At 39.6% G+C, this 72,089-nt stretch overlaps 1 pseudogene; it reads left to right on the plus strand.

Annotated features, from left to right (window-relative positions):
- The first annotated feature begins 20,673 nt into the window (after positions 1 to 20,673).
- LOC113837522 lies at positions 20,674 to 40,812 on the plus strand (annotated as a pseudogene).
- The last annotated feature ends 31,277 nt before the right edge of the window (positions 40,813 to 72,089 follow it).

Below are 72,089 nucleotides of genomic sequence, written 5' to 3' on the forward strand. Positions count from 1 at the left end.
TTACCTGTAATTCTACTGCCCTAGTTAACCTTTGTAAGAAATCCTGGAACTGTTCTGTAGGTCCCTGTTCTATTCTGGTATAAGCTTCTAGGTGTTCTCCTGGCTCATGAACCTTATCCCAGGTATTTAATGTTGCTTTCCTGTATAGAGACAGTATATCATCATCATATTCAGCCTGAACCTGTGGGTCAGCATAAATACCCTGGCCAAGAAGCTTATCTAGAGAGGCTTTAAAACCTTCCTTTATGCCCTGATGTTCAAGGAGCTTTGCCTCTTCCCTTACTAAAGCCTTCCACTGGATTTGGCATATATTCTCAAGTACAGCTGCTACCTATCGTTCTCAATCTGTGGGTGTCACCCTGTTAAAGGTTGCCCATGAATGTAATAGCTGTTTTACATATGGGCTATGGAGACCATATGAGACAACTGTTTCTTTAATATTCTTAAGATACTTTAGCTGTATAGGTTGCCATTCATAAGCCATCCGTCCATGAGGGTGTTTCTTAGAAGCTGGCTTTTCTACCATGGTAGCTGGGTACACAAATGGTGTACGAGTAACAACCTTAGAAGAATAGTCATGATACCTGGGTGGAGTAGGTGCCTGGGATTGGAGTGATTCTGCTTCTGAGGCATCCAAATGTTCTTTAAGTCTAGTAATGATATCCTTTTGAAAAGTTTTAATCTCCTTAATCATAAAAGATTCCAAGCATGTTAGTGAATCTATAATTTGCTCTAACTGCTCATCTACATGTTTTTCTAGGTCTTTTTTTTTTTTAATGGAATGACCAATCGCTTCAGTCAAGTTTCTGAAGGAGATCAGGATTTATTTTGTAAATAGTGAGAGTGGTACCAAAATCCCTTCCTTCCTATCATGCCTGCTAGCCCTGTCTCATAAGGTGCAAATATTGTTTTCTATTATTATTATTATTATCATTATTATTATTATTATTAATTCATGTTAGGGAACAGGCTTGTTTCACATGTAATTCCCCTCTCCCTCTCACTCCCCTCACCCAACCATTCCTTCTCCCCCACCTCCAACCTACCCCCCACCCCATCCACCCACCACTCCTCAGGCAGGGTAGGACCCCCTATCGGGGCTCCACCAAGTCCACCAAATCTTCCTGTGCTGGGCTTAGGCCCCTCCCCATGTGTTCAGAGACAGAGCGCATCCCTTCAAGTGGGATGGGCTCTCGAAGTTCCCACCCAAACTCCAGGGCAAAACGCCAGTCCACCTCCGGAGGCTCCCAGGAGTGCATCCATGGAGTGCTCCCAGGAGCGCTCCCAGAAGTGCTCCCCATTGCCATCCATGATCAGGGGGCTGGATTAGTCCCTTACTGGCCTCCCAAAGAGCGTCTGGGGTCGATATGCTTTCCCTTTTTCAGGCCAACTGTTTCTGTGGGTTTCTCCAACCTGGTACAGACCCCTTCGTTCTTCATTCCTCCCTCTCTTCAACTAGGTTCCAGATTTCAGCTCAGTGTATTTCTGTGGATGTCTGTCTCTGCTTCCATCAGCCACTGGATGAGGACTCTAGGATAGCATAGAGAGTAGTCATCACTCTCATTCTAGGGGAAGGGCTTCTAGGCCATCCTCTCCTCCACTGCCCAGACTGTCAGATCGTGTCATCCTTGTAGGTCTCTGGAGATCTTCCTAGTTCCAGATCTCTTCTCGGACCTATAGTGGCTCCCTCTGATATGGTATCTCTCATCCTGCTCTCTCTCCTCTATTCTTCCCCCAACTCAATATTTCTGCTCCTCCATTTCCTCTCCTCTACTACTCTTCTCTTGCTCATATTGTAGCAGCTCCCTCTCCCCTAACCTCATGCTCCCAATTAGCTCAGGAGTTCATGCCACTTCCCATTCCTGGGGTCCATTTATCCCTTAGAGTCATTCATGATTTCTAGTTTCTTTGGGGAAGAGGATTATAGGCTGGTAAACCTTTGCTCTATGTCTAAAAATCATATATGAGTGAGTACATACCATGTTTGTCTTTTTGTGATTGGGTTACCTCACTCAGGATGGTTTCTTCTAGTTCCATCCATTTGCCTGCGAATTTCAAGATTCCATTGCATTTTTCTGCTGAGTAGTACTCCATTGTATAAATGTACCACATTTTCTCTTTCCATTCTTCAGTTGAGGGGCATCTAGGTTGCTTCCAGGTTCTGGCTATTACAAACAATGCTGCTATGAACATGGTTGAACATATGTCCTTGTTGTATGGACATGCAGTATTTGGGTATATACCCAAGAGAGGAATGGCTGGATCTTGAGGTAGATTGATTCCCATTTTTCTGAGCAACTGCCATACTGATTTCCAAAGTGGTCTTACAAGTTCACACTCCCACCAGCAATGGAGGAGTGTTCCTTCTTCTCCGCAACCTCTCCAGCATAGGTTGTCATTGGTATTTTTGATTTTAGCCATTCTGACAGGTGTGAGGTGGTATCTCAGAGTTGTTTTGAGTTGCATTTCTCTGATGGCCAAGGATTTTGAGCACTTTCTTAAGTGTCTTTCAGCCATTTCAGATTCCTCTGTTGAAAAATCTCTGTTTAGTTCTGCACCCCACTTTTTAATTTCATTGTATGGTGTTTTGGTGGCTAGCTTCTTGAGCTCCTTGTATATTTTGGAAATCAGTCCTCTGTCAGATGTGGGGCTGGTGAAGATCTTTTCCCATTCTGTGGGTGGTCGTTTTGTCTTACTGACTGTGTCCTTTGCCTTACAGAAGCTTCTCCGTTTCAGGAGGTCCCATTTATTGATTGCAGACCTCAGTGTCTGTGCTTCTGGCTTGATGTTCAGGAATCGTTCTCTTGTGCCAATTTGTTCAAGGGTTAGTCCCACTTTCTCTTCTAGAAGCTTCAGTGTGGCTGGATTCATGGAGAGATCTTTGATCCATTTGCACTTAAGTTTCGTGCATGGTGATAGGTATGGATCGATCTGCAATTTTTCTGCATGTCCGAATCCAATTGTGCCAGCACCATTTGTTGAAGATGCTATCTTTTTTCCATTGTATGGATTTAGCACCTTTGTCAAAAATAAGGTGTTCGTAGGTGCATGGGTTAATATCTGGGTCTTCAATTTGATTCCATTGGTCTATCTGTCTATTTTTGTGCCAATACCAAGCTGTTTTCAGAACTATGGCTCTATAGGAGAGCTTGAAGTCAGGCATGGTGATGCCTCCAGAAGATCTCTTATTGTAAAGAGTTGTTTTGGCTATCCTGGGTTTTTTATTTTTCCATATAAAGTTGAGTATTGTTCTTTCATTGTCTGTGAAAAACTGTGTTGGGATCTTGATGGGGATTGCGTTAAATCTGTAGATTGCTTTGGTAGGATTGCCATTTTTACTATGTTAATTCTACCTATCCAAGAGCACGGGAGATCTTTCCACTTTCTGGTGTCTTCTTTAATTTCTTTCTTTAAAGTCTCAAAGTTCTTATTGTACAGTTCTTTCACTTTTTTGGTTAGTGTTACCCCCAGATATTTTATGTTGCTTGTGGATATTGTGAAAGGGGATGTTTCCATGATTTCTTTCTCATTGAGTTTATCATCTGTATACAGTAGGACTACAGATTTTTTTGAGTTAATTTTGTATCCTGCTACCTTGTTGAAGGTGTTATCGGCTGTAGGAGTTTCCTGGTAGAGTTTTTCGGGTCACTTTTGTAGACTATCATGTCGTCTGCAAATAGTGAAAGTTTGACTTCGTCCTTTCCATTTTGTATCCCTTTGATCCCCTGTTCTTGTCCTATTGCTCTAGCTAGAACTTCAAGTACAATATTGAAGAGGTATGGAGAGAGTGGACATCCTTGTCTTGTTCCTGATTTTAGAGGAAAAGCTTCGAGTTTCTCTCCATTTAGTTTGATGTTGGCTATTGGTTTGGTGTATATGGCGTTTATCATGTTTAGATATGTTCCTGTTATTCCTGTTCTCTCCAAGATCTTTATCATGAAGGGATGTTGGATTTTGTCAAAGCTTTTTCAGAATCTAGTGAGATGATCATGTGGTTTTTCTTTTTCAGTTTGTTTATATGATTGATAACATTAATGGTTTTTCGTATGTTGAACCATCCTTGCATCCCTGGGATGAAGCCTACTTGATCGTGGTGGATGATTTTTCTGATATGTTCTTGGATTCGAGTAGCCAATATTTTAATGAGTATTTTAGCATCAATTTTCAAGAGGGATATCGGTCTGTAGTACTCTTTCTTAGTCTTATCTTTGTGTGGCTTGGGTATCAAAGTGATTGTAGCCTCGTAGAAAGTTTGCCAATATCCCATCTGCTTCTATTGTGTGGAACAGTTTCAGGAGTATTGGTATCAGCTCTTCTTTGAATTTCTGGTAGAATTCTGCAGTGAAGCCATCTGGTCCTGGGCTTTTTTTGGTTGGGAGGCTTTTGATAACTGCTTCTATTTCATTAGGGGTTATGGGTCGATTTAAACTGTTTATCTGATCTTGATTTAATTTTGGTAAGTGATATTTATCCAGGAAACTGTCCATTTCCATTAGGTTTTCGAATTTTGTGGAGTACAGATTTTCAAAGTATGACCTGAAGATTCTCTGGATTTCCACAGTGTCCGTTCTTATATCCCCCTTTTCGTTTCTGATTTTGTTAATTAGTGTGCTCTCTCTCTGCCTTTTTGTTAGTTTGGATAGAGGTTTGTCTGTCTTGTTGATCTTCTCAAAGAACCAACTCTTTGTTTCATTGATTCTTTGTAATGTTTTCCTAGTTTCTACTTTATGGATTTCAGCTCTCAGGTTGATTATTTCCTGGCGTCTACTCCTCCTTGGTGAGTTTGCTTCTTTTTGCTCTAGTGCTTTCAGTTGTTCTGTCAGTTCTCTAATGTGACTTTTCTCTAGTTTCTTCATGTGGGCACTTAGTGCTATGAACTTCCCTCTTAGCACTGCTTTCAGAGTGTCCCATAAGTTTGGGTATGTTGTGTCTGCATTCTCATTAGATTCTAGGAAGTCTTTAATTTGTTTTTTTATTTCTTCCTCAACCCAGGAATGGTGCAATTGGGTGTTATTCATTTTCCAAAAGTTTGCAGGTTTTCTGCCATTTGTATTGTTGCTGAATTCTAGCTTTAATGCATGGTGGTCTGATAAGATACAGGGGGTTATTTCAATTCTTTTGTAACTATGGAGGTTTGCTTTGTTGCCTACTATGTGGTCAATTTTAGAGAAGGTGCCATGTGGTGTTGAGAAGAAGGTATATTCTTTTGAGTTTGGATGGAATGCTCTATAGATATCCATTAACCCCAGTTGGGTCATAACTTCTTTCAGGTCCTTTGTTTCTTTGTCAAGTTTCTGTATGGTGGTCCTGTCTAGTGGCGTAAGGGGGGTGTTGAAGTCTCCTACTATAAGTGTGTGTGGTTTTATGTGTGGTTTGAGCTTTAGTAATGTTTCTTTCACAAATGTGGGTGCCTTCGTATTTGGAGCATAGATGTTCAGGATTGAGATTTCATCTTGATGGACTTTTCCTGTGATGAGTATGAAATGCCCTTCTTCATCTCTTTTGATTGATTTTAGTTTAAAGTCCAATTTGTTAGATATTAGGATTGCTACACAGGCTTGTTTCTTGAGGTCATTTGATTGGAAAATCTTTTCCCATCCTTTTACTCTGAGGTATCGTCTGTCTTTGAAGTTGAGGTGTGTTTCTTGTAAACAGCAGAAGGATGGATTCTGTCTTCGTATCCATTCTGTTAGCCTATATCTTTTTATGGGTAAGTTAAGACCATTGACATTTAGGGATATTAATGTCCATTGTTCGTTGGTTCTTGTTTGGTTTGGATTTATTGTTGGTGGTGTCATTGTGTGTGGATTTTGCCCTCCTGCTTCTTTTTGTGTTTGGCAAAATTAGATTATCTATTGCCTGTGTTTTTGTGCATGTAGTTATGTTCCTTGGGTTGGAGTTTTCCTTCCAGAACCTTCTGTAGTGCTGGATTTGTGGATATGTATTGTTTAAATCTGTTTTTGTCATGGAATATCTTATTTTCTCCATCTATAATGATCGAAAGTTTTGCTGGGTACAGTAGTCTGGGTTGACATCCATGCTCACTTAGTGCTTGTAGGGTATCTATCCAAGACCTCTGGCTTTCAGATTTTCCATTAAGAAGTCAGGTGTGATTCTAATTGGTTTGCCTTTATATGTTACTTGGCCTTTTTCCTTTGCAGCTCTTAATATTTTCTCTTTATTCTGTAGATTGGGAATTTTGATTATTATGTGTTGGGGGGACTTCTTTTTGTGGTCCAGTCTGTTTGGTGTCCTATAAGCTTCTTATACTTTCATAGGCATATCTTTCTGTAGGTTGGGGAAGTTTTCTTCTATGATTTTGTTGAATATGTTTTCTGTACCTTTGAGCAGTGTTTCTTCACCTTCTTCTACACCTATTATTCATAGGTTTGGTCTTTTCATGGTGTCCCATATTTCCTGGATATTTTGTGTTTAGGGATTTGTTGGACTTGAATTTTCCTTTGTTTGATGAATGTATATCCTCTAGTGAGTCTTCAATAGCTGAGATTCTCTCTTCTATCTCTTGAATTCTATTAGTTATACTCACATCTTTAGTTCCTGATCATTTATCCTGCCTATCCATTTCCAGCATCGCCTCATTCTGTGTTTTCTTTATTGTGTTTATTTCATCTTTCATGCTTTGAACTGTTTCAAGAGCTTCCTTCACTTGTTTGGTTGTATTATCTTGGGTTTCTCTAGCTTCTTTAAGAGATTTGTTTATTTCTTGAATTTTTTGGTTTGTCTTTTCCTCCATTTTGTGTAATTTTTTGCTTGCTTTTTCTTCTTTCTTTAAGGGATTTTCTTGTTTCCTCTTTGAAGGTCTCTATCATCTTGCTGAGATAATTTTTGAGGTCCATCTCTTCTTCATGCACTATGTTGGGCTTTTCAGGTCTTCCTGGAGTGGAGTCCCTAGATTCTGGTGGTGTCATATTGGTCTTTCTGTTGTTGAGCGAGTTCTTATTCTGTCTTCTTCCCATATATTTTTCCAGTGAGTGCAGGTAGGATCTCTCTATCTCCTCTTGTTACTCTGTAGTGTGTGTGGGCCAGGAATTCAATGTCCGAAGCTCTGGATGGTCTTGCCTTTCCTCGTAGTCTCCTCACTCTGAAGGAGTTAGGCCTCCATAGGGATCGGGTGTGTGGGGGCGGGACAGGAAGTAAGAGTGGGGTGTTTCCAGTCTCTGGGGGTTCCTCACTGCCTGGGCAGGTCTATCCCAAGCAGGAGCAGGCCCAGGGAGATCAAGATGGATGGGGCTTTGATAGGGAGTAGTGTAAGAGCAGTGGATCACTCACCCCCTGCGGATCGGTCGCTGGGAACCAAAGGAAGAGTGGCCTGTACCCAGATTCAGGGAGCTCCTCCCTGCCTGGGCGTGTCTGTTTCAAGCAGGGACAAGCCTGGAGGGATCTGGGTGAATGGCGCTTAGGACAAGAATTGGGTAAAAGCAGGGGGTCGCTCACCTGGTCTGCGATGAGTCGGCGGAAAGGGATGGAAGCCATGTTTTTCTAGGTCTTTAATACGATCATCCTTAGGCAGCATCTGGATGGCATGGAAAATGCCTTCTAGGTATTGCAGTCTAGATTTGAGGTCATGATTTGCTGATTTTGAGTCCTCAGCAATCGACTGTATGGACCTATGTAATCTGTCAGCCCTGTACTGTAAATTATTTTCCAAACATTTAAATCTATACTCAAATTTCTGATCTGCTACCTTGGATGCTTCTATAACTGATTAAATGGCATTGTCCAATTCGTTAACCCTATCCTGGGTATTTTGCACCGTTGCATCTAGTTGATGAGTAACATTGCCTATCTGAGTTTCTAGTTGGCTACAGATATTCTTTAGCTGTTCATGGTCTTCTGACAGCCTAGCCTCTAAGGCCTCAGACATGGAGGATCTCTCTGTGTTTATCTTATCATAAATGCACTGCATCTCATCAGACAGCTGTCTTTAGTGTATTGGACACAGAGCCAAGCTTATCATCCAATTTTTGTTCCACTTGCTGCACAATTGTTGTCTGACCTAATCTGTTCTCCAAACCTCACTTTGTAAAGCTGTTATTTCCTGTAAGTAGGTGGTGAGGTTATCTTTATCCCTATTACTGAGTCCTCTGGCTAGTAATACTATTTGTACCAGCAAGCTAACTGCCATTATGGCTTATAGGCCAGTAATTGGCAAATTAGCATCCTCCTCAAACAGTGAAATCACGTAATAAGCAAAAATATTACCAATTTTAGCAAATGATAAATATGCTGCCATAATTTTATCTGATTTCTACTCCAGATGCAGTAAATATATTTGACCAGCAGGTAGCACAGACGTTCCGTTAGTCCGAAGCGTTTGGCAGCAGTTGGTCAGTGGTGAAGAGAGGTCATAAAAGCGGCTGTGCTTATCTTAGAGAGTATACGGTGTTGGTGCTGCTACCACTGAAACAGATGCAGCTTTCCTGCAGCAGTGGCCAGGGGAAGCCTCTGCTGAAAGCCGAGGCCTACCTCAACTCTCAGCAGCTAGAAACTGTCTCTGAGCTGTTCTGAGCAGCTCAGCTGCAGTAGGTCAGCTGCTAGCCGGGAAGGCCTGTGGAGAGAGGGCGCTTTCCGGGCCTAGGCTGAGGGCCCGATGGAACCCACAGCCTGTTTCCCAAATGGGGTGTAGGTTTCCAATATCCCGCTTCTGACAACCAGATATAGTGGGAAATTACCAATACGGAGTCAGGTAGAAATATAAGGGTATTTAATAGGGAAAAGTGTTACTTACAGAGCCACCTAGCCAGCCAGTAGGGCAGCAGTCTGTACGCAAGCCCAAAAGAGAAACCGAAAATGAAAACGCAGTTACCCTATGTCCCCTAGCCACGCCCTTGCAAGCTTGTGAGGGCATGATCAGGCACACCTGTAGCCAGCCCCTAAGTAGGAGTGGCTACAGCTTCCCCTACAACCTCCTGCTTTTCTAAGCCTCACCCACTAACATCCTATTATGAAACTTTCTTGTTATTGAAACATGATGCCTAGCCCCCATCCCCTTCTTGCATCATTGTCCTGTGCAAGGGGTGTGGTTTCCTTGTTTATGATAGGGCATGGGAGAGTATTCTGTTGGCAGGTGATATTTTCCCAATCCCCCCTTGTATATAAGCTTCTGGTTGCAAGAAATCAATGGCATTTGCTTCTACTGAATGACCTGAGCTGTGTCCTTCTTAATCCACAGACTCTCACCTGGTTCAGTTCATCGGTCTCTGTCACTGTCTCCGGTGACAATAAACAAAGGTAAAAATTTAAAATAAGGTACATGGAGACTGTCAAATAGGATATTTCTGAATCACATGCATCTACTCCATGGGATTCAGACATGGGAAGACCTAGATCCTTCCACAGTGTTTGCCTGGAAGAGTAGCATTTTGCACTCTCTTCCATTTGTTCTTCAAAATTCACTGTTCCTGCCATCAACAGGCTCAGATCTGCATTGGCAAGGAAGAAGATGTAGACAGGTTGTTATGAAAGCCACCACCAATTGAAAATACCTCTTTCTGGTGGAAATTTCCATGTATTGCAGCAACTGCCTTATCAAGGATAGGAACTACATTCCACCGAGTTTGTGTAGCACAGGGTAGCTGGTTGAGAAATTGTCCTGACAAGGAAAACCAGCTTGTATTTCTCTCAAACCTATTGAAAGAGAAGTGGCAATGTCATCTACATATCTAAGCCTTCTATCTTTCTATTTAAAGACACAGGCTATAGATTTTCATGATCATTAACACCACAATCAATGATATGAACTGAGAATTGATCTAAATAAGTTGATGTACAATAAATTTGGAGTCTTATTTGGTGCTGAAAAAATAGGTGTATACACAAGATAGACATGAAGTATTATAGACTTCAATCAAATGAAGAAAATTTTCTGAAAATGACTAAGTTTTGTGAAATGCTGCAAATATCTATTAGTGCTTATGTTTTACAAATAGATTTCAGTTTTCTGGGACAGAAGAAAGAATTCAAGTTTTCCCACATGTTCTGTAATCACACATACACTAGAACACATATGTACATACATAGTGAAAGATATATAATTCAAGTATAGGGTGTTGATATTAGTGCATGTGTAACAGTTTTTTTTTTGTTCTTCCTGCAGACAGTATAGGTAAGCTATGGGTATTTGTAGTATGCTACTAACATATCAAGAAAGAAATTATTCTATAAAATATCTCTTCTAACTACAACCAGATAAGTTATTTATCATATTTATGCATCAAAAACATAAAGGAAATAAGCATAAGATTGCATATAATAATGCAATCTCTTTTTTTCACCATTAAATCCAAGCATTAATATTTTACTTAACATTCACATTTCTACATTTGATACATGCAATGAAATTGCTTACCAAGCCTTCTATAAAGGGAACTTCTGCTATATTCAAGGAATTTATGGCATCATACACACTGATGAATGAATGATGATTCCTAATCCTTAAACTACTTAAATACAACGATGCAATATCAGGGGTTAAGTATGAGAAGGTAGTGCTCTGTAAACCCTGTCTTGTTTTGATTGCCCATGTTTCCTTGTATTCCTGATTTGACAATAGATTAATTCAATCTCATCATCAGATTTCCCAACACAATGGAGAGCATCATCAAGCTGACCTTAGCCTATCAGCATTAGTGTTTTAAATAGTCAATGTAAGTAGCCAATCTTGGCGCCTGTGGCAATTCAACAACAAGGTCACAATTTGTGTCTTTTGGACTGTGGGAAGCTTGTTACTATCAAGAGTTTAAAGTCTCAGGGACTGTAGATAAGATGCTGGTACATAACCCTTTCGATTCCACCTGGACCATCTCACTGGCATTTAAGTATGCACAAACCCTGATAGTTCAACAAAATGGGCCATTTTGTTGAAGCCTGTAGGGCTGTGGGGGTGGAAAGGTGCCTTGGTCCTGCCTCAACTAGATGATGGGACAGACTTAGTAGACTTCCTAGGGGAAGCTTTACCCTCTCCATGGAGCACACTGGAGGAGGGGAGTGGAGTGACTGGGAAAATGAGGAAGGGTGAACTGGGATTGCAATGTAAATATTAAATTAATAAAAAAGTTTAAAAATAGTCATTTCAGGAGTCTATAGTCTCATTTCTCAGCTGTTATAATGAAACAATAAAACTAAAAGCCAAGTCAAATTAAATATACTCTTTGTTGAAGAGGAGACAATAAGCCCACCCTTATGATCTAACCAAAGCAGTTTTCAACATATTGGACTCATGCAGAAACTTCTGGACTTCAAAGAGCTTATTTAGCTCCGGCTCTTCCTCAGGAACAAAAACAGGTTTTCTCCAAGTTCAGTGCAGATTCATTCTAGAACTCCTGCTTCTATTCATGCTCATACCTCATCCTGGTTTCCCACTACACTGGAGACTGAATATTAAGTGACACTGTACCTTTTTTTAGTAGCCACTCCTGAGGTCACTTCAAGGTTTCTGATCTTATCTAATGGTGCCTTGCTCATCTCCTATCAATGTCACCTTTAATCCTTCCACTTTTAGTAGAAGTGAGCCTGCTTCTTCAAGAATTGCCTCTTATGGCCTTTCTCAGAGCCCAACATAAGATGCTGTGTATATGAAATCCAAAGAATCACACACACCAGACCCACTTCCACATTCCCATTCCTGACAATATCCATTCAATTCCTCGGCTAGCTTTTCCTCACAAGTTCCCCTTGATTCCTGACAGAAAATTCAGAACACCCCCATCTGTAAACATGCTCCAAAAAAAGATATATCTTCCCAAATAATTTCACCAATGTGGGATAAAGTATTTAGACATAATATTTATTGTGCTATTCTCATCAGTCAGACACATCTTTCTTTTCTATGGTACAATTTTAGACATAGACCTCAGTACACTCATTGAGGCATGATTTCTCTCCTTTTCTACTGAGCTCAGAAGCACCTTTCCCATAAGGGCCATTACCACACTGTCTTACATATCATCTGCACTGCTGTGCTCTGATCATTTGTATAAGAATAACTGACCTGTATCATCTTCACAATCAGAGGTTTGTCTCTGGATGCACTTAGGGAACTTTTGCTTTGTCTGTGAGCCCAAGATCATTGCCAGATGAGACATTTATATACTTTCAGGCCTTGCTCTTGTCACACAACTCTTTCCTCTGTTTTGCATGCAGATATAACCATGTCTTTTCCACCTCCACACTGCAAGGTCCAGCGCTCAAAGACGCAGTGGTGCTCTGGCTCTCCTGGTAATAATCACCAATACTCCTCAAGCCCTGCAAGCACTATCTCTACACTATAGCCTAGCTTTGCTTGAAATTTTTCAGAAATGTTTTTTCTTTAATATCATTTATTGAATTTTATATGCCAATCACTATTTTCCCTACCTCCCCTTCTCCTTCTCCACACCTGCCCCACTTCTCATACCATTAACTTCTCAGAGTCACTAGGACTTACCTTTTGGGTCAACAAAGTATCACATGCCATGTATAGGCAGGACAAAACCTCACAACCCTGTAAGCTAACCAGAACTTGTGGGAGTTCACATAGTCTGGAATGACAATGCAACCAGCAATGGGTTTCTAACGTGAGTTCCCATCATCAAGCCCTCAAATGCAGTCTCCACATTAATAGGTCTTGCACCAAATGTGCATGTCATGATTAGACTTTCCCTGATGAGTTCCAAGAACATCATCTGCCTGTGTCTTTCTTAATATCCATGCCTATTCCCATGGATTCAGTTCCTGAGAAGGCTTCTCATGGGATCCTCAAAAACAAAGTCTTCCTGTCTCATTGCAACAGTCCAAAGTCCTGTTATGGATGCACAGATGCCTTACTTGTTTTGCGATGGACTTCATGAGAATTTCAAAACTCATTACCAAAATTTGTACTCTCTGTTCATGCATTGTCACATAGCAGCTAGACAGTTTTTCCACATTGCATATGCACTGCTTTGTTAGCTGTAATGATCCTCAAACTCTAGTGCTGTGTTGTCTCCACTCCATATTCTGCTGTGTTCACCCAGCTCCGTATTGGTTTCCCTGAAAAATTCACTTAGAATAAAGGCCGACTATTCATTCCATCACCACATTCCAAAGTTTACATCTTAACACACAGATGCTCCACAGAACCACACCACTAGCATCCTGTCCAATGCCAACCATAGCATATCCTGAACTGATTTCGTCTGTTGTGTTTCCTCAATATCAAGTACATCTGGTCCATCTCCTGATCCCCAGGCTTAGCTCCAGGTGTGAAACACACACAAGTGCAAACAAATACCACCACTGTGGAAATCATTATTGTGGTTTTTCAGGAATATGGGAATAAGTCTACCACAATATTCAGCAATTCCTATCTTGGGCATAAAACCAAAGAATGCACATTCACACAACAAGGACATATATTCAAATGTTCATAGCAGCATTGTTTATGACATCCAGAACCTGGAAGCAAACTAGGTGCCCCTCATCTGAAGAATGGATAATGAAAATGTGGTACATTTACACAATGGAGTACTACTCAGCAGAAAAAAAAATGGAATCTTGAATTTCACAGGTAAGTTGATGCAACTTGAAGAAACCATTCTGAGCGAGGTAACCCAGACACAAAAAACAAACATGGTATGCACTCACTCATATACGGATTTTAGACATAGAATAAAGGATTACCTGCCTACATTACACACTGCCTGAAAAGCTAGTAAACAAGGAGGACCCTAGGAGAGACATACATGGACCCCTGGAGAAGGAGAAAGGGAAAAGATCTCCTAAGCAAACTGAGAGGATGAGGGAGGGGAGAGAGAACTAGAAGTTGAATAGGGGAGAAGAGGAGGGGTGATGAGTACATGATGGGGCAGGGATGTTGAGTAGGGGGAAGAAGAGAAGAGAGCAAGATAAGAGATACTATAATAGAGAGAGACAATAAAAGTTTAAAGAGAAATCAGACAATGGGGAATGTCTAGAGAGCTACAAAGATGACACCAACTAACAAGCTAAGAAACAGAAGAGTCTGCCTTGAATGCCCTCCCCTGATAATGAGATTGATGACTGAATTACATGCAATCCAATAGCCTTCATCCAGCAGCTGGTGTAAGGAGAACCAGACACCCAAAGCTAAACCTTGAAATGAACTGAAATCCAATTGCAGAAAAGGAGAAATTATGAGACAAGGGGTCAAGTCCAGGCTGCTGAAACCCACAAAAAGAACTGACCTGAAAAAAGAGAGCTCTTGGTCCCATGACTGATACCTGGGAAACCAGCATGAGATTGATCCAAATCCCATGAATGTGGGAGGAGACCATGGAAATCTATAGGGCCTGTTGTAGTGGACTATTATTATCCCTAGAATAGAAATGGAGTTTGGGAACCAATCCCAAATGGAGGGATATTCCCTGAGCCTAGACACAAGGGAGTGAGCCTATGCCCAATCCCAAAGATATGACCAACACTGAAGACCCCCTACAGAAGTCCTCACCCTCTCTGGGGAGCAGAAAGGGTATGGGATAGGCAGAGTGTTAGTTTGAGGGGCAAGGGAGAAGGTGAGTGAGAGGTAACTGGGATTGACATGTAAAATAATATTTCTAATTTAAATTTTAAAATTAATTTAAAAAATGTATGAAAGAAAACAGTATCTTCTCCTTTTTCATTTTTCTGCTCACGTTTTCCATAGGGTTTATTTTCCCTATGAGTTTAGGCCATGGGGGGCTGGTTCTCAAGTTTTTAGTAGTGTTAAATAAAATTTATCAAGCAAAATTACATTCATTTACAATTTTATGTGCAATTATGAAGCACTCATGATTAAATATGATGCAAAAGCAGAAAGGTGACTTTCTTTGTTACTGAAACAGTATTCCCAAGAGGTCCTGCAAAACATACTTTCAATATAGAATCTGCTTCAATGTCGCATATACTAATGGAATTCTAGGTGGGCTAAAATGGTACAATGAAAGAAAGACACTGTACCTCTGTCTTACAACATCTGCCTTGTACTGTGGAATTCCATGTTTAAAAGAAAGTCGTCTTTCTTATGACCTTTATAATGTATAGACGACTTGATGTATGGTTAACATCCTGAGTAATGTCACATTGGCCTCAAGAGACAAATATTGCTTGATTCTTCTTGCATCTAGATTTTAAGTTTTTTATGTGTGCTTCAATCCAATAACCACAGAGGTAAGTTATTAAGGGAACAAAGGGAATGAGAAGATCATCCCAAACAAGATAAATACAGCATCTTGTAGTAAAGTGATAAAGAGGAATCTGTGATAGGAGGGGAATGGGAGAACAGGGTAATGAATGAATGTTGTAAGGTGTAAACAGAAATATAGCCCTTTGGAATCACTTTATGGGAAACCAGTAATGTATAAGTTTCTGAATAATGAACACTTATAAAGGAAATGTAAATAGATTCACTATATAATGAGGAAGACAATAGTACAACTAGACATCTTATGCCACCACCTAAACCCCCAGTGACAGGATTAGGTTTCATTATTTTGAGTCATTGGCCAAATGTTTCCATAAAATGCTGCCCTCCACACAAATCCAAAATATCATAGCCTATTTCCATGCTATTCCTGACTATCCACAATATGATGTGATGGCCTAAGGGCACTATTACTCATGTAATTGAACACAGAGAAATCAAGCTGATGCCTAAATATGATATCTACCCTAGTGAGTAGTATTCATGATACTAATGGAAGTTACATTGCATGATACCAGAGGAGGGGTGCAACTGTCAATATCAAATACTGCAAATCCTGAGAACTTTAGCAGTGGCCTGCCAGAAAGTAACACTATTATAATACTGTAGAAAATCTATTAGAATAACCTACCATATATTGATCAGATTTAGTCTCCACTCCATGAGATGGAACCCACAGAAGACATTGCTGAAGTGGAAAGGAACCTGAGGTTAGATAGGTCATTGAAAACCTCCTACTATTATTCTCCAAAAGGAACATTGAAATAAAGTGACTCCTAAAGTAATACTGCTGTTCCCATAGATTATTGTCTCACTCTCCCCTAACATAAAAGAATCTTCCTTCAGTATGCAGTAATTAACACAGAGACCCACAACTGGAAAATGTGCAGAATGTGAGAGACATTGAAGTACACGTTCCAATGAATTCACATAGATTGTGGAGGTCAACAAGCAGATGTCCTTTTCTTCCACCATGTGAGTTCCAGGGATAATACTCAGGTTTTCAGACAGAAAGAAAGACTGGTAACTTCATCCACTGAGCCATTTATTTCCCTGCCACTTACATTTTCTGTAAATGAAGACCTCATATTTCAATACCCACTAAATCTAAATATTATCTAAATTCCTTAGAAAAAGTTCTTAAAGGAAACACATTTTTTAATTGACATGTCTATGTATTACTCAGAAAGAATATATTGGGTTAATGCTTATGAAAGTCAATTTTATTAGCATACTGTTTCAAATAATATGCATTGTCTTTCCACTAACATACTGCATTATAAGAAAACTGCCTATCAAAAAGGAAAAGAAAAAGAAACAAAATGACATATATCATTTAGTTTTAAATAGCAATATGGCATCAGACCTAATTATAAGGATATTTATTTAGGAGGATACTACTCACCAGAACAGCCTTACCTGCCAGCAGGGAGCAAGACAAATAGAAGAAGAAGAGGGCCACACATGGGTTTCTTTCATTCTTAAGCCTTCCTCAGGTCACCCTGACTATGCCCAAGTTTGCATGACCTGTCACAACTGTAATCAGCCCCAAGCAGGCATGGTTAGGGTGTCCCTTACAATTCCCCTTTTAGTTTAAGAGGATTAAAACTTAACAGCATAAAATATCCATAACTAACAATAAGAAGGGTGAAATACATGAACATATAATAATCTGTTTATGTCACATCCTAACTATGTCTATTTCAACTAAACCCTAAAGTCATCTGAAAGAGGTGGCCAAGACTGAGAGCCTCCTTCCAATCCTAACCATAAAAAATAGGAAACTATACCTACCTATGTGTACATTCTCCTTAGTGACAACAATGGGGATGATGGGCATAGTATCCTCCAGGTTACTTCCTGCTGAAATGGAATGATGATAGGCTCATGGGGTCCTGTAAGAAGAAAATGTTAGTGTAGTGAAAGTCTTGAGTGGATTGTATCCAGTCTGTGTTTGATGATATTTGGTTGATTGAAGATCTAGGTTGAAGTCCTTATCTTGATTGATGCTTGGGTTGATTAAAGCCAATACCCGAAGCTCTGGATGGAATATCAGTTCAAATGGCTAAAGTTGGATCCAGTGGATTCATGGAGGTGTGGCCCATTTTCTTTCTGAAGCATTCATGCATTGCTATCAGGGAGTTCTTCATTGGCTGTGTGGAATTTAAACATAACTATTAGCAGAGAAATTTTTACTTTTATAAGTATACATATTGGGAAAAGGCAACTATGGAAAATAACAATTATGAGAGAGTGTATGCCGTGAGAGAAATAGCCAAAAAAGACATTATAGTCTCCAATTTTCTCTTAATATATATTACATCAATTGGCTTCTTGGTATAATAGAGAAACTCTGAATGTTATATTAAGAACATGCTTGTATTAAGAGGAGGAAAGCCAAATCCAACTCCCAAGCCAGCATTGGTTTAATGGAATGGGGACTAGGAAACAAAGATAAATTGGTGTAGATACATCTATGGGATTTATCACATGACAATTTTCTTTTGTTCAATAGTTATAGTTACATTGTCTTCTACCCATGTGCTTGGAGACAAAGATCTCAGGGCTTGGAAGTAGATCCTAGGTCATGGTTGGCCAGCCACATAGCTATATATTAACCTGTGTGGAGCAGCTCCTTAGAACCCCAGCTCAATAAAAGAAACAACTTGAATCAGTCCTCCACCCTACGTTCCATCCGAAGGCTCAGTCACCTAGGCAACCTTTCCTGGACCTCTTACTCATGAACTCTTTTCCCTGCCAAACATCCTGTCTTGGATGTTTCCTAATATCCCACATACGCTAACACCTGGCACACAAACAACCTAATCCACCCCTCCCCATGTCCTCCTCTGCTGACTATATAAGCTAGCCTGAGAAAAATAAAGTTTGTCAATTGATTAGAATCCTGTCTTGTGGTCGTCCTTTCTGTGTATCTTGTCTGCATTCCTATCCCTGATGCTCTTGCCCCAGGTTGACATCCCTTGGTTCAGGACACCTATGTAGTGTCCTTTGTCTTCTGGAGATGAGTTTTCCAGTGAAGATAAAAACAAAACACTTCCCTTTTCTTTCTGAGGTATCTATCCAGTTTATGAGATATACCTTGGTAGATTGCATGCAATTTCTCCTCATCTAAAGCTTCTAGCTTCTCAGAGGTCATAGGCCATCATCTTACCCAGACAGGTTTATCTGTAAGCCACCATAAGGGTAGGGCCTTTAGCTCCTCTGAAGGTTTATCATTTGTACTTTATTTATGCACAGACTGGATGACTGGCACCTATTTTCCATTGTGCCTTACTATATTTTTTGTACCATGTAAAGATTGTATAAAATTCACATCTGATTCTGGAGGAATATTAATCTGGGTATTCCAGTGCTGTAAAAGATCAAGACCCCAGAGATTTATAGCTGTATCTGCCATGTATGATTTTAGCCTTCCTCTCTGTCCTTCTGGTCCACGGCAGATAACCCAGTTAACACTCTGGCGAACTCTAGATGGAGTTCCAATCCCTAAAAATTGTACATTCATCTCTCTAAGAGGCCATCAATGAGGCAAGGACTTTTGGGTAATAATAGCTACATCCACACCAAAATATGCATTTCTCATCTGCTCCAGTCATATTTGATTCCTCATAACTAGCCATACTACTTCTAGAGTAGTATCATTTTTTACAATAGGTAATGTACTATCTATTTTTGTCCTGTGGGATTTTTGTACTCCAAAATGACAGTCGATGACCAGACCTTTCTTGATGTAAGGGCCCTACGAGCGGCCTCTCATGGAGCTTCCTGACTATAACAATTTTCCTTGTATGTCTGTGGTTGGTCTACAATCATTGGTCCATTGTCTGCCCTTACCACATCTCTTACATAATCCAGAAGGAGGAGGCCTTCTTTATGAGGCATTGTTGAAATTCCCTTGCCTACAATTTCTCCTAATATGTCCTATTCTGCCACAGTTGAAACATATAAGTTCCTGGTGCCTTCTTGGCCCTCTGGGGAATGCTCTTCCTTCCCAAGTTCCTGTTCCATAGTAGTGACAGCATCTGTCCTCTTGGTGCCTATGTTGATCTCTGTAAGGTGGTTCTCCTTCCCAAGCTTCTGAGTCATTACCTTTAGAACATTTAACCACCTGTTGCTTTTTTAAACCTTTTGAGATTACCTCTCCTACTCAAGCTCCTGTATCTTGTAAACTATAGACGAGGTTAGTTGTATGCAAAACCCATTCTTCTAGTGGTGTTGATCTGATCTTTAAAGGCAAACATATTTTTTGCATATTCTGCTTGAATTTTCATAAGTTATAGAGTATATGATAAATTTTCTCATTTCTATATCTGCTACGTGTATTTCTACTGCCCTGGATAGTCTTTGCAAAAAGTCAGGGAACTTTGCAAAAAGTCTGTCCATGTTCTACCTTCATATATCTTGTCCCAGGCATTTAAGCCTTATCTTTTGCATGAGGACAATATATGGCCATCATATTCAGCCTGAATCTGTGGGTCAGCATAAATACTCTCACCAAGAATTTTATCTTGGGGAGCTTCATAAACTCTCTTTATGCCTTGAAGGTCGGGAGCTTTAAGCTGGGCATTGGTGGTGAATGCCTTTAATCCCAGAACTCGGGAGGCAGAGGCAGGCAGATCTCTGTGAGTTTGAGGCCAGCCTATAGTGAGTTCCAGAACAGTCTCCAAAGTCATAGAGAAACGCTGTCTCAAAAAAAGAGAAAAAAAAAAGAAGTTTGAGGGCTTTTACTTCCTCTCTTCATTGAGCTCTCCATTAAATCTGAGATGAATTTTCAAGCACAGCTGTTACTAGGCCTTCCCAATCTATGGTGGTCACCATATTGAAGGCTGTCCATGAATGTATTAATTACTTTATATAAGTGCTATGGAGACCATATGAGACAATCTACTCCTTAATTCCTATGAAGACTTTTAATTGTATGAGTTGCCATTCATATGCCATCTGACCATTAGGATGCTTTTTGCAGGGTAGGTTTTCTATAATAGTTGCTCAGAGCAGCAGTGGTGTATGCTTAACAACCTTAGGAGAGTTTTCTTAATGTTTGAGTGGAGTAGGTGCACCGGATTGAAGTGAATCCTTTTCTGAGTCATCCAAGGCTTTTAACCTGGCTACCATATGTAGGGGAAGCTGTAGCCACTCCTACTTAGGGACTGGCTGCAGGTGTGCCTGACCACGCTTGCGAGGGCATGCTCAGGGTGACATAGAGCGCTACTTGCATGGGACTGCGTCTCTCTTTTGGTTTCACTTTTGTACTTGTGGTACAGACTGCTGCCATGCCGACTGGCTAGGTTGCCCTGTAAGTAAGGCTTTTCCCTATTAAATACCCTTATATTTCTACCTGACTCCATATTGGTAATTTCCCACTATATCTGGTGTCAGAAGTGGGATATTGGAAACCTACAGCCCATTTTGGGACAGGATGTGGGTCCCACTTAGCCTGCAGCCTTGGCAGGGAAATGTCCCTCTCTTCACAGGTGTTCCTGGCCCCAGCCAACCCGTTGCAGCCGAGCTGCTCCCAGCTTGGAGACTCACACAAACCTACAGTTTTACCCCTGGTGATTGGGACCAGCTTGGATTGCTGCCTACCTGCAACTGGAGGCCTCCAGCTCTTGAATCAAGTTGGAGTAGGTCTTGGCTTTCAGCAGGGTCCGTGCAGTGGCCTTAAAGCCACTCCTCATTCAGTGGTTGTGGCCGCAAGGCCATATACTCTCTAAGATAGGAGCAGCCGCTTTTGTGACCTCTCTCCACAACTGCCACCCACCACTGCCAAACGCCATGGATTAAATAAACACGTGTGCCACACACTGGTCAAAGATAGTTACTGCATCTGGAGTCGAAATCAGGTAAAATTATGGCAGAATATTTACCATTTGCAAAAATTGGTAATATTTTTGCTTATTACGTGAATTCACTGTTTGAGGAGGATGCTAATTTGCCAATTACTGGCCTATATGCTGTAATGGCAATTAGCTTGCTGGTACAAATAATATTACTAGCCAGAGGACTCAGGAATATGGGTAAGGATAACCTCACCACCTATTTACAGGAAATAACAGCTTTACGCAGTGAGGTTTTGGAGAACAGATTAGATCAGACCACAATTGTACAGCAAGAGGAACAGAAATTGGATGATAAGCTTGGCTCTGTGTCCAATACACTAAAGACAGAGCTGTCTGATGAGATGCAGCGCATTTATGATAAGATAAACACAGAGAGATTCTCCATGTCAGAGGCCTTAGAGGCTAGGCTGTCAGAAGACCATGGCAAGCTAAAGAATATCTGTAACCAGCCAGCTAGAAACTCAGATAGGCAATATTACCCAGAAACTAGATGCAAATGTGCAAAATACCCAGGATAGGGTTGAAGAATTAGATAACACCATTCAATCAATTATTGAAGCGTCCAAGGTAGAAAATCACAAATTTGAGTATAGATTTGAATGTTTGGAAGATTATTTACAGTACAGGGCTGACAGATTACATAGGTCCATATGGTCAATTGCTGAGGACTCAAAATCAGCAAATCATGACCTCAAATCTAGACTCCAATACCTAGAAGGCAATTTCCATGCCATCCAGATGCTGCCTAAGGATGATGGTATTAAAGACCTAGAAAAACATGTAAACCAGGAGTTAGAGCAATTTACAGATTCATTGGAATGCCTCAGAAGCAGAATCACTCTAATCCCAGGCACCTACTACAACCAGGTATCGTGACTATTCTTCTAAGGTTGTTACTCATACACCATTAGTGTGCCCAGCTACCATGGTAGAAAACCAGCTTCTAAGAAACACCGTTATGGATGATGGCTTATGAATGGCAACCTATACAGCTAAAGGATCTTAAGAATATTAAACCAGTTGTCTCATATGGTCTCCATAGCCCATATGTAAAACAGCTATTACACTCATGGGCAACCTCTAACAGGGTGACACCCACAGATTGGGAATGATTGGTAGCAGCTGTTCTTGAGAATTCATGCCAAATCCAGTGGAAGACATTAGTAAGGGAAGAGGCAAACCTCCTCGAGCATCAGGGCATAAAGGAAGGTTTTGAAGCCCTTCTAGATAAGCTTCTTGGTCAGGGTATTTATGCTGACCCACAGGTTCAGGCTGAATATGATGATGATATATTCTCTATGCAGGAAAGCAGCATTAAATGCCTGGGATAAGGTTCGTGAGCCAGGAGAACACCTAGAAGCTTATACCAGAATAGAACAGGGACCTACAGCACAGTTCCAGGACTTCTTACAAAGCTTAACTAGGGCAGTAGAATTACAGGTAACAGATCCAGAAACAAGGCAATCAATTATATATCTAGGTTCCTGGCACCTTCGTGGTCTCAAGGGGAAGGCTCTTCCTCCCCAAGGTTCTGGTTCATAGTAGTAGTAACCTCTAGCCTCTTGGTACCTATGTTGACCTCTGTAAGGTGCTTCTCCTTGCCAAGCCCTTACATCCTCACCTCTAGAACTTTTAATTTCCTGTTGCCGTTTTAAACCTTTGGAGATGGCTTCTCCTACCCAAGCTCCAGTATCTTGCACATTATAGTCAATGTTGGCTGCATACAAAACCCATTCTTCTAACAGAGCTGATCTGATCTTTAAAGGCAAAAGTATTCTTTTGCATATAGGGTTTGCATTTTCATAAGCTATTGTATATATAATTGATTGTCTTGTTTCTGGATCTGTTACCTGTAATTCTACTGCCCTAGTTAACCTTTGTAAGAAGTCCTGGAACTGTTCTGTAGGTCCCTGTTCTATTCTGGTATAAGCTTCTAGACGTTCTCCTGGCTCACGAACCTTATCCCAGGCATTTAATGCTGCTTTCCTGCAAAGAGACAGTATATCGTCATCATATTCAGCCTGAACCTGTGGGTCAGCATAAATACCCTGACCAAGAAGCTTATCTAGAGGGGCTTCAAAACCTTCCTTTATGCCCTGACGTTCAAGGAGCTTTGCCTCTTCCCTTACCAATGCCTTCCACTGGATTTGGCATGAATTCTCAAGTACAGCTGTTACCAATAGTTCCCAATCTGTGGGTGTCACCCTGTTAAAGGTTGCCCATGAATGTAATAGCTGTTTTACGTATGGGCTATGGAGACCATATGAGACAACTGATTCTTTAATATTCTTAAGATCCTTTGGCTGTATAGGTTGCCATTCATAAACCATTCGTCCATGAGGGTGTTTCTTAGAAGCTGGCTTTTCTACCATGGTAGCTGGGTACACTAATGGTGTACGAGTAACAACCTTAGAAGAATAGTCACGATACCTGGGTGGAGTAGGTGCCTGGGATTGGAGTGATTCTGCTTCTGAGGCATCCCACTGATCTTTAAGCCTAGCAATGATATCCTTTTGAAAAGTTTCAATCTCCTTAATCATAAAAGATTCCAAGCACGTTAGTGAATCTGTAAATTGCTCTAACTGCTCATCTACACGTTTTTCTAGGTCTTTCATACGATCATCCTTAGACAGCATCTGGATGGCATGGAAACTGCCTTCTAGGTATTGGAGTCTAGATTCCAGGTCATGATTTGCTGATTTTGAGTCCTCAGCAATTGACCGTATGGACCTATGTAATCTGTCAGCCCTGTACTGTAAATTATCTTCCAAACATTCAAATCTAGACTCAAATTTCTGATCTGCTACCTTGGATGCTTCAATGACTGATTGAATGGCATTGTCCAATTCTTCAACCCTATGCTGGGTATTTTGCACCGTTGCATCTAGTTGATGAGTAACATTGCCTATCTGAGTTTCTAGCTGGCTACAGATATTCTTTAGCTGGTCATGGTCTTCTGACAGCCTAGCCTCTAAGGCCTCAGACATGGAGGATCTCTCTGTGTTTATCTTATCATAAATACGCTGTATCTCATCAGACAGCTCTGTCTTTAGTGTATTGGACACAGAGCCAAGCTTATCATCCAATTTCTGTTCCATTTGCTGCACAATTGTGGTCTGACCTAATCGTAAAGCTGTTATTTCCTGTAAGCAGGTGGTGAGGTTATCCTTATCTCTATTCCTGAGTCCTCTGGCTAGTAATACTATTTGTACCAGCAAGCTAACTGCCATGACAGCATATAGGCCAATAATTGGCAAATTAGCATCCTCCTCAAACAGTGAATTCACGTAATAAGCAAAAACATTACCAATTTTAGCAAATGATAAATATTCCGCCATGATTTTACCTGATTTCTACTCCAGATGCAGTGAATATATTTGACCAGCAGGTAGCACAGGCCTTCAGTTATTCCGAGGTGTTTGGCAGCAGTCGGTCAGCAGTGGAGAGAGGTCACAAAGCGGCTGCGCTTATCTTACAGAGTATACGGCTTTTCGACTGCAGCTTTCCGGCAGCAGCAGCCAGGGGAAGCCTCTGCTGAAAGCTGAAACTTACTCACCTCTAGGCAGCTAGAAACTGGGTAGATGGTTCTGAGCAGCTCAGCTGCAGTGGGTTGGCTGCTAGCTGGGAACGCCTGTGGAGAGAGGGTGCTTTCCGGGCCTAGGCGGCGGGCCCGATGGAACCCACAGCCTGTCCAAATGGGGTGTGGGTTTCCAATATCCCGCTTCTGACACCAGATATAGTATGAAATTACCAATACGGAGTCAGGTAGAAATATAAGGGTATTTAATAGGGAAAAGCCTTACTTACAGAGCGAACCAGCCAGCCGGTGGTAGTCTGTACAGCAAGAAGCAAAGAGAAACCGAAACCGAAAATGCAGACCCCCTACTCACTCTGACCACGCCCTCACAAGCCTGCCCAGGTACTCCTGTAGCCAGCCCCTAAGAAGGCGTGGCTACAGCTTCCCCTACAAAACTGTATGTGTTTCATGGGTTTTAAAGTTTATTTTGAGATAAGGTCTATTCTGATTAAGAAGAAGAAATAACAATTCAGAAAATGTCTCTATAAAATAGACAATAGCCACAAACAACATAAAAATGACAATCTTGACAAAAGCAATATAAAAATTCAATGAAATCTCCATCAAAATCCAGATACAATTCTTCACAGACCTTGAAAGAATAAGACTCGATTTTATATGGAAAATCAAAAGACACAGGGTAGCTAAAACAACCCTGTAAAATAAACCATCCCTGAGGTTTATCTCTATTATAGAGCCATAATCCTGAAACAGCTTTGTACTGGCACAAAAGTAGATAGGAATCCAGTTGAAAACCCTGATATTAACCCACACACCTACAAATCCCTGATTTTTGACAAAGAAGCTTAGGCTATACAGTGGAAAAAAGAAAGCATCTTCAGCCAATAGTGCTGGCTTAACTGGATGCAGACATGTAGAAGATTGCAGATATGTCATACCTATTGCTATGCACAAAACTTAAGTCCAAATCGATGAAAGACCTCAACATAAACCTAGCCACACTGAACATCTTAGAAGAGAAAGTGGTAGGTACCCTTGAACAAATTGGTACAGGAGAGCACTTCTGAACATAAAACCAATAACACAAACACTGAGATCAACAATTAAAAAATGGGACTTCCAGAAACTGAGAAACTTCTCTAAGGCAAAGGACTAAGTCAAAAAGACAAAACAGCAGCCCACATAATGCGAAATGATATTCACCAACCCCATATCCGACAGAAGCCTATTTCCTTTTTTTTCCAACTTTTTTTTAATTGAATTAGAAACAGGATTTTTGTTTGTTTGTTTGTTTTTTAGAGGCAGGGTTTCTCTGTGTAGCCTTAGAGCCTATCCTGGCACACGCTCTGGAGACCCGGCTGGCCTCAAACACACAGCAGTCTGCCTCTGCCTCCCGAGTGCTGGGATTAAAGGCGGACGCCACCAACACACGGCTAGAAACAGGATTGTTTAACATGACATTCCAATTTCCCTTCTCCCACCCATCCTCCCCTGCCCCCCCAACTAAAACCTTATCTGTCACCTATCTTTTCTGCTCCCCCTGGATGGTGAGACCTTCCATAGGGTGTCATCAGAGTCTTTCGTTTCCTTTGGGGTAGGGCCTAGGCCCACCTCCCTGTGTGTCTTGGCTCAGGGTGTATTCCTCTATATGGAATGGGCTCACAAATTCCACACCTATGCTAGGGACAAATACTGGGCTTCTACAGGAGGTCCCATAGATTTCTAAGGTTTCCTCACAGAAACCCATGTTCCTTGGGTCTGTATCAGTCCCATGCTGGTATTCCAGCTATCAGACTGAGAAGCAAGAGTTCCCGGATGTTCAGGTCAGCTGTTTCTGTGTGTTTCACCAGAGTGGTCTGGACCTCTGTGCTCTTCACTGATCCTTCTCTTCATCTGGGTAGCAGTTCAAACCAGTAATTAGTTATGGGTGTCTGCTTCTACTACCACCAGCTGCTGGATGAAGGCATATAAGTCAGTCATCAATCTCATAATCAGGGGAGGGCATTTAAGGTAGCCTCTCCTCCGTTGCTGAGATAGTTAGCCTGTGTCATCTTTGTAGATCTTCAGACATTTCCCTAGTGCCTGATTTCTCTGTAAACCAAAAATGTATCCCACTATTATGATATCGCCATTCTTGTTATCATGTATTCTTCCCCTGACTCAACCTTTCTGCTCCCTCATGTCCTCTGCATCCCTCCTCTTTTCCCTTTCTCATTCTTCTAGCTCCCCCCCTCCTCCCGTGTTCCCAATTTGCTGAGCAGATCTTGACTCTTTCCCCTTCTCCAAGGGACCATGTATGTCTCTCTTAGGGTCCTCCTTGTTTATTAGCTTCTTTGTCAGTGTGGATTGTAGGTTGGTAATCCTTTACAGTATTTCTAAAATCTGCATGTGAGTGAGTACATACCATGTTTGTCTTTTTGTGATTGAGTTACCTCGCTCAGAATGGTTTCTTCTATATCCATCCATTTTCCTGCAAATTTCAAGATTCTATTGTTTTTTCTGCTGAGTAGTACTCCATTGTGTAAATGTACCACATTTTCTCTATCCATTCTTCGGTTGAAGGGCATCTAGGCTGCTTCCAGTTTCTGCCTATTACAAATAATGCTGCTATGAAAATCATTGTACATATGTCCTTGTTGTATGAATGTGCTTCTTTTGGGTATGTGCCTAAGAGTGGAATTGCTGGATCTTGTGGTAGACTGATTCCCATTATTTTGAGGAGTCACCATACTGATTTCCACAGTGGCTGTACAAGTTGGCACTCCCACCAGCAGTGGAGAAGTGTTCCCTTTTCTCGACATCCTCTCCAACATGAACTGTCATTTGTGTTTTTTATTTTGGCCATTCTGACAGGAGTAAGATGGTATCTCAGAGTTGTTTTGATTTGCATTTCCCTGATGACTAAGGATGTTGAACACTTTCTCATGTGTCTTTCAGCGATTTTAGATTCCTCTACTGAGAATTGTCTATTTAGTTCTGTACCCCATTTTTTAATTGGGTTGTTTGGTGTTTTGGAGACTAGCTTCTTGAGTTCTTTGTATATTTTGGAGATCAGCCCTCTGTCAGATGTGGGGTTGGTGAATATCTTTTCCCAGTCTGTGGGCTGCCATTTGTCTTGCTGACTGTCTCCTTTGCCTTACAGAAGCTTCTCAGTTTCAGGAGGTCCCATTTATCAATTGTTGATCTCAGTTTCTGTGCTACTGGTGTAATGTTCAGGAAGCAGTCTCCTGTACTGATTAATTCAAGGGTATTTCCCGCTTTGTCTTCTAATAGGTTCAGTGTAGGTGGATTTATGTTGAGATCTTTGATCTATTTTGACTTAAGTTTTGTGCAAGGCGATAGGCTTGGGTCTAACTGCAATCTTCTACATGTCTCGAACCAGTTATGCCAGCACCATTTGTTGAAGATGTTCTCTTTGTTCCATCATATAAATTTGGATTGTTTGTCAAAATCAGGTGTTCATAGGTGTGTGGGGTAATATCAGGGTTTTCAATTCTATTCCATTGGTCTACCAGTCTATTTTAGTGCCAATACCAAGCTGTTTTCAGGACTATAGCTCTGTAATAGAGCTTGAAGTCAGGGATGGTGATGCCTCCAGAAGTTCCTTTATTATATAGGGATGTTTTGGCTATCCTGGGTCTTTTGTTTCTCCATATAAAGTTGAGAATTGTTCTTTCAAGGTCTGTGAAGATTTGTGTTGGGATTTTGATGGGGATTGCATTGAATCTATAGATTGCTTTTGTCAAGATTGCCATTTTTACTATGTTGATCCTACCTATCCAAGAGCATGGAAGATCTTTCCATTTTCTGGTATCTTTTTTAATTTCTTTCTTTAGAGTCAAAATTCTTATGGTACAGGTCTTTCAGATTTTTGATTAGTGTTATCCAAAGATATTTTATGTTGTTTATGGCAATTGTAAAGGGTGTCGTTTCTCTGATTTCTTTCTCCACCAATGTGTCATAGGTATATAGTAGGACTATGGATTTTTTTAGTTAATCTTGTATCCTGCCACTTTGCTGAAGGTGTTTATCAGCTGTAGGAGTTCCCTGGTAGAGATTTTTGGGTCACTAATGTAGACTATCTTATCATCTGCAAAACTGAGAGTTTGAGTTCTCCCTTCCAATTTGTATTCCCTTGATCTCCTTTTGTTGTCTTATTGCTCTAGCTAGGACTTCAAGGACAATATTGAAGAGGTGTGGAGAGAGTGGACAGCTTTGTCTTGTCCATGAATTTAGAGGAGTTGCCTTTGGAATCTACCTCTCCTTCTTATTTTCTTTTTTTTTATTTTATTAGTTCAAATAAGGAACAAGCTTGCATCAGATGTCAATCCCTTCTCCCTCTCCCTCCCCTCCCCCAATATCCCACCTGCCTCTAGCAATCCCCCCTCTACTCCCCAGTCAGGGTAAGGACCTCCAAAGGGGCTCCCCAAAGTCTACCACATCATCCTTGGCCAGGCTTAGGCCCTACCCCATGTGTCCAGGTCAAGAAAGCATCCCTTCACAAGGGATGGGTTCTCAAAATCCCTTCTTTTTTCAAGACCTTACATATTTAATGCACTACATTACCTCTGTACAAATGGAAAAAATTAAGTTCAACATTTCTAGACCAATATGGCTATTAAATTTTGTACAATGCCAACTCAACACGGTAAAATGGGATACTTTTTTCCAAAGTTGACAGCACAGCTAAAGTTTCCAAAAATTCAAATTATATATATGTATGTATATATATATATATATATATATATATATATATTACATTTATATAAAAAGACCAATAATGGCAGTAGGTTATGCATCAATAGCAGCAACAGATTTTCTAGGTTCTGTAGTCATTTGAACAAAATTGTAGAGACATCCAGCAATCTCCATTTTAAAAAAAAGAAAAAAACAAAATCGCAGAAAACAGCACAGTTCTGTTACTCTTGTGGTACTTGGCACCCTTTTTTTTATTAGCTTCTCAATCATCATCTGGAAGGAAACCTTTCTGAGAAACATCATTAAAAACAGCTCATGGTCACTACTATGTATCATAAAGCAGGTCCACATATTAGTGAGAACATATCATGTTTGTCTTTTTGTGATTGGGTTACCTCGCTCAGAATGGTTTCTTTGAGTTCCATCCATTTTCCTGCAAATTTCAAGGTTCTATTGTTTTTTTTTCTGCTGAGTAGTACTCCATTGTGTAAATGTACCACATTTTCTCTAACCATTCATGAGTTGAGGGGCATCTAGGCTGCTTCCAGTTTCTGCCTATTACAAATAATGCTGCTATGAACATGATTGAACAGATGTCCTTGTTATATGAATGTGCTTCTTTTGGGTATATGCCTAGGAGTGGAATTGCTGGATCTTGTGGTAGACTGATTCCCATTATTTTGAGGAGTCACCATACTGATTTCCACAGTGGCTGTACAAGTTGGCACTACCATCAGCAGTGGAGGAGTGTTCTCCTTTCTCCACATCTTCTCCAGCATAAAATGTCATTGGTAGTTTTGATTTTAGCCATTCTCACAGGATAAGATTGTATCTCAGAGTTGTTTTGATTTGCATTTCCCTGATGGCTAAGGATGTTGAACTCTTTCTTATGTGTTTTTCAGCCATTTTAGATTCCTCTATTGAGAACTGTCTATTTAGTTCTGTACCCCATTTTTTAATTGGATTGTTTGGTGTTTTGGAGAATAGCTTCTTGAGTTCTTTGTATATTTTGGAGATCAGCCCTCTGTCAGATGTGGGGTTGGTGAATATCTTTTCCCAGTCTGTGGGCTGTCTTTTTGTCTTGCTGTCTATGTCCTTTGCCTTACAGAAGCTTCTCAGTTTCAGGAGGTCCCATTTATTAATTGTTGATCTCAGTGTCTGTGCGACTGGTGTTATGTTCAGGAAGCGGTCTCCTGTACCGATTAATTCAAGGGTATTTTCCACTTTATCTTCTAGTAGGTTCAGTGTGGCTGGGTTTCTGTTGAGGTCTTTGATCTATTTTGACTTAAGTTTTGTGCAAGGGGGAAGGCTTGGGTCTTCTGTAGTCTTCTACATGTTTGCACCCAGTTATGCCAGCACCATTTGTTGAAGATGTTCTCTTTCTTCCAGAGTATATATTTGGATTGTTTGTCAAAAATCAGGTGTTCATAGGTGTGTGGGTTAATTTCAGGGTTTTCAACTCTATTCCATTGGTCTACCTGTCTATTTTTGTGCCAATACCAAGCTGTTTTTATGACTATAGCTCTGTAATAGAGCTTGAAGTCAGGGATGATGATGCCTCCAGAAGTTCCTATATTGTACAGGGCTATCTAGGGTCTTTTGTTTTTCCATATAAAGTTGAGAATTGTTCTTTCTAGGTCAGTTAAGATATGTGTTGGGATTATGATGGAGATTCCATTGAATCTGTTGATTGCTTTTGTCAAGATTGCCATTTTTACTCTGTTGATCCTACCTATCCAAGAGCGTGGGAGATCTTTCAATTTTCTGGTATTTTCTTTAATTTCTTTCTTTAGAGAATAAAAATTCTTACGGTACAGGTCTTTCACTTTTTGTGTTAGTGTTACTCCAAGGTATTTTACCTTGTTTGTGGCAATTGTAAACGGTGATGTTTCTCTGATTTCTTTCTCCACCAATGTCACATATGTATATAGTAGGGCTACAGATTTTTTGAGTTAATCTTGTTTCCTGCCACTTTGCTGAAGGTGTTTATCAGCTGTAGGAGTTCCCTGGTAGAGTTTTTCGGTCACTTATGTAGACTATCATATAATAGTGCAAATAGTGACATTTTGACTTCTTCCTTTCTGATTTGTATTCCCTTGATCTCCTTTTGTTGTCTTATTGATCTAGCTAGAACTTCAAGGACAATATTGAAGAGGTATGGAGAGAGTGGAAAGCCTTGTCTTGTACCTGATTTTAAAGGAATTGCATTGAGTTTCTCTCCATTTAATTTGATGTAGGCTGTTGACTTGCTGTATGTTGCTTTTATTATGTTGACGTATGTTCCTGTTATCCATGATTTCTCCAGGACCTTTATCATGAAGCGATGTTGGATTTTGTCAAAGGCATTTTTGGCATCTAGTGAGATGATCATGTGATTTTTTCCTCAGTCTGTTTATATGGTGCATTACATTGATGGATTTTCATATGTTGAACCATCCTTGCATCCCTGGGATGAAGCCTACTTGATCATGGTGGATGATTTCCCTGATGATTTCTTGGATTCAATTTTCCAATATTTTATTGAGAATATTTGCATCAATGTTCATGAGGGATATTGATCTGTAGTTCTCTTTCTTAGTTGTGTCTTTGTGTGGCTTGGATATCAAGGTTATTGTGGCCTCATAAAAAGAGTTTGGTACTGACCCTTCTGCTTCTATTGTGTGGAATACTTTGAGGAGAATTGGTATTAGCTGTACTTTGAATTTCTCATAGAATTCTTCACTGAAGCCATCTGGCCCTGGGATTTTTTTGGTTGGGAGACTTCTAATGACTACTTCAATTTCATTAGAGGTTATAGGTCTATTTAAGTTGTTTATCTGTTCTTGATTTAATTTTGGAAAATGAAATCTGTCCATAAAATTTTCCATTTCATTTAGATTTTCAAATTTTGAGGAATATAGGTTTTCAAAGTATGACCTGATGATTCTCTGGATTTCCTCTGTATCTGTTGTTATGACCCCCTTTTCATTCCTGATTTTATTAATTTGCATGTTCACTCTTTGTTGTTTGGTAACTTTGGAAAAAGGTTTGTCTATCTTTTTGATTTTCTCAAAGAACCAACTTTTTGTTATATTGATTCCTTGTATTGTTCTCCAGCTTCCATTTTATTGATTTCTGCCCTCAATTTGATTATTTCCTGGTGTCTGCTCCTCCAGGTTGAATTGGCTTCTTTGTTTTCTAAAGCTGTCAGTTGTGCTGTTAATTCTCTAGTGTGATTATTCTCCTGTTTCTTCATGTGGGCATTTAGTGCTATGAACATTCCTTTTAGCACTGCTTTCAAAGTATCCCATTGGTTTGGATATGTTTTGTACGCATTTTCATTGAATTCTAGGAAATCTTTAATTTCTTTTTTATTTCTTCCTGGACCCATGAGTTGTGCAATTGGGTGTTACTTAATTTCCGTGAGTTTGTAGGTTTTCTGTAGTTCTTGTTGTTGAATTCTAATTTTAAAGCATGGTGGTCTGATAAGACACAGGGAGTTATTTCAATTTTTTTGTACTTGTTGCGGTTTGCTATGTTGCCAAGTGTGTGGTTGATTTTAGAGAAGGTTCCATGTGGCACTGAGAAGAAGGTAAATTGTTTTGTATTTTGGTGGAATGTTCTATATATAGCTGTTAAGTCCAATTGCGCCATAACTTCTATTATTTCTTTTGTTTCTTTGTTAAGTTTCTGTCTGGTGTTCCTGTCCAGTGGTGATAGGGGGGTGTTGAAATCTCGCACTATAAGTGTGTGCAGTTTTATGTGTGATTTGAGTTTTAGTAAAGTTTCTTTTACAAACGTGGATGCCTTTGTATTTGGGGCATAAATGTTCAGAATTGAGACTTCGTCCTGATGGATTTCTACTGTGATGAGTAGTAAATGACCTTCTTCATCTCTTTTGACTGATTTTACTTTAAAGTCCAATTTGTTGGATATTAGAATTGCTACCCCTGCTTGTTTCTTGGGTCCATTTGATTGGAAGTTCTTTCCCCAACCTTTAATTCTTAGGTATTGTCTGTCTTTGAGGTTGAGGTGAGTTTCTTGTATGCAGCAGAAGGAAGGATTCTGTCTTCTTATCCATTCTGCTAATCTGTGTCTTTTTATAGGGGAGTTAAGACCATTAATGTTGATGGATATTGATGACCATTGATTGTTGTTCATTCTTCTTTGTTTTTGATTTGGTGATGGTGGCAAGATTATGTGTGGGATTCTATCCCTTTTTTCTTTTGACTGTTGGTAAGTTGGGATTATCTTTTGCCTATGTTTTCTGGTTGTAGTTAACTTCCCTGGGTTGCAGTTTACATTCCAGTACTTTCTGTAGGGCTGGATTGGTGGGTATGTATTGTTTGAATCTGGTTTTGTCATGGAATATCTTGTTTTCTCCATCTATAATGATTGAAAGCTTTGCTGGGTATAGTAGTCTGGGCTGGCATCCATGGTCTCTTAGTGTATGTAGAATATTGATCTAGGACCTTCTGGCTTTCAGAGTTTCCAAGGAAAAGTCAGGTGTAATTCTGATAGGTTTCCCTTTATCGGTTATTTGACCTTTTTCCTATGCTGCTTTTACTATTTTCTCTTTTTTGCGTATGCTTCGTGTTTTGATTATTATGTGGCAAGGTGAACTTTTTTTGGTTCAGTCTATTTTGTTGTTCTGTAGGCTTCTTGTGTTTCCACTGGCATGTATTTCTTTAGGTTGGGAACGTTTTCTTCTATGATTTTGTTGAATATGATTTCTGTGCCTTTGAGTTGGATTTCTTCACCTTCTTCTATACATACTATTTGGTCTTTTCACGGTATCCCATATTTCCTGGATATTTTGTGTTAGGGATTTGTTGGACTTAAGATTTTCTTTGGTTGATTAATCTATTTCAGCTAGTGTGTCTTCAGCTCCCGAGATTCCTTCTTATTTTCTTGTACCTCACTCTCTTCTCTTTTTTATATTTCTCCTCCTATTTATTCTCTGCATGCCAGTCCAACAACTCCTTTTTCCTGCTTAGTTATTGGCTATTTAGCTCTTTATTAAACAAATCAAGTGCTTTAGGCAGGTAGGGTATCACAGCTTCACAGAATTAAACAAATGCAAAGTAAAAATGCATCTTCAAAACATTAAGCAAATGTTCCACAGTACAAATGAATGTAACCCATCTCATACTAATATCCCACAATAATGTGCTGCATCTATGGTTCTGTAATAGGATTGGCCAAAATTCTACGATGGTGAGATGTTGGTTAGATTGTGAGGAAGATCATTTCTGTGATGTTGGAAGATTCTGTCAATCATACAAGGAAATGTGTGTGTATGATCTTGTATGTAATGCTACACATGGAAGCATGAGGAGTGCCAACACCAGGTAATTTGAGGGACATAATGTGATGAATGCCTCAAGCATTATGTGCAAAAGCTGTATCTTTCAGGGTAATGGTGGCATTATTCGGTGAGATTCATCAAAGCTCATCAAGCAAAGAATGTGGACAAGCTGCCTGTCTAGGCATAGCACTCATAATGTAAAGGTGACAAGGCAGAAATAGTACAAATGATTCACAGGTTATAGCTACTGAAGGCACTGTGTGACAAGAGCTGGCCTGTAGTGTGGGGATTTCCCTTGTGGATAAGTTTCTGGGGAGCTCCCAAAGCAAAGCCAGGACAGTATGTGTTCTTCTGTAGCTAGGTCTTTGAAGGAATAAATGGCATTATGGGCTTTATTTTGGAGCAATGACTCAGGATATCAAATATAGGCAGTGCTTGAATGAAGCTAGACAGGAAACATAAAGAGTAAAATGGCAGGTGAATGTGTTCACATGTTGCTTTCTTAACTCAAATGCCCCAAACCCATATTACTCAAAACAAAAATATTGTCTGACATATCACATAAATACTCCAGTCCCTGGTACCTTCTGTCTTATCTATGGTTTCTCTTGCTGTGAAGAAACAAATGACCACAGAAACTTTTGTACAGGAAAATATTTCACTCAGATGGTTTATATTTTCAGAGATTTAGTCCATTTTCATCATGGTGCAACATGGTGTTGTGCAAGAGGAAAAGGTGCTTGAGAGACAAGGAGCTGAGAGTACTGCATCTTGATTTGCAGAAAACAATAAGTGGGTTGATTGTCACACTGAACAAAGGTTGAGCAAAGGATACCTCAAAGCCTACCCACACAGTGACATAATTCCTCCAACAAGGCCGCACTTATTCCAAAAAATCCACACCTCCTAATAGTGCTACTCGCAATGAGCTTATGGAGATCAATTACATTCAAACTAACACAAAAATGGACCACATTTTTTCACATAAAACAAATTTTAACAAATTCAGAATCATTGAAATAACCCCAAGTATCTTACCTGGCCATAGTACAACAGTGACTGAAAGCAACAGGATAGAAATCCCAAGTATTTACTCAATAATGTGGAGATTAACTGAATGAAGACTACCTCAAATGTATCAAGAGAAAATGAAAAGCATGTCTTAAAATAAATGAAATAGGAAAAATAAAGAGCAAAACTCCTTTGACATATTAAAATTAGTCCTGAGTGGAAACGCTATAGCTCCAAGTGCCTGCCTTAAAAAGCAGAAAGCAGATATAAGTGAGTTATGATACAACTCAGGAATTGCAGAAAACAGAAACAATCCAAGTGTAAATCCAATGGTATCTATCAAAATCTTCTCAGACACATTTGGGGTCCAGGACATTAAAAAACAAAGCTCCTAGCATCTCAGAAGACAAGAGAGATGGATCATATTTTCTTATCTCCAATTTCCCCCAGATTCTGACAACCTCCAAACTTACCCAAGTATGTCCTTTATTTCCCCTCCATTTAAAAGCAAACAAATACACACAAACACACACACACACACACACACACACACACACACACACACACACACAATGTGGGGAGGGTGGCTGGGAGAGAGAGGAGCACATTCATTTTGTGTCAGTCAACTACTCTTGGGCATGGTGCCTGCCCTGGTGTGTGTTTGATATATACCTAGTACACCCCAATGGAGAAAACTGATCTTCCCTTTGACAGCAGGTATCACTTTCAAATAGCTTCTTGATTAAGGTGAATCCTCGACATACGACTTCACCCCTTTCATGTTTGGTGGGATACATAAGTTTTGTCTTAAGTAATTGCACCCTGAGCTCAGTTTGAGGAGAGTAGCTTCTGGTGTTTGGAGGTTTCCATGGACTCCATTTGGCCAATGCCTCAAAAATATGTAACAATCCTGGCATGTGAGATTTTGCTGGGTGTGAGGAGATGTTTGATTTGGGCAAGGTCTCACCTACTACATGGTGACTCCATGTTTATTCCTTTCATATGTGTCCATATTGGAGAAAACTTCAAGGTTGCCATAGAGTTTCCCCTCCAAATGATCCCTACATAACTCTTCCCTTCCATTGAACTCCCGATTTACATGCTCTATTTCACTTTTCTCTTTCTCTATCCATAGCACTATATTATTCTACTTTCCATTCCTAAAGAAAAACTTCCCCATGCAACTAGTCCTTTCATAGTTACCTAAAACCAGTGTTTTTCATATTGTCGTGTATGTGCACTGACATCTTAAAAGCTAATGTCCACATACAAGATAAAACCTACAATATTGGTGTTTTTATGTCAGAGTAACCTTACTCAGTATCATTGTTTTCTATCTCCACCCATTTACCTAAGAATTCCACAATTGGTTTTTCTTTTAATAGCTGAATAGTATTCCATTGTATAACTATATCAAAGTTTCATTGTCCATTCAACATGTGATGGACATCTAGGATATTTTCAATCTTGGTATATTTTAAATAAGCAGACATGAACGTGTTTGAGGAAGTATCTCTATAGTAGCATTTAGAGACATTTGGTATATGCCCAAGAGTGGAAAAGTCTGATGTTGACATAGACCTTCTCCCAGGTTTCTGAGAACAGGCACCATAATTTCCCTAGTGGCTGTATAATTTTTCATTCTCAACTTCTATGAATAAAAGTGTTCTACTATCCTATCAACCATGCCAGCATGTGCTGTCATTTGAATTAGATTAATTTTGCCTTTGATTTCTTTAAATCTTTACTGGCTGGTGGTTGTGACACTTAAAGTACTCAAAAATTTACTAGAGGAGAAACATAACCACCAATATCTCATAGCTTCCATTCCTTAAAACTACTGGTCTAACCATATCACAAAGGTTATGGGAGCAACCAGCAACATATTGTTGCATTCAAGTTCTTCTCCAAGGAATGCTACCCATATGCAACACTGCTGAGATAGAAAGGACCTGATATTATATAATTCACAGGCCTAGAGAAAACCTATTACTATTATGTGGAATAAAAATGTAATAAAATGACTAGTAAAGAAATATTCTTATACGCATGACTCAATGGCTCACTCAATCCACATCATAGAAGCATGATATTTCAATGGACGATAACAAGTGAAAGGACACACAAAAGGACAGTGTACAGATTGTGAGAGACTCAGTCCTAAATGAGATCTCTTCATCAATCTCCACCCCTTTGTTTATGAGAAGCTACATATAAGAGAAAGGGGAAAGATTGTAGGAACCAGAAGTGGTTGACTCTGAAAAACCAGGGTCTTATAGACACAGCATGACTGATACCACAAGAGAACTCAGAAAACCTATGACAGCACATAAGTAGTACCTTCTCAGGTTCAAATCAGACAGTATGCAGAAACTGTAACAGGGTAGCGGACACAAACACCTACCATTAACCAAGAAGGTATTTGCAATTGACACCAGCTAGAAAAAAAACTTAATTTTTTTTCCAACGGAGTGTTATCAGGTATAGCCCCTACATTCCAGGGAAAGTCTCATAATCAAGAGTAGTTAGTCAACACAAGAGATATCACTTTCCTTTTATCACTCGAGACTATGTTTTTTACAGTTCAGTTTATTTTTTTTACTTTATATCTTGTTATAACTTATGTTAGTTTTAATAATTTTCAAAGGGTGGGCAGTTGTGAACAAATGCCTATGCCGTTGGGTAGTCTGTAGCTGGGGAATGATCTTGAAAAAGATGACAAAGAGGAAAATCATGATCAAATTATAGTGAATATCCTGATCCAATTATACTTTATGAGGAAACTTTTTTAATTAAAAATTAATTAATTATTCCTTTAAAACTGTTCACATATGACAGGGTCCTTTTAGACTATATGTCATGACACTGGTTCACTGCTCATAATCTGTCATTCATCTCTGGTGATGATGGAAACATTATAATTTAGAGTCCCTTAACTTATACTTGGCAGTCACTGACATTTGAACTTCATAGAAGAGACAGAGGCAAGTATTTTATATTTTCTATGCAATTTTTCTTGATCTCATTCAATTTCACAGGACAAAGAATGCCAATGAGGCCACTGACATATGATTCAGCTATTTTTGACATCATTCCCATGTGAGTAAATCCTGCTGAATATCATAAGTGCTTGGAATCCCTGGGTTTCTATGAAGACTCTGAAGCCTGCAATGTCCTTTATGTCTGTATGGATTCCTGAAGTTGAGCATGTGAATTAGATTCTCTGTGTTGTTTTCCTATCTATAAAATGGGGTAATGATTGTGTGGATCTCATTGGAGGCATGGGAATATCAGATGGGCTAATATTCCTGAAGTGTATAAATGAGGCTCCAATGAAGCAAAGCAAAGGAGAGAAAAGGATGGGTTTGTGTTAAACCAGAGGTTTGTCAATGAGCCTCTGTTGTATGCTGAAGTATGTGCCTAACAGAAGGTGATTTACCTCTTGTATGACTCCCATTCTTGTCAACACTTCGTGTTATTTGGAAGATATTTATGATCTCCGCATCTTTCAAATGGATCTCCTTACAACCCATGATCTGCAAAGGTAAAAACTAAAATTGAGTTACACTGAGAGTTTTAAATTGGATATCTCTAAAAATATGTATCTACTCCATGGGATTCAGACGGGGACAGAATCAGATCCAGCTAGGCTAGCTCAATTGTCTGTCACAACAGATTCTCCACCCTAATTCCATCTGTGCTTCAAAAGGCACTGCTCCTTCAGTCCACTGCCTCAAATCAGCCTTGAGAGAGAGAGGGTTGGGCAGGGTGTTAGGCAATCCACCATCAAATGAAACACATTTTGCTGATACAACTTCCCAAGTAGTGTAGAAACTGTCACCACTAATTTAAATGTGTATTCCACAGACACTGTGGAGTAGTAGTCAGATCCAGTGAAGGAAAACTGACAAGTAGATATAGTACATAAAACCCTGGAAACATCTGCATGTAAGTGTGTGTTTGTATGTATGTGTATATACACACACAAATATCAATCATTCAAATATGGAACTTAGACATGAATGGAAATAACCTGTAGTTTATTTCTCATTCTGTTTATTTGTTCAGCAAACATCAATTTGCAATAGTCATATAGCAGTCCACTACCAAAATTTAGAATCAGTATTTGTGCATTCTTCTGCTTATACATCTCATATAAGTTACTTATTATGTTTTTGTGTTGCAAGCACAGTGGAGGCAAGCATCACCTTAATTAGATATTGCAAACTCTTTGTTTTCACTGTTAAGTCCAACCATTAAAATTCTTAGTTAACAAATATGCCTTTTTCAGCATTTGATACCTACAGTGAAAATGATAACCAATATGTCTCATAGAGCGAACTTCTGCTACATTCATGGAATTTGGGGTTTCTTGTACTCTTGCCTGTAGGATGGAGAATCCAAACACATAGACAGAATATTTAAATACAGCTATGTGACAGCAGGGACAAGTTATGAGAGCTAAGTTCTCTGTAAAATATGACTCATTTTGTTTTCCACCTTCCCTTGTGATCCTAAAGTACCTACATACTTGTTCAATCTCATCTTCAGATTTGCCAATGGAAAGGTGTGCATCTTAAAGCTGAATGGCCTCCTTAGCTGTCTATCTGCTTTCATGTTTGAAGTAGTCATTGCAAGCTACCGATACTGGCTCCTCTGGGAATTTGATGACAATGCTGTGCAGTTTGTGTCATTTGGACTCTGCGATACTCATTACTCTCAAGAGTTTAATGTCTCAGAGACTGTAATCAAGGTGCTGGTGCATACCCCTATCAATTCCACCTGACCATTTCACATGAATTACAGTATGCAGATAATCTCTTAGTATGGGCTATTTTGGTGAAGCCTGTAGTTTCTTTTCACTGCAATGGCATTTAAGTTCAGCTTCATGAAAGTTGCACTTGTTGAGATGGAGATATATTGCTACAAAATCATTCCCTTAGTTTTGTGTGTGAGCAGCTTCTTCAGATTTGTTTCCATTTGCTGGAACTGCCTTGCAGATCATTATGGCCAAACAACTCTTGACTTTCCACCTGACATTCTGGTTAATAAAGAAGCCTAGTTAAGCAAACATTATACTGCTGTGTTCCCATTAGGGATCATAACAACCACCATGTCACTATTTGGTGTGATTATCTTTATCTCTGAGATAAGTTATTTGAAAGTACAGAGTCAAGTGAAGGCCATGTGTGCTTCCAAATCCTCCAAAGAAAGTGTTTGAAGTATTTGCAACATCTGTCAGAAGGTTCCTAGAAGAAATTTTGTATTCACACACAAAACTCCTGTAGTTACCATCTTGTTCTAAATAAAGCATGAACTTGCTTCTGTGGGTATGTCTAAATTACTTCCTCCTCTATCATTCTAAGATGCTCCTTTCTTTAAATGCTTCCACATGCAAGACTCTGAAGGTCATGATCATGTATTCAGGTATTGCAAATGTACTGGTGAAACATACATTGCAAAAATGAACACAACAAATACCAGGTAAAAGGATTTTACAAAGGAGCTGACATCCTAACACATTGAAGCAAAGACCCTTATGTGATGCCAGATAAGTCCTTATGTGTACTCAGGGTAGATCTGGACTTGTATATTGGGCTTTTTTTTTTGCAAAAATTGTGTACTGATTTCCTTGGGTAAAAAGTATATGGTATACGCTAGGCTATGGGTATCTCCTATTTTTATGTTTGTGAAAATCATGAATGAACAGGCATTTCCAGTGTGCTCTGATCAAAAGTAATATAGAGTTCAAATGTCAGTTGTTCTAAATTTGTTTTTTGGGGGTGCTTCTGAATCAATGTGTTGAATCTCACATCATGTTGATATCAAATATAATTAACTACTGATGTATCCTGCCATCATGAAACATGCCTATTTTAATCCTTTGTTCCAATATAACTGCAGTCATTAAATATTGAATAGAAAATTGATGCCATGTCTATAATGATTCACAGTCTTTAACAGTCACATTTATTCAGTAGTCCAAGGTAGAATTTCTCTACTGCGTTTACATCCAGTCCTGCTCTAGGTCCCTTCCTTGAAAGCGGACATAAATTCCTTTAATAATGTACTGGTAAATTTCTGTTCTGGCGTCCTCTCATGAGCACCCCTCCTCAGAAACAATTGAACCTGTGACTTATCCCCTCTAATCAGACTAGCACGAGATGCATAGCTTAGACATGGTCTTTGCAGGGTGAGCTCCACAGATCCCTTCCTGCCCGAGCCAGTAGCATGATGTCTAATAGGTCTTAATAACAAAAGCCTGGAGTCAGATATTAGGGGCTGGAAGCTGAAAGATCAGAGAAACAGAGTAGGCAGCCACTAGAGCTCTTACCTCTATGACATCCTCAGACTTAAAGAGAACGAGACCCAATCTCCCCCACCCCCACAGCCTATATTCCACTTTCTGCCCAGCCATCTCATTTCCTGTCTATCTGTACAGACCTCCACACCTCTATGGTTAGCTACTGGCTAACTCCACCCTGTGATCTTCAGACAAGCTTCATTTATTAGAATATGAACAAGGTATCACCACATTTAGTCATTTTGTCTAAAAATTTAAAAAGTTTATAACTAAGATTTAAAAACTATATACAATAGATACAATAGCTATACAATATGTACAGGCAATAAATACATTGATAATTTCAGAGAAAATATGCCATATATATCCTATATGGTGAGTCCAAAATGTTGTACTTAATTCAGTTTCTATTCTAATTTGTATTATAAAAACTATATTTTTTTGTCTCTCAACCTTATACACTTTACATTTCTTTTGTCAATATGGTAACAAGGAAATCTATTATTATAACTATAAAAACTTCACTTCTATTAGAGACTCAAGAAGGAAATAATATTACCTGAATAAGTAGGAAGTACAAGAAAGTGACTTCCAAAAAAGTGAGAAATGACAGAAAGAGGTGGCTGCCTGCACAGTCACTCAGCAATCTTGGGGGATTATGAAATTCTCTGGCCTCCAGCCCATTTTCTATCAATAGTTGATCAATTCTAGAGGCCTGGAAGACAAATATGTGATTAGATGTGTGTTATATAATAATAGGATGATTCCTATTCCTGATTGTTTCTTATACCGAACAAATAATGAAGTCAATTCTGTATCATCTGGCATAAATTCAACAGTTTCAATATGCAAAACTACTTTTACTACACATTTTGAATCAGTAACTGTGTTGACAGGTTCCATAAAATCCAGTAATACCCTGAGACTAGCATATAATTCTGACTTTTGGATAGAATCATAAGGACTTTGAGCTATGTTATTTAATGTCATGATTTATAACCTGCTTTTCCTGATGCATTTGCATCAGAATGTTGGGGATCCATATATTGGTTTTTCCCATACAATGCGAAGAATGGTCCAGTTAGTTCTCTATATAAATTTAATTCTCTTGCTTCTGGGATATTTGTTGTTAATCTCTCCCAAAAGATAGCAAGCTCTTTGCTAAGGTTGACTTTCTGCTTATAATATGTGAATTTCATCATTAGTAAAAAGACATTACAATTTCTGTGGGGTATATTCCTACTAATTGAAGAAGTATCAATTTTTCCTTTAGAATCAACTCAGAGATCTTTTCCACATAAGTTTTTAAATTTTTTCCTCTCTTTATATGATAAGAAGATCCATTTGAAGATAATATCTTTCTTCTGCCTTAATGTTCCTATAGGAGAATTCTTAGAGGGTAAAATAACCAAAATTCAATCAAGCTTTTGAGCGAAATAATCCATATGTGCATCCTGTAATTTCTTTTCCACAAAAGCCAATTCTTTCTCAACTTCAGCTAATAATTGGACAATTGAAATCATTGTCACATCTCAGGTTTTGAACTAATTATTCAGCACATTTTTCTCCCCTACTACTGGGCTGTAGATAGGAAATGCCTCCTAGCAATCTTGGAGAGTTATTAAGAGTTAACAATAGATTTCTCCCAATTTGCGCCTTTTGGGATCTAATTTTCTGTAGACATATTTTATATCCTCAATAATTAGTAGAATCTCCTCTGTATTTTTTCAGGAGCAATTTGTAATCCCCTGCAAGGCAAACTTTTCTTCAATGTTTCTAAAGTATCTAATTTGAGTCAGCTAGTAAAATATCATTTATATAATGGTAAAATACATATTCAGGAAATTGCTTACATATTATTTCCAATGGTTGACTTACAAAATATTGCACAGGGTGGGGCTATTTAACATTCCCAATGGGAGAACCTTCCATTTGTATCTCTTAAAAGGCTGAAAATCATTATAAGTAGGTAGTCTAAAGGCAAATTTTCTTTTTCTTTTAAAGGTATAACGAAAAATAAAACAGTCTTTTAATTCAATAACTATAAGAAGCCATCCTTTAGGTAATAAAGAATGCATAGGAATTCCAGACTGTTGAGAGCTCATTGGCTGAATCACCTCAATGACAGCTCTTAGATCTGTTACCACTATCCATTTACCAGATTTCTTTCTAATGAAAACACAGGAGAATTCCAAGAACTGTTTGCTTCTTCACTATGGTGGACATTTATCTACTCATATATAAGCTGTCCTAAGTCCTGCAGTTTCTCTACTGTTAAAAGCTATTATTTATCCCATATAGTTTTGTCTTTCATCCATTTTACAGGTAGGCCTTTGGTGCCTTTGAAAGATTAGCAGCTGTTGCACCCTGTTCTTGTACACCTGAATAGTTAGTGAGTGTTCTTTATCATGCCTTCTAATATTTTTCCAAGAAACATAAGTTAATTTTTTATTTGTTTCTATGATTGGAGGAATGTTAATCTGAGTGTTCCTTTGCTGTAACAAATCATGCCCACAAAAGTTCATTGCTATGCTAGTCACACAAGGCTTTCATTTTCCTCTAGCTCCTTCTGGACTAATACATATGAGCCATCTCACACTGTTTTACCCAGTCCCTAAAAGTTGGACAAATACCCCCTGAAGAGGACAATTTGGATGTCAAGATTCTAGTGCAATTATCATGACATCTGCAACTGTGTCTACAAAACCTTCAATGAAAATATCATTTCTTTGTATATTTAATATTGGTCTTTGTTCATTTATGGAAAATTTCAAAAATATTTGCTTTATGGTTTCTCCCAATTTTTTGTTTTCTCTTCTACAGCTTTTCTATCTTCCAGAGCAGTATAGTTTTTTACAATAGCTGTTAAGTTCTATAATTGCTCTGGGAAGGAGGTTCCTCCATGTTTAATGGTCCACAGACCTTTGCCTGACAGTGTAATGTTTACCCTCACATGCCTGACTCCAGTCACATAGCTCTTTCACTGGATTCCTTGAGAGCCCTCATTGATAATCCTGCATTTTCAATTTTCATGCTAAGAGGCCTACATTCCTATGTGCAGATACAGAATTAATTTACTTTTGTAGGAAGTATGAATTTTTCCCTCTAGGATTATTCTCTACTGATAGGCCCTGAGCAGATCAAAACACTTTATCTTCTTGAAAAACCTTTTGACAGTCCCAGAGTCAAGCCCACTATTATAGTCTCTACTCTAGCACACTTAGCTCTGGATGCCCAGTTTGTTACCTTATTTTTCTTGTCACCTCCCCTTAACCTTGCTTGCCAGTGTCACCATTTCACAGATAGGCCTAATTTCAGTAACACATGTACCTCATGATTTCCTTACAATGACAAAGCTTACCTATGCTAATATAAAACTCCACAGTCTTCCTCTGAATGTACAGGTAATTTATTCAACTTGGATATTAAAATCCCCTGAACCTCAGCTGCCAGGGACATGACCACACGTAAGTAAATGGCTAGCTTTGGTTATGAAGCTCCTGCAAAACTTTTCCTGGTAAATTCAGCCAAGAAACAAGACCCCCATTTGCTATGTCCATTCTTCCAGGCAAATGTTGGTATTTTTGCATTTTGTTGAATTTTGTTGGTATTTTGAACAAATTGCTTGCTTGTTCAATTACACTGAATCTTACCTGCCAGAATTATCTATTCACTCCCATGCCTACCTCTTGCCATGCAGCTCTGGCAACACCTTTTCTTGGTAGCCACTCCCATATATAATCAGACATGTAAAATTTCCATAGTCTAAGACACATATCTGTATGCATAGGTTGAAGGTGAATCTTGAATTGTGGCACTCCCCAGATACTAACACGCATGGACCATTCTGTCATTCTCAGCCATAGTTAATGTCATGGTGGTTTAGCAAACAGTTTTCCCAAGTGATGCATTCTAGAACTAAGCATATGTGTGCCATCTTCAAACTCCAAGAACTGCATTAGGATGAACAGACCATACTTCAGGCTAGCCTGAGTATGTTTCCATGAACTTCATCTTCCAGTATCATCTTCATACTCACTTGTCTAGATCTCTAGCTCATAGTAGACAGATTCCCTAACAGCTTTGACTTTGAGCTACAAAAATCCTGACCCTCTATGATCAGCCCCATAACAGGAGCCTAATTATGGTCATGAAATTCCCTCAGTGGATTTTCCTAGTCAATTCCTGCAGAATCAAGCTGGCATGGGCCATCATCCACCCATTTATGTTATTGTATGCTGTTGACAATCACCAAAACTTGATCAAATATTAGAGAGGTGAGAACCACCTGGCTCTTTTGGTGCCTATATCAACTTTTCTTGATCCTTTCTTCAAACCAGGCTTAACTGTGCCACCTCCACATTCTCTCAAAGTAACAAATGAAGTAGATACTATGCAATAATTTGCATTAATTTAGCCCACAACACCTTGCCTGGTGGTGTCATCCTGACACTCCCAGGTATGACAATTTATATACAAATGTTCAAATCTCACAACTTGTTTGCCTTATGTTTTCCAAATAATCTCATCTGCTAGTACCACCCCTTCATGCCCAAGGCTATAAGGGGAAGATGGTCAATAGATTTCTACCCATGGGTAAGTAGGCTTGCTCTTTATATACTTCAGTGTAACCAGAGCAAGAGTGAGATCACCTCTAGTGTGAAGGCCTCTCCCACATTAGACAATGATTAAGAAAATGCTCCACATTCAGGGGGCCTTGGTCCTATGCTGGTTCCCTAGCTGTCAGACTGGGGTCTATGAGCTCCCACTTACTCAGTTTAACTGTTTCTGTAGGTTTCCCAAGCATGGTCTTCGCTCCTTTGCTCATTACCTCTCCCTCTCTACAACTGGATTCCAGGAGTTCAGCTCAGTGCTTAGCTGTGGATCTCTGCTTCTGCTTCTATCACCTATTAGATGAAGAGTCTAGGATAGCATTTAAGGTAGTCATCAATCTCATTATAGGGGAAGGGCATTTAAAGAAGCCTCTCCACTATTGCTTAGAATCTTAGTTGGAGTCATCCTTGTATATCCCTGGATATTTCCCTAGTGCCAGATTTCTTCCAAACCTATAATGGCTCCCTCTATTAAGGTTTCTCTTTACTTGCTCTCCTCTATTCTTCCTCCAACTCAATCTTCCTGCTCCCTCATGTTCTACTCTCCCCTTTTCTTCTCCCCTCATCTTTCTCCTACCTCCCAATTTGCTCAGGAGATCTTGTCCCATTTCCTCTTCTCCAGGGGAACATGTATGTCTCTTTTAGGGTTCTCCTTGTTTCCTAGATTCTTTGGAGGTATGGATTTTAGTCTGGTAATCCTTTGCTCTATGCCTAATTTCCATATGTGAGTGAGTAAATACCATCTTTGTCTTTATGTTTCTGGGTTAACTCACTCAGGGCAGAATGTGTATATCAGTTAGGAGGCCTGGACTGTCTATGGGGCCTCTGGCAGTGGAACCAGTATTTATCACTAGTGCATGAATGGATTATGGGAGCCCATTCCCCATGGAGGAATAATGTCTCAGCCTAGATACATGGGGAGGGCCTGGCCTTTGCCCAAATTATGTGACAGATTTTGATGATCCCTCATGGGAGGCCTGAACCTCCCTGGGATGTTGATGGGGACGTTGGTGGGGGACATGGGATGATGGGAGGGAGAGGGGACTGGGATTGATATGTAAAATAAGATTATATATCTACATCCATATATTTAAGATTATATATTTACCTATATATGTAAATATATATAATATATATATATATATATATATATTCACAATCTTCCTTACAGGCCAATCAGACACACTGTCTCAGTTAAGGTTTCCTCCTTCCAGATGACTCAAGCTTATGGCTTATGTCAAGTTGGCAAACTATTAATCAACACAAATGATTACTTTTAAGCTTCACACAAATACCTCACTATGAAGTTATAACATTTCCTTTCTTGGTTGTCCCCTAGGTCTCAATTAAACTTGTGATACTTAAAATTACATAATTTTGCTAGGTGGTGATGACACATATCTTTAATTCCATAACTCAGAAGGCAAAATTAGGCAGATCTCTGTACAATAAAGTCCAGCCTGTTCTACAGAATAGGAGAGGCTCCAAAGATACACAGAGAAACACTTTCTCAAAAGAGCCATAATTTTACAGCCCCTAATCTTCAAAGATCCAAACACATAAAATTTCCAGTCTCTTTAATATAATTACTGTCCCTTCAAAAGTCCATAGTTTCTCATCTCTTGTCCCCTGTAAAACAGAAATAAATGTAAAAACAAAATCAAGTAAATCCACTCTTAGACTAAGAGGGAAGAATAAGCTCAGCCTTATGATCAAACCAAGAAAAACCAAAATATAGAAGGGTAAACCATTTAGTGTCCAATGTATGGGATTCACTCAAAGCCTTCTTGGATTTAAATTTTTCAATTTAAATTAGAAACAATCTTATTTTACATATCAATCCCGGTTCCTTCTCCCTCCAGTCCTCCCATGACTCCTCCAACCTCCTCTTGCCCCACATACCACTCCCTATCCATTTCCCAGTAAGAGTTAGGCCTTCCTTGGGGGATCATCAATGTCTGTCACATCAGTTAGGGGAGGGCCTAGGCCCTCCACCATGTATTTAGACTGAGAGAGTATTCCTCCATGAAGGAATAGGCTCCCAGAGTCCATTTATGCACTAGGAATAAATTTTGGTTCCACTGCAAGAGGCCTGATAGACTGTCCAGGCCTCCCAACTGTCACCCAAGTTCTGGAGGCCTGGTTAAGTCCAATGATGTTTCCCCAGCTGTCTGGCTGGGGTCCATGTGCTCCCATATGCAGTCCCATCTGTTTCTGTGGGTTTCCCCAGCATGTTCTTGACACCTTTGTTCATCACTCCTCCATCTCTCCAAGTGGATTCCAGGAGTTTGACTCAGTACTTAGCTGTGGATCTCTGCTTCTGCTCCATCATCTACTGGATGAAGGCTCTAGGATGGCATATAAGGTAGTCATCAATCTCATTATGAGGGAAGGATATTTAAGGTACCCCTAAACTATTTTGTAGATTCTTAGTTGGGGTGATCCTTGTAGATTTCTGAATATTTCCCTATTGCCCGATTTCTCTTTAAACATATAATGACCCCGTCTATTAAGGTAACTATTTTCTTGCTCTCCCCTATTCATCCCCCGACTCAATCTTCCTGATTCCTCATGTTCTCCTCTCCACTCCTTCCCCCCTCCCCTTTATCCTTCCTCCCTCTGTCCCTTTCCCTCATGCTTCCAATTTGTTCAGAGGCTCTTGTCTACTTCTCTTCCTCCAGGGGATTATTTATGTTGCTCTTAGGGTTCACCTGTTTCTTAGCTTCTCTGGAGGTGTGAATTGTAGGCTAATAATCCTTTGTTCTATGTCTAGTATTCATATATGAGTGAGTAAATATCATGTTTGTATTTCTGTGACTGGGTTACCTCAATCAGGATGTTTTCTTCTAGTTCCATCATTTGCCTGGGAATTTCAAGATTTCATTTTTTCTGCTGAGTAGTATTCCATTGTGTAAATGTACCACATTTTCTTTATCTATTCCTCACTTGAAGGGCATCCAGGTTGTTTCCAGGCTCTGTATATTACAGAACATGATGCTATGAACATAGTTGAACAGATGTCCCTGTTGTATGAAAGTGCCTCCTTTGGGGAAATGCCCAAGAGAGGAATTGCTGGATCTTGAGGTAGACTGATTCCCATTTTCCTGATGAACCACCATACTGATTTCCAAAGTGGCTGTTCAATTTGTACTCCCACCAGCAATGAAGGATTATTCCCCTTTCTCCAAATCATCTCTAGCATAAACTGTCATTGCTGTTTTTGATTTTAGCCATTCTGGCTTGTGTGGGATGGTATCTCAGAATTGTTTTGATTTGCACTTGCCATATGACTAAGGTTGTTTAATGTTTTCTTAAGTGTCTTATATCCATTCTAGATTCCTGTATTGAGGATTCTCTATTTAGATCTTTACCCCACTTTTTAATGGAGTATTTGGTGTTTTGTGAATAGCTTCTTGAGTTATTTGTATATTTTGGAATTCGGCACTCTGTCAGATTTGGATTTGGTGAATAGGTTTTCCAATTCTGTGGGCAGCCATTTTGTCTTGTTGACTGTGTTGTTTGCCTTACAGAAGCTTCTCAGTTTCAGAGGTCCTATTTATTAATTGTCCATCTCAGTGTCTGTGCTTCTGGGGTTATGTTTAAGAAGTGGTCTTCTGTAAGAATTTCTTTAAGGGTAGCTCCCACTTTTTTTTTTCTAGGAACTTTAGTGTGGCTGGATTTATGTTGAGGCCTGTAATCCATTTTGATTGAAGTTTTGTGCATGGTGATACATATGTATTTACATGCAGTATTCTGCAAGTTAGCATCCAGTTATGCCAACACCATTTGCTGAATATGCTTTCTATTTTACATTGTGTAATTTTAGCTTTTTGTAAAAAAACAGGTGTTCGTAGGTGTGTGGATTAATATTTGGGATTTCACTTACATTCTACTGGTTTTCCTTTCTGTTTTGTTGCTGTTTACATTACTAAAGCTCTATGGTAAAGCTTGAAGTCAGGGATGGTGGTGCCTCTAGAAATTCCTGTATTGTACAGTGCTTTTTGACTGGGCCGGTTTTTTTGTTTTTCCATATAATTTGAGTATTGTTCTTTCATAAAGAATTGTGCCAGGATTTTGGTGGAGACTGAATTGAATCTGTAAATTGCTTTTGATAAGATTTCCATTTTTTCAACTTTTGTATTTGAATTAAAACAGGATTGATTTACATGACAATCCCAGTTCCCTTCTCCCACCCATCCTCCCCTACCACCACCCCACCAACTAAAACCCTACCTATCACATATCCTTTCTGCTCCCCAGGGAGGGTGAAGCCTTCCATAGGGTGTCATCAGAGTCTATTGTATCCTTAGGGATACGGCAAAGGCCCACCCCCATGTGTCTTGGCTCAGGGAATATTCCTCAATATGGAATGGGCTCCCAAAGTCCACACCTATACTAGGGATAAGTACTGAAATTCTACAGGAGGTCCCATAGATTTCTGAGGTTTCCTCACAGAAACCCATGTTCCTGGGGTCTGGATCAGTCCCTTTCTGGTATTCCAGATATCAATCTGGGGAACAAGAGTTCCCCTATGTTCAGCTCAGCTGTTTCTGTGGGTTTCATCAGCCTGGTCTGGACCCCTGTGCTCTTCGCTCATCTTTCTCTGAATCTGGATTTCAATTAAGTTTGGTGATTAGTTGTGGGTGTCTGCTTCTACTTCTACCACCTGCTGGATGAAGGCTATAGGATGGCATATAAGTTAGACATCAATCTCATTATCAGGGGAAGGCATTTAAGGTAGCCTCTCCTCTTTTGCTTAGATTATTAGCTGGTGTCATCTTTGTAGATCTTCAGACATTTCTCTAGTGCCTGATTTCTCTGTAAACCAAAAATGTATCCCACTATTATGATATCTCCATTCTTGTTATCATGTATTCTTCCCCTGACTCAAACTTTCTGCTCCTTCATGTCCTCTGCATCCCTCCTCTTCTCCCTTTCTCATTCTCCTAGCTCCCTCCCCCCTCCTCCCGTGCTCCCAATTTGCTGAGCAGATCTTGACTCTTTCCCCTTCTCCAGGGGACCATGTATGTCTCTCTTAGGGTCCTCCTTGTTTATTAGCTTCTTTGGTAGTGTGGATTGTAGGCTGGTAATCCTTTACAGTATTTCTAAAATCCGCATGTGAGTGAGTACATACCATGTTTGTCTTTTTGTGATTGGGTTACCTCCCTGAGAAAGGTTTCTTCTAGATCCATCCATTTTCCTACAAATTTCAAGATTCCATTGTTTTTTTTCCCACTGAGTAGTACTCCATTGTGTAAATGTACCACATTTTCTCTATCCATTCTTTGATTGAGGGGCATCTAGGCTGCTTCCAGTTTCTGCCTATTACAAATAGTGCTGCTATGAACATCGCTGTATAGATGTCCTTGTTGTATGAGTGTGCTTCTTTTGATTATATGCCTAAGAGTGGAATTGCTGGATCTTGTGATAGACTGATTCCCATTTTCGTGAGGAGTCACCATACTGATTTCCAAAGTGGCTGTACAAGTTGGCACTCCCACCAGCAGTGGAGAAGTGTTCCCCTTTCTCCACATCCTCTCCAGCATGAACTGTCACTGGTATTTTTGATTTTGGCCATTCTCACAGGATAAGATTATATGTCAGATTTGTTTTGATTTGCATTTCCCTGATGGCTAAGGATGTTGAGCACTTTCTTATGTGTCTTTCAGCCATTTTAGATTTCTCTGTTGAGAATTCTCTCTTGAGTTCTGTTCCCCACTTTTTAATTGGATTGTTTAGATTTTTGGAGACTAGCTTCTTGAGTTCTTATTATATTTTGCGGATCAGTCCTCTATCGGATGTGGGGTTGGTGAATATCTTTTCCCATTCTGTGGGCTGCCTTTTTGTCTTGCTGACTGTCTACTTTGCTTTACAGAAGCTTCTCAGTTTCAGGAGGTCCCATTTATCTTTTGTTGACCTCAGTGTCTGTGCTACTGGTGTAATGTTCAGGAAGTGGTCTCCTGTACCAATTAATTCAACGGTATTTCCCACTTTGTTTTCTAATAGGTTCAGTGTAGCTGGATTTATGATGAGGTCCAGCAAAATTAGATCCATTTTGACTTAAGTTTTGTGCAAGGCAATAGGCTTGGGTCTAACTGAATCTTCTACATGTCTGAAGCCAGTTATGCCAGCACAGTTTGTTAAAGATGTTCTCTTTGCTCCACCGTATAAATTTGGATTGTTAATCAAAAATAAGGTGTTCGTAGGTGTTTGGGTTATTATCAGGTTTTTCAACTCTATTCCCTTGGTCTACCTGTCTTTTTGTGCCAATACCAAGCTGTTTTCAGGACCATAGCTCTGTTATAGAGCTTGAAGTCAGGGATATTGATACCTCCAGAAGTTCCTCTATTGTACAGGGTTGTTTTGGCTATCCCGAATCTTTTCTTTCTCCATATAAATTTGAGAATTGTTCTTTCAAGGTCTGTGAAGAATTGTGTTGGCAATTTGATGGGTACTGAATTGAATCTGTAGATTTCTTTTGGTAAAATTGCCATTTTTATTACCTATCCAAGAGCATGGGAGATCTTTCCATTTTCTGGTATCTTCTTTAATTTCTTTCTTTAGAGACTCAAGATTCTTATGGTACTTGTCTTTCACATTTTTGGTTAGTGTTACCCGAAGGTATTTTTTGTTGTGGGTGAGAGCATCACTGGTGCAGACATGTCAGCAGATTCTGGGATCCCTGTTCCTCAGGGGTTCAGTTGTCCTGTCTACAGACCCTGGGATGGGATTTCCCAGGGTGGGCGGGGCAGAAATTGGGCCCAAGTCAAGGGCCAAAGCAGCTCACCTCTGCACCCTCTGCACTCTGTGTGGGCCGGAATAGCCCAGCAATCTCAGCAGAGTAAGGATCCCAGAGTCCTCAGGGACCAATTCTGTTTACCTCAAGGTTGCCTTTTTTATTATGTTGATCCCCCCAATCTAGAGCATGGGCAAACTTTCCATTTTCTGGGATCTTCTTTAATTTCGTTCTTTAAAGAATCTGTTTTTTTTTTTCATACAGTTCTTTCACTTGTTTGGTTAGTGTTTCCCCAAAATATTTTATGTAGTTTGTGTTAATTGTAAAGGGTGAAGTTTCTCCAATTTACCTCTCAGAGCATTTATCATCTATATATAATTGGGGTACTGATTTTTTTTTTTAGATAATCTTGTATCCTGCCTCTTTACTTAAGGTGTTTATCAGCTATAGGAATTCCCTGGTAGAACTTTTTAGGTCAGTTATGTAAACATCATATCATCTGCAAATAGTGAAATTTTAACTTCTTCCATTCTAAATTTTATCGCCTTTATCCCCTCTTGTTGAGTTATCTTTTGTGTTTGGATGGAATGTTCTATAGATGTCTGTTACATCCAATTGGTTCATAACTTCCGTTAGAGCCTTTGTTTCCTTGTTAAGTTTCTGTCTGTTATTTCTGTCCAGTGGTGAGAGTTATGTATTGAAGTATCCCACTATTAGTGTGTGGGAATTTACTTGTGATTTGAGATTAAATAATGTTTTTGTTACTATGTGTACTGATACATTTTGCCTGCATATATGTTTGTGCACCACTTATGTGCCTAATACCTATGGAGGAGAGATGGGATGTCAGATCCCCTGGAACTGGAGTTACAGACAATTGTGAGCTTCCATGTGGGTAGTGGTTATCAAAATCAGGTTTTGTGGAAGAGTGTCCGGTGCTTTTACCACTGAGCCATCAAGTAATGTTTCTTTTATGAATGTGGGTACCTTTGTATTTGGGGCATAGATGTTCAGAATTGAGAGTTCATCATGATGGATTTTTCCTGTCATGAATATGTAATGTCCTTCCTCATCTCTTTTGATTAATTTTAGTTTAAATTCTAGTTTGTTAAATATTACAATAGCTACACCAGCTTGTTTCTTAGAACAATTTGATTGGAAAATCGTTACCCATCCCTTTATATTGGGTTAACATCTGTCTTTGAAGTTGAGGTGTGTTTCTTGTATGCAGCAGAAGGGCAGATTTTGTCTTTGTATCCACTGTGTTAGCCTGTGTCTTTTATATGTGAGTTAAGACCATTGATATTGAGGGATATTAATAACCATTGATTGTTGATTCTTCCTTCTTTTTATGAGTTTTTGGTGGTGTTGCTGTGTTTGGATTTCCTCTTTTTTGATTTTGCTGTTGGTAAAATGTGCTTATCTATTGCCTATGTTTTTGAGGCATATATAACTTACTTGGGTTGGAGTTTTCCTTCCAGAACTTTCTGTTGGGTTGCATTAGTGGATATGTATTGTTTAAATCTTGTTTTGTCATGGAATATTGTGCTTCTCACTCTATATTGATTGAAAGCTTTGCTGGGCATAGTAGTCTGGGATGGCATCTATTGTCTCTTAGTGTTTGTAGAACATCTATTCAGGACCTCTGGCTTTCAGATTTTGCATTGAGAATTCAGGTGTAATTCTGATAGTTCTGACTTTATATGTTACTTGGCTTTTTTTCCTTTGCTGCCCTTAATATCCTTTCTTTATTCTGTATGTTTGGGGTTTTGATTAGTATACGGCGAGGTGACTTGTTTTTAGTTCAGTCTATTTGGTGTTCTGTAAGCTTCTTACACTTTCACAGGCATGTCCTTCTTTAGGTTGGGAAATTTTGTTCAATATAATTTTGTTGAATATGTTTTCTGCACCTCTGAGGTGGGTTTCTTCACCTTCTTCCATATTTATTATTCTTAGGTTTGGTCTTTTCATGGTGTCCCATATTTCCAGGATATATTGTGTTAAGGATTAGTTGGACTTATGATTTTCTTTGGTCGATGAATCTATTTATTCTGGTTTATTTTTAGCACCTGAGATTCTCTCTTCCATCTATTGTATTCTGTTGGTTGTGCTTTTATCCCTAGTTCCTGTTCTTTTATCCAGCTTTTCTATTTTCAGCTTTCCCTCAGTTTGTGCTGTCTTTATCAATTTCAGTTTTCATGTCTTGGACTGTTTCAATTGTTTCCTGCATCTATTTGAATATTTTTTTCCTGGGTGTCCTTGGTTTCTTTAAGAGATTTGTTGATTTCTTGCAGTTTTTGGTTTGCCTATTCCCACATTTCTTCAACTTTTTGTTTGTTTTTTTCTTCAATTTCTTCAAGGTATTTTCTCATTTCCTCTTTGATTATCTCCATAATCATCATAAAGATGTTTTTAATGTCATTTTCTTCTGCTTCATCTGAGGTGATGTGTTCAGGTCTTGCTGGTGTAGAATCCATAGACTCTGGTGGTGTCATATTAGTCTTTCTGTTGTTGAATGTGTTCTAATACATTCATTTTTCCATCACTTCTTTCCAGTAGGTGCAGGTTGAATCTTTCACTTTTCTAGAGGGTATGGGTCCAACACTCTCTCTAGGTGGTTGCAAGTGGCTCCAAGACCCCAATAGCAGAAGATCCTAGATGACTCTCTGGGGGATCTTGTGTTTGGACAGAACTGGGGACCATGTTTCTGGGGACTCAAACAGGGAAAACTGGGCAGGAAATGGCCTGACATTCATGCCTTCCTGTGTGTGCTGGTCCAAGACTAGAATTGGGGAAGATGCTGGATGGCTCAGTCTGTAATGTATACTCAGTTATAAAGTGGACTGTCTAAGATCCATGCCTGACAGAACAACAAAAATACCCTTGTGCTTAGGTCTGGTCTCTCTGCATCTGGCCTTTCTCTGTCTTGAAAATAGAGATCTTAGTTAGTCTAAGTAATAAAAACCCAGAATCAGATACAGAGGAAAATGCCTAGAGATATGGTAGAAAAACAAACCACCACAACACCTTACCTCCTTAGCATCTTAGCAGATAAGTACAGCATGAACGAAGACGATCCATAGTCCTTGAGGTTAAAATATCTTTATTCAGATAAACACCGGACAAGCGTAAGTCAGAGCATGCCCAGAGGCAGCAGGATAGGGAGGCCAGAGAGAGGGCTCCCACATGTCTGCTGCCCCCTTAAGAACTCCCCACACCTCAATCTGAATCTCCCCTGACCACGCCCTTACAGGCATAGTCAGGCATACCTGTAGCTAGCTCCTAGGAGGTATGACTACAGTGTCTCCCTACAATTCCCCTTTTAGTCTAAAAGAGGTTTAAAATTTAATAGTGTAAAACATACAAAATTAACAATCATAAAAGTGAAATACAAGAAGACACAATAATCTGCTATTGCACATCCTAACTATGTCTATTCCAGCTAAGCCCTAAAGTCATGTGAAAATGGTGTCCAACTTGAACACCTCCTTCCAATCCCAACCATAAACAATAAGAAACTTATTCCTAACTAGGCTTACACTACCCTAATAGACAATAATGGGGGATGGGGGCATAGCATCTTCCAAGTTACTTCCTGCTGAAACAGGACAATGATAGCCTTGAGGGGTCCTGTGTGAAGAAAATGTTAGTATAGTGAAAGTCTCTAAAGGGTTATCTCCAGTCCATGTTAGATGTGATTTGCTAGATTGAAGATCTAAGTTGAAATCCTCAACTTGATTGAAGTCAGTACTCGAAGCTCTGGTCAGAGTGTCAGTTGAAATGGAGTAATTTTAATCCAGTACAGTCTAGGAGGTATGGCCCAATTACTTTTCTGGAGCATCCAGGGATTGTTGTCAGGAGGGTTTTCATTGGCTCTGTGCATAAGTGTTAGCAGAGAAATATTTGCTTGTATATGTATGCACACTAGGAAAGGCAACCATGGGATAATAACAATTATGAGATGGTGTACAGCTTGAAAGAAAGAGCCAAGAAAAGACAAAGGTTAGTCCTCAAATTTTTCATTTATTCTGTATTACATCAATTGGCTTCTTGATTTAATACAGAAACTCTCAAATTTAGTTAAACAACATGCTTGGATTTTAGGGGAGGAAAGCCAAATCCAACTCTAAATCCAGCATTGATTTAATTGACTAGGGACTAGGAAGTGAAGAGAAATAAAGTTATTTGAGAGAGAGCTGTAAGTTTACTGTATGGCACGTTCCTTTTGTTTGATGGTTATAGCTGCATTCTTTTCTTTAAGTATCTACCCATGCAGTGTCTTTGACTTCTGGATGTGAGTATTCCTGTGAAGATAAAAACAAAGCACTTCCCTTTCCTTTGGGAGGCTTTCATTTAGTTTATGAGATTACATTAGTAAATACCTGTCAGTCGTCCTTGTCAAGAGGGTTGTCTTTTTCAACTTGAATCTTGATCAATTTTAAGGGTATCCAAAGTTTTTCTTCTCCTGTGCAAACAAACGCAAAATCCCTACCCCAACATAACACATGCCCAGGCTTTCATAGCGAGGTCAGTACATCTTTGAAGTACACTTGTTGATTAAGTTCAGCAGCTTTTGTTTTCCATAGTCCAGTGTCTTTCCACAGTGGTTTGTCCATTGTCATTGGCATTAAGAAAGTTTAGTGTCAATAAAACATTATGCAACCTATGTTTAGGGGATTTTGACTTATCAGCTTGCCAATGGAACATCTCCTTAAGCTTTCTATTAGATCTTTCAACAACTGCTTGTCCTGTAGGATTGTGTGGTATACCTGTGATATGCTTTATGTTGTAATATTTGAAGAACTGTTCCATTTTGTGGAGACATATGCTGAAGAATTGTCAGTTTTTATCTGTGCAGGTATACAAATAACTACCATCACCTCTAGCAGGTGTGTAATAACAGAATCAACTTTTTCAGAGTTGAGAGCAGGAGCCCATTGGAAACCTGAGAATGTGTCAATAGTATGATGCACATATTTCAAATTTCCAAATTCTGTAAAGTGAAAGACATCCATCTGCCAGATCTCATTCCTCCAAATGCCTTTAGGATTACAGCCTGCTGGCAGGGGAGTTTGTTTATAAAAGGAACAAGTAGGACAGTTTCTCACTATCTCCTTGGCTTGTTGCCAAGTGATGGAGAAGTCCTTTTCTAAACCTTTACTATTTACATGATTTTTTATGAAATTTCTGAGGCTTCTAGCACAGTGCCAATTAATATATGACCAATCTCGTCATTTTCTTGTGCGAGTGGGCCTGGCGGACCTGTATGGGATCTGATATGTGTAATGTATATTACTTCCATTTCTGATTGTTTCCTGTAATTGTAAGAATAACGAGGTTAATTCAGTATTATCAGGGATGAGTTTGGTGGTCTCTATGTGTAAGACGATTCTCACTGCATATTGGGAATCAGTAACTATGTTAAGAGGTTCTGTGAAATTCATAAGCACCATAAGAATGGCATATAATTATGCCTTCTGTATAGATGTCTACGGACTTTGAACTACTTTACTTACCTCACCTGCTTTATAGCCAGCCTTACCTGATTTGTTAGCATCAGTGTAGAAGGTAAGAACTCCAGAAATGGGGGTTTGTCTTACTATCCGTGGAAGAATCCAGCCTGTCTTTTTTATGAATTTAATTCTGTCAGTTTTGGGATAGTTGTTACTAATTGTCCCCAAAACTTCAGTAAGAGCTATTTGCCAATATTCATTATCCTTCCATAAGGAAGAAATTTCATCATTAGTTAAAGGTACTATAATTTCTGCTGGATCTTTTCCAGTCAGCTGACAAAGTCTTAATTTGCCCTTTAAAATCAAATCAGAAATCTTTTCTATATAAGTCTTTAACTTTTTATTCTGTTCATGTGGCAGAAATATCCATTCCAATATAGTGTCTTCCCTCTGCATCAGAATTCCAGAAGGATTTTCTCTGGATAGCAAGAAGACCAGAATACAGTCTAAATCAAGGTTTATCTGATTTACATGTGGATCCAATATTCTGTTTTCTACCCAATACAGTTCTTTTTCTGCCTTGGCAGATAATATTCGTGGACTGTTTAAGTCCCTATCACCTTTTGGTGCCATTTTTAAATGTTTTAAGTCAATAACTTCTACCCCAATAATCGTCTAACATTGAGAAATTTCTCCTAGAAGGCTCTGAAGACTATTAAGAGTTTGATAATGATCCCTTCTAATTTGTACCTTCTGTGGCCTAATTCTTTGTAAGTCTATCTTATAAACTAAATAGTTAATAGAATCACCTCTTTGTATCTTTTCCAGGGCAATTTATAACCACCATATAGGCAGATCTTCCTTCACCATTTCAAACATAGTTTCCAAAGTTTCCTTATTAGAATCCGATAAAAGAACATCATCCGTATTATGATAAACAAGAGATTGTGGAAATTTTTTAATGAATTATTTCCAAAGGTTGTTTTACAAAGTGTTGACATAAACTAGGACTATTTAGCATCCCCTGAGGTAAAACCTTCCACTGATATCTCTGAACTGGCTGTGACTTATTAAGAGTTGGTACAGTAAATGCAAATTTCTCTCTATCACTTTCTTGTAATGGTATAGTGGAAAGGAAGTCTTTCATGTCAATTGCTATGATAGGCCATCCTTTAGGTATTAAGGAAGGCAGTGGCATTCCAGGCTGTAGAGAGCCCATTGGTTGAATTACCTTATTTATGGCTCTCAGTTCTGTCAGCATTCTCCAGTTCTCTCACTTCTTCTTGATAACAAATACAGGAGAATTCCAAGGGCTGGTAGACTCCTCAATATGACCAGCCTCCAGCTGTTCCTGTACTAACTTTTCTAGAGCCTCTAGCTTCTCAGAGGTCAAAGGCCATTGCCCTATCCAGACAGGTTCATCTGGAAGCCATTTTAATGGTAGGGCCTTTGGTTCCTCTGAAGATGTATCATTTATATTTAGTTTCCGTACAGACTGCATAGTTGGTAACTATTTTCCATAGCATCTTTCCCGATCCTTCCTACTATCCAGCGATTTTCTAGAATTCTTATCTGACATTGGAGTGATGTTAATTTGAGTGTTCCATTGCTGTAAGAGATCATTATGCCCGAGGTTAATAGCTATATATGCCCGAGGTTAATAGCTATAATTGCTACGTAAGGTTTCAGTCTCCCTTTCTCTCCTTCTGGTCCAATAAAGATCACTGAGCGAACACTCTGTTGAAACCTTGATAGTGTTCCAATAGGCAAAAATTGTATATTCGCTTCCCTGAGTGACCACTCCTTTGGCCAGGACTTGTGGGTAATGATAGTAATGTCAGCGTCTTTGTCCAGTAATCCGTTAATAATTTTATCATTAATTTGTACCTGTAAGTGAGGTCACCTGTCCTTGATTGAGGTCTGCCAAAATATGTCCTTTTTGTCTTGTCCAGTCTTACCTGATCCTTTATTGCTAGCCAAACTATGATCTATGGCATTGTCATCTTTGACAATTGACGAGGAACTATCTATTCATTCTGAGACAGATTGTCTTCTACAGTTACTGGAAATATCTGAACATTTTTTGATGTGGGGGACCCTGAAGGCCCCCCTTGGAGTTTCCCAGTCTTAACAGGTTCCCTTGCATGTCTCTGTTCGATCTACACTCATTAGTCCAGTGTCTGACCTTACCACATCTCCTACATAACCCAGAGATCAGTGACCTTTTGCATGAGTGATCGTTAGAATTTCTTTGCCTACAAATTCTCCTTATATGTCCCATTCTACCACAGCTGAAACATCTATTTTCCTGATGTTTCCGTGAAATCCTGGAGTGGTCTCTTCCTATTTGAGGCTCTGGTTCATGGTAGCGATAAACCCTGGCCTCTTGATACCTGTATGGGTCCCTGTGAGGTGTTTCCCCTTCCCAAGTCCTTCTGTCATCATCTCTGGGACTCCTAATCTCCTGCTGCCTTTTGAAACCTCTTGGCACAGCTTCTCCTGCCCAGATTCCAGCATCTTGCATGTTATTGTCAATGTGGGCAGTACGCAGAACCCCTTCTTCTAGTGGAGCTGATCTAATCTTTAAAGGCAAAAGTATTCTTTTGCATATTGGGTTTGCATTGTCACAAGGTAAGGTATGCACAATCAAATGTCATATGGCTGAATCTGTTACTTGTAAGTCTACTGCTCTGGTCAACTGGTATAAGAAGTCCTTAAATAGTTTTGTTTGTCCCTGTGCTATTCTGGTGTAAGCTTCTAGTCATTCTCCTGGCTCAACAATTTTATCCCATGCATTTAGTGCTGCTTTCCTGTATAGGGACAGCATATGGTGGTCATTTTCAGCCTGAACCTGTAGGTCAGCATAAATACCTTCACCTAGGATTTTTTGGAGAGGCACATCAACACTGTCTCTAATGGCTTGGTGCTCTAGAAGACTCCCTTCCTCCTTCAGTAATGCCTTCCATTCAATTTGACAAGAATTCTCAAGGACAGCTGACACCAGTCCTACCCAATCTGCAGGTGTCACTCTATTAAAGTTGACCCATGAATGTAATAGCTGTTTTATGTATGGGCTATGAAGACCATACAAGACAACTGATTCTTTAATATGCTTGAAATCTTTCAACTGTATTGGTTGCCATAAGTTCGCTGTCTGCCCCTGGGAGCATTTTTTAGTTGGTGGCTTTTCCACCATTGTTGCCGGGTAAACTAATGGTGTATGCATAACGACTTTAGAATGATTGAAATACCTGTTTGGAGTAGGTGCCTCAGAGTGGAGCGATTCCATCTCCTCTTCGTCAAATCTGACCTTCAGACTAGCCACAACATCCTCATGGGAGGTTTTAATCTCTTTCATCATGAAAGATTCAAGGCATGATATTGAATCAATGAATTGCAGAGACTGTTGTTCTACAAGCTTTTCTAGACGTGTAATACGTTCATCCCTAGCTAGTCTCTGGGTGGCATGGAGATTGCCTGATGGGGAATGTACTTCTGTGTATGTTTATCTTATTGATTGTTAAATAAAATACTGTTTGGCCAATGAGTCAGCAGATTAGATGGGACTAGAAATCAAAGAGGATTCTGGGAAATGTAGTAGAGAAATGGTGATCCAGACAGGAAGTGACATAGCAAGGAGACTCATATTTAAGTGAAGGAGAAACAAGAAGGGCCCCTTTTCCCCTTCGCCTCCTCCAGTGGCAGGATGTGAGCCACCAGCAAGGAGGGATGCCAATAAGGCATCCAATAAGATAAGTCTTATAATATATATAGATTTATGATAATTAAGACTGAGCTAGCAGACGAGAATCCTAGTCATTGGCCAAGCAGCTTTGAACCTAATACAAGTTTCTGTGTATTCATTTGGGCCTAACTCGGGTAGGCAGCTGGCATAAAGTGCACATGTGGCCATGGGGCTTGGCAGGTTATGGCGGAAAGATTTATCGTAACAATTGCCATCCAGGAATTGAAATTTAGAATCAAGGTTGTGATTTGCCTGAGACTTGATAGACATTTCTAGCTTGTTATCTCTGTTCTGTGAATCATCTTGCAAGCATTGAAACTCACCTCTAATTCTACCATAGTCCCTCTCGCATTTTCCAGACATTGATTTAATGGCATTATCCAATTGTTGAAGCCTATCCTGGGTATCCTGTATCTTAGTAACATAGGCATAAGAGAGAGAGAGAGAGAGAGAGAGAGAGAGAGAGAGAGAGAGAGAGAGAGACTATTTGAGTTTCTGGTTGGTTATATATATTCTTTAATTCATCAGAGTCCGCTGCCTGCCTAGCCCCTAATGCCTTTGAAATATTCTTTAATTCATCATGGTCTACTGCCTGCTTAGCCTCTAGTACCTCTGAAATGGAGCATCTCTCTGTGTTTATGTTATTATAAATGTGCTGCATTTCAGCTTGAGTAATAGACATATCTGCCTGTGTCATTAAAACATAGAGCAAAGCCTATCATCTAACTTCTGTTCTACTAGCTGCATAAACATATCATTCGTCAATCTGGTTTCCAAAACCTCATTATGTAAAGCTTGCATGTCCTGTAGGCAGGTGGTGAAATTAGCCTTATCCCTGTTCCTGAGGCTTCTGGCTAAAGACAATATATATATTAACATATTCACAGCTAATAAGGCATATAGGCCAATATTCAGCAAGTCAACCTCTTTCTCGAACATTGAATTTACATAAGAATTGAAAAGGTTACCAATTGGGAAAGATGACCAAAATTCGGCCAGTGGTGCCATCTCCAGATGTAGTAACAACTTTTGACCTGCAGGTGGGACAGTTGTGTTTATTTTGTGTGGGACCTGAAATTTCTGAAAAATACTAGGTATGGGAAAACCTTTGGACTGTACGTGGTGGAGACCAAGCTTGGCGGGTGTAGCAGGGCAGAGGCTCACGGCTGGGTTGAAGCAGTGGCAGCACAGCTTCGGGGTTGGTCGCTATGTGGCAGGGACGGTCCCTGAGCATTTTCTGTGGATAAAAGCTGCAAGCCAGCAGTTGTGCCAGCCAGGCGGCTCTGGATTTCAGGCTGCAAGCATGTGCACACACAGCTGGATTTGTGCGAGAATGCAACTGAAAGTGGCTATGGCAGACCTGCGGTTTTTCTGCCAGTGACTACAGGCCACAGAAACTATAAGGGCCTGCACAGAAAAGGCAAGCCTGTTTTGGTCGCAGCTGAGGGCCGCTGGCCAACGCTAGCTGGCTAGCGGTAAATGATCAAGCAGCTGCAGTGCAAATTGCTGCGTGGAACACTAAAACCTGCAGAGGCCTGCAGATGATTTAAACTCTCCAGCGCTGGGTGGGAGGGAGTTACAAGATGGGCAGCCAAGAAGGTGACTGCACTCTGGCCTGCAAGCCGGGAGTGAGGCCTAATGGCGGGGAGGGGGAGGGAGAGCAAGGCATTAGGGGAAACTCACTGTGTTTTTGCTCAGTGGTGGGTGGAGATACCTGGCAGGGTGCTCCCCTGCAGCTTCTGGGCAGCCTTTTCTGTCCAAAAGCAGAGGCCCAAGTGGGCTTGCAATGAGGCAGAATGGGTCGTGGGTTTCAGTTGGCGCCATGTATAGCGTGAAGGAAAACTACCCCTAGTCCATGAGGTTAAGAGGCAGCTGGCTAGGGAGTAGTCAGGCATACCTGTAGCTAGCTCCTAGGAGGCAGGGCTACAGTGTCTCCCTACAGATAATAGTGTGAGTTCCTGTTTCTCCTTGCTTATATCATATTTCTGCCTAGCTACCTCACTTCTTGTCTGTTTGTATAGAGACCCATGTTTAGCTAGTGGCAAGCTCCATTCGTTGACCTTCAGATGGGCTTTATTTGTACAGGAATATGTTACTATAGTGTCTTGTGAATTCTCTTAGATCCGAGCCCATTTGTAACATCTTCACATTACACGCCTTTGTGCATTCATACAGCTCCTTCACCTGCCTTCCCGTCAGTTCATGAATCCATGCCCACCTATTCCATTTGCACACTCCATGGCCTATATGTGAATCACTCACTGTTTTTCCTGATGACTCTTGACAGAAGCCCCCTTTCAGAATTTTGCCTATATTCTGCTTCCTATCTCTGATGATAATCTTATTCCATTGGCTTCCCATTTTATCTGTGCAGCCAATCCTATACATGCAGTCTCCATACTTCTTGTTCAACCTAATTCCTTATTAGGTCAATGCATACCTGCTCTTTATGTTGTGCTCTGCACAACCTCAACTGCCAGAACCAACCACATACTCCTATGCTTAGCTCTGCTCAAACAGCTCCTAGACTGGGTTTCCTTTTATTTTCTTTTTAAATTGAAAAATCCATGCTATATATTCTAAGTGCACTTCCCCACCCCATCTTCTCCTAGATCATCCATATTTCCCTACCCATTCAATTTCATGCCTTCATGATTGTCTCTTTTGAAAGAAAATGGAAAAATGAAGAAGCAAACATCCAGAATAAAAAACAAAACAAATAAACCTCAAAGTCATATATGAAACACACACACACACACACACACACACACACACAGAGAGAGAGAGAGAGAGAGAGAGAGAGAGAGAGAGAGAAAGAGAGAGAGAGAGAGAGAGAGAGAGAGAGAGAGGGAGACAGAACACTTTAATCCCATAAATACACAAAATCAAAAACCATAATGTGCCAATAAAAAAACAAAGCAAAATGAGGGGAGAAATCCTTAAAAACACCACTGAATTGTTTTGTGTTTGCTATCTACTGTTATAATTGGGGTCTACCATTCAGTGTGGTTTGTATATCTATTGAGATTCCATTGAGTAAAACTGAATCTTCTTTTCCTAGTAGGTATCAATGGAGGACTTTTTCTTGGCAAGGGATGATAGCTGGTATTCACTTCCCACTCTTTGCACGAGGACCCTGTTCAGATTTAACCTGTGTTGGCCCTTTTTCATGCTGCCACAGTCTCTTGTGAATTCAGATGTGTATTGTCCTCTTGTGTTTAGAAAGGTATGTTTTCTTGATGTCCTTCATCCTCTCTGAGTCTTGAAATATTTCTGCCTATTCTGTCCAAAGGGAGACATAAGTCCTGAAGGGAGGGGTTTGGAGAATAAATTAGATTTAAGACTGAATATTATTGGATCTTTCACTTAATGAATACTGTCTAGTTGTAGGTCTCTATTTAGTTCCTATCTATTGCAAGAGGCAACTTATCTAATGATTGGTGAGTGGAACACCCACCTGTGGATATAGTAGAATTTCTTTAGAAAAAAATTATAGCTATATTTCGTTTTTTCCATTCATTTATTTAGCTCATAAATAAAGTCATGCACAATTATGATACACAGCGCAGTATATTCACAATGGCATGGTTAAATAAAACCAATTAACATGTTATATCACACATATTCATCATTTTTGTTTTGAGAACACTTAAAGTATGCTATCTCACAACTATATTTCTTAAGCTGAACAGTAGTATAAGGTTTCCTCCCAGGAACTAGGAGGTTCTTTGCCACATGTACAGTGTAAGACATGGGTTACATCTCATAAAATGACATTTAAATCCAATCTTAGAGTGTTCAGTTACAATGTTTGTACTAGTATGAAAGAAGTGTAACTAACTGTGCAGACAGGTAACTATTGTTGATCACAAGGTTTATACCTAGGTTCTTCTCTGTTACTTCTATAGTACAGTATCTCATACTCCAGTCAGGAGTAGTGAATGGTCCTCTTAGGCACCAACTACATTCTCTATGTTCAATGAGACATTTGACTTTTGTCTTCAGCATTTGAACATTGTATCAGTTTGTGAAGAGAAATCAAAAGCCTTGACAATAACTGATTATTTGGGGATTTGCATAGTTCCCCTTTGGCTGACAAATCAATTAGATTGAACCAAAAATTTCATATGGTCTCTCGTAAGATCTCTGGTTGGGGAATTTTCTCACCATTTCTTTCTTGACTCCATTTTATTTGTTTCATATGTTTATATATTTTAAGTTTCTACTTTAGTAGGTTTCAACCATTACCTTCCCCATACTCTCTAGCCTATCTCCTCTCACACAGTGTATACACTGGCTATTCCAGATGAGTGCAGTATATGAAATGCTGTACCTGAGGTCTCTATAGTTCCAGGGCTAGAACTTTATATGCAGTTCTCAGAACATCACACACAAGTGCGTTGTTCATATTCCCAGGTCAAGTTCTGGGATCAGAGCACTTGTACTTGTTTTCAGTGTGTTCCTCCTGAATAAGCTATCGCCTGCTATCTCCACACTCACAGTGTTAACACAAACACACACTTCAAGAAAGACGTTTTCTGATGAGCTCCCCAAAACTATAAACACAATGTAATATTCACTCTCATAGTCCTGTATCCCACAAAGCAGCTCTTACACCAATTTCTAATTCTTCATTCACAAAACACCAAATAGGAACAAAAAGTATATTGTCTATAGCATAAAATGATAGCAACACAGATCAAATAAGGAGATAGAAATCTCAGGAGAAAACATGTAAGACAAATTAATGAAAGACCATCAGAATAATAACTACTATATTAATGGATATATTAAAAATAAAACTAGCCTGGAGCTGGGTACTTCTATTCTAAGATACCATGAATGCCAACCCAGAGTATTCTACTCACCAAACTATGTGCTGTACTTGAAGGAGAAACACACAGAAACAACTGAACTGAACAAGGGGGAGCACATGGACTCCAGACTGATGTCTGGAAGGCCAGCATGGGACTGATCCAGACCCCTGAATGTGGATGTCAGTGAGGAGGCCTCAGCACTCTATTGGGATTCTGGTAGTAGATCAATATTTATCCCTGGAGTAAGAAAGGACTTTGGGAGCATATCCCACATGGAGGGAGGATCTCTCATCCTGGACACATAGGGAAGGGCCTAGGCCCTGCCAAGGATGATATGACAGACTTTGGGGATCCCCATGGAGAGCCTTATTCTCCTTGGGTATCAGAGAAGGGAAGGGTGGAGGTTGGTGGGTGGTAGGGGAGTATTGGAGGCAGTGGGAGAAGGGATTGACATGTGAAGCAGGCTTGTTTCTAATTTAAACTAATAAAAATATTTTAAAAGAAAATGATATAATAAAACATTGCTAGAATAGTAGGTTTCCATATGGATTTTTGAAAATGGAATTTATTGTTAGTTGCCTCTCTCCATGTCCCCTCCTTAATCCTTCACTTCCATCCCACTCCCAATGTACATCATCTATGTGACTGTCCTCTTTATCACTCTATAACAATGTATTCTACTTTCCATTCCTGGGGTTATTCTTCCTGCCTACAACTAGTCTCTTACTAGTTACCTAACCTCTGTATTGATTCAGATTGCAAAAAATATATTGAAGTATTAAAAGCTAACATCCACATACAAGTTTCGATTGCATTATTTGTCTTTTTGTGTCTGAATAAGCTCACTCAGTATCAATGTTTTTGTATCTCCATCCATTTACCTGTGTATAGTGGGAAATTACCAATATGGAGCCAAGTAGAAATATAAGGGTATTTAATCGGGAAAAGCATTACTTACAGAGCAACCTAGCCAGCAGTCATGGCAGCAGTCTATGTGCAAGCAAAAAGGGGAAAACTGAAAATGAAACTCAGTCAACTGAAAGTCTTATTCTATGTTACCCTGACCATGCCCTCGCAGGAGTGGTCAGGCAGACCTGTAACCAGCCACTAAGCAGGCGTGGCTACAGGTTCCCCTATAATTCCCCTTTTAGTCTAAAAGAGGATTAAAACTTAACAGTGTAAAGTATCCAAAATTAACAATCATAAAGGTGAAATATAAGATGACACAACAATCTGTGTATGTCACATCCTAACTATCTATTTTAACTAAACCCTAAAGTCATCTGAAAGAGGTGTCCAAGCCTGAACACCTCCTTCCAATCACAACCATAAACAATTGGAAGCTAACCTTAACTAGGTATATACATTATCCTAAGTGACAACAATGTAGAAAGGGGGTGTAACATTCTCCAAGTTACTTCCTGCTGAAATGGGACAATGACATCCTTGTTGGGTCCTGTAGGAAGAAAATGTTAGTATAGTAAAAGTCTTGAATGAATTGTATCCAGTTCATGTTAGATGGGATTTGCTTAATTGAAGATATCGCTTGAAATCCTCAACTTGATTGAAGTCAGTACCCGGAGCTTTGGTGGTAGTGTCAGCTAAAATGGAGTAAGTTGGATCCAGTGCAGTCCAGGAGGTGTGGCCCATTTACTTTCTGGGGTGTTCAGTGATTGCTGTCAGGCAGGTCTTCATTGGCTGTGTGGGACTCAAACATAAACAGTTAACAGAGAAATGTTTGCTTGTGTATGTACACATGCTGGGGAAGACAAACATGGGAGCATAATAATTATGAGAGGGTATACACCTTGAAAGAAAGATCCGAGAAAAGACTAAGACAGTCCCCAAATACTTCTTTTATTCTGTATTACATCAATTGGCTTCTTGATACGATATACAAATTCTAAAGTTTAGTTAAATAATATGCTTGGATTTTAGAGGAGGAAAGCCAAATCCATCTCTAAATCCAGCATTGGTTTAATTGAATAGGGACTAGGAAATAAAGAGAAATAGTTCTCTGAGAGACAGCTGTAAAGTTTACCATATGGCACTTTCCTTTTGTTTGATGGTTATACCTACCTTTTCTTCTAAGCATCTACCCATGTAGTGTCCTTTGCCTTCTGGAGATGAGTTTGCCTGTGAAGATAAAAGCAAAACACTTCCCTTTACTTTGGGAGGTTTCTATTTAGTTTATGAGATATACCTTATTAGAATACCTGTCATTTGTCCTCGTCGAGAGGTTTGACCTTTTCCATTCGAATCTTGATCAACTTTGATGTTATCTAAAGGTTTTTTTTCTCCTGTTGAAACCAATGCAAAACACCTACCTCAACATAACATATGTCCTGGTTTCCATACAGAGGTTAGTACATCTTTGAAGTATACCGGCTGATTCAGTTCATGAGTTTTCTCTGTAGTCCAGTGTCTTTCTGCAGCTGTTTGTCCTTTCTCATTGGCATTAAGAAAGTTTAGTGTTAATAAAGTATTATGCAAACTATGTTTGGGAGCTTTAGTCTTCCAAGATTGTTTGTTGAGCATCTCCTTAAGTGTTCTATTAGATCTCTCAACCACTGCTTGCCCTGTAGGATTGTGTGGTATGCTGGTAACATGTTTTATGTTATAATATTTGAAAACTGGTTCTAATTTTGTGAATACATAGGCTGGAGCATTGCCAGTTTTTATTTGTGCAGGTATACCCATAACTGCCATCACCTCTAGCAAGGGTGTAATAGCAGAATCAGCTTTTTTAGAGTTAAGAGCAGTATCCCATTGGAACCCTGAGAATGTGTCTATTGTATGATGCACATATTTCAAATTTCCAAACTCTGTAAAGTGAAAGACATCCATCTGCCAAACCTCATTTCTCCGAATGCCCTTAGGATTACAACCTGCTGGCAATGGAGTTTGATTATAAAAGGAACATGTAGGACAGTTTCTCACTATCTCCTTGGCTTGTTGACAAGTGATGGAGAAGTTTCCCGACCTTAATGGATTTCCTTGTATGACCCTGGTCGATCTACATTCATTGGTCCAGTGTCTGCCCTTACCATATCTTCTACACAATCTAGAAGGCAGTGGCCTTCAGTATGAGGCATTGTTAGAATTCGTTTGTCTACAATTTCTCTTAGTATGTCCCATTTTACCACAGTTGAAACTTGTAGGTTCCTGGTGACTTCGTGGTCTCCAGGAGAAGGCTCTTCCTACCCAAGGTTCTGGTTCATAGTAGTAGTAACCTCTAGACTCTTGGTACCTATGTTGAAATCTGTAAGGTGCTTCTCCTTCCCAAGCCCTTGCGTCCTCAGCTCTAGAACTTTTAATCTCCTGTTGCCTTTTTAAACCTCAAGATGGCTTTTCCTACCCAAGCTCCACTGTCTTGCACATGATAGTCAATGTTGGCTGCATACAAATCCATTCTTCTAGCGGAGCTGATCTGATCTTTAAAGGCAAAAGTATTCTTTTGCATATTGGGTTTGCATTTTCATAAGCTATTGTATATATAATTGATTGTCTTGTTTCTTGATCTGTTACCTGTAATAGTAGTGCCATAGTTAACCTTTGTAAGAAGTCTTGGAACTGTTCTGTAGGTCCCTCTTCTATTCTGGTATAAGCTTCTAGGCGTTCTCCTGGCTCATGAACCTTATCCCAGGCATTTAATGCTGCTTTCCTGCATAGGGACAGTATTTCGTCTTCATATTCAGCCTGAGCCTCTGGGTTAGCATAAATACCCTGACCAAGAATCTTATCTACAGGGGCTTGAAAACCTTCCTTTATACCCTGACGCTCAAGGAGCTTTGCCTCTTCTCTCACCTTCCACTGGATTTGGCATGAATTCTCAAGTACAGCTGCTACCAATCAATCCCAATCTGCTGGTGTCACCCTGTTAAATGTTGCCCATGAATGTAATAGCTGTTTTACATATGGACTATGGAGACCAAATGAGACACCTGATTCTTTAATATTCTTAAGATCCTTCAGCTGTATAGGTTGACATTCATAAGTAATCTGTCCATGAGGATGTTTCTTAGAAGCTGGCTTTTCTACTATGATAGCTAGGTACACTAATGGTGTACAAGTAACAACCTTAGAGAAATATTCATGATACCTGGGTGGAGTAGGTTCCTTGGATTGGAGTGATTCTGCCTCTGAGGCAAAGCAATGATCTTTAAGCCTAGTAATGTTATCCTTATGAAAAGTTTCAATCTCCTTAATCATAAAAGATTCCAAGCATTTTAGTGAATCTGTAAATTTCTCTAACTGCTCCTCTACACGTTTTCTAGGTCTTTAATACAATCATCTTTAGGCAGCATCTGGATGGTATGGATACTGCCTTCTAACTATTGGAGTCTAGATTTGAGGTCATGATTTGCTGATTTTGAGTCCTCAGCAATCGACCATATGGACCTATGTAATATGTCAGCCCTGTACTGTAAATTATCTTCCAAACATTAAAATATAGACTCAAATTTGTGATCTGTTACCTTAGATGCTTCAATAATTGATTGTATGGCATTGTCCAATTCTTCAAAACTATCCTGGTTATTTTGTACCTTTGCATCTTGTTTCAGGGTAACATTGCCTATCTGAGTTTCTAGCTGGCTACAGTTATTCTTTAGCTCATCACAGTCTTCTGACAGCCTAGCTTATAAGGCCTAAGACATGGAGGATCTCTCTGTATTTATCTTATCATAAATACGCTGCATCTCATCTTGGGTAACAGACAGCTCTGTCTTTAGCTTATTAGACATAGAGCCAAGCTTATCATCCAATTTCTGTTCCACTTGTTGCACAATTGTGGTCTGACCAAATCTGCTCTCCAAAACCTCATTGGAT

This window comes from Cricetulus griseus, chromosome X (assembly GCF_003668045.3).
Source record: "Cricetulus griseus strain 17A/GY chromosome X, alternate assembly CriGri-PICRH-1.0, whole genome shotgun sequence".
Classification (NCBI taxonomy): Eukaryota; Metazoa; Chordata; class Mammalia; order Rodentia; family Cricetidae; genus Cricetulus; species Cricetulus griseus.